The sequence below is a fragment of the Agelaius tricolor genome, unplaced genomic scaffold (genome assembly GCF_023055355.1).
Source record: "Agelaius tricolor isolate 1412-34295 unplaced genomic scaffold, bAgeTri1.0.p SCAF_23, whole genome shotgun sequence".
Lineage (NCBI taxonomy): Eukaryota > Metazoa > Chordata > Aves > Passeriformes > Icteridae > Agelaius > Agelaius tricolor.
This window is the reverse complement of record NW_027269283.1, coordinates 11790214-11861666: the sequence shown is the minus strand read 5'-3', so window position 1 is coordinate 11861666 and position 71453 is coordinate 11790214. Positions and strand designations below refer to the sequence as shown.

Here is a 71453-nt window from a genome sequence, read left to right as displayed (position 1 = left end):
AAGGCCTCCCAGGGATCCCTGGCCATGACAGGGCAGGACAGGGTTCTCCTTTAGCACCTCTATGCTTGGCTGAATTCAAACCCCGGGCTGTGAGTCCCACTCTGTTTATTGGCTTTGCCTTCTCCTACCACACTGAGATACAGATTTGGGTTTATCATTTAGAAGGATAAAGCCAAGAAATGAGGCTAGGCCAGAGAAGGTCGCTTCAAAGGTGGTTTTTGCTTTGAAAATTGCTGTTTAGGAAGAACAAATGCAGCCCCTCAGTGTCCTGCTGCTGCTGGCTGAGCTGGCAGAGAAAAACATGTGAGGGCTGGAAGCACCAGGCAAAGAAATCAAACTGATGCCCTAATCAAGTACAGCTCAAATCTGTGATGCCCAATAAGAGACAATCAGCACAGCTGGAGCTGTGCCAAACAACCCAACAATGCAAGTTTAGTTTTCCAGGGAGGGCCTCTCATATGAAACTACAAAAATGAGCAAACTCTGCAGTTACAGCTGCACCAGGGCAGGGGATCACCCCTCTGCTGCCAGCCCTGCCCTGTGCCAGCCCCTCCAGCCACAGAACCCCAGGGATCTGGGGCAGGGAGCTGCACCAGCCAGAGCCAAACCATTTTCTTTGACACTCAGGCTCCATGAAATGACCAATTGTCAGGGATGAGTCTGGGGGGAAGGAAAATGCAATGATTTCCTTCAGATCCCCCATGGCAGTTAAATAGGACACATCTCCTGCTCCCCACTCTTGTGGCATCCCTCATGCTGCCTTTCAGGGCACATTTCTGCTCTGAGCTGCTCCACACCCAGTACCAGGTCTTTAGGGCAGCCCTGTCCTCACTTTGTTATTAAAATGGAAATAACAGCAGTGTTGGACCAGCTTGATGCCACCTACAATGGTTCCCAGAGAGCCAGGAGAGCAGCACTGGCTGTGGCTGTGACACGGAGCTGTCAATGCAGGGGATGTGGTGACACCCAAGGGACAATGCCACCTCCCACAGAGCTCCCTGCTGAGGGCAGGGGACACTGCCAGCCCTGCCTGGGCTGCTCAGAGAGGCCACAACACCTGGGTGTCACACCTGGGTGACAAAGGTCCCTCCCTGTGCACGAGGGCTCGGCACTGGAGAGCGGTACCCAGACAAGGCAGAGCCAGCACTGGAGAAGTGGAACAGAGACAAGGAAAGCAAAAACAAAATAAAAACCCCTGAGGGTGCTCTGTCTGCTACTCAGATCTGAAGTGAACCTGATCTGGTTCTGCGTGGCCATCACAGTGTCTGCAGCACCCAGGTTTACAAGGTGAGAGGTGACAAGGACAGGGGGACAGGGGCTGCTCAGCACCTCCAGCAGGGTTTTGCTGGTTTGTGACCATGGATTTTAGCAGAAGACTGAAGGAGCTGATGTTCCAGCACCTCTGAACTGCTGCAGAGCCAGCTCCTCACCTGCCATCCTTGGCTTTCCATTCACATTGAGAAGGATGAGGAATACACAGGAGCAAAACGGTATCGGAGCAAGTGAGCCCAAGGAGGGAAAGAGGAAGTGAAAGGCTTAAAAAAATAAAAATCAGACACAGCACTGGTCTCTGCCAGTATTTGCTGAGACATTCACATGGAAATGGTGCAGTTTCAGTGGAGGCCACCCACATCTCCCCTGGGATGAGACAGCAGCACCCAGGAATCCCTGGGAGCAGCACCTGGAAAAGGCTGGGGCATCACCAGCACACCTGGCTTAGGAACTCACGGCCCCAAGGAACCCTGAACTTGGCTGAACACAGTCTAAGGCATCCCAAATCTTTCACAAAAAGGACTTGGAGGGAAAATTCAGGTACCAAATGTTTGGGGAGTTCTTCTCAGTTCATCAGCAAAACATCTCCTCAGCCCAGCCCGGGTTATTTGGGTTACCCTGATCTTTTCTGAACACCTCCAAATCAAACCTCAAGAGCTAAACAATGAGGATTATGACAGTGGAAATAAACAAGTTATTTTTCCTGAATTTTCACGGATACATACAAAATACATGGACTTTTTATCAAAAAGATACATTCATATAAATATTTATATTTATACCAAGGGGTCCTCTAATTTTAGTTACAAATGCAACTCCCAAACACAAACACTGATAGACTCAGCCCTAGTGAAATAACAGTGCCACAATAACCAAACATTGAAGTCATGAAAGGATTTTCCCTAAGCAACAAACAACAAATGGTGCTTTTTTGTTAAACATTAAAAAAAAAAAAATACATCATCAACTTACATGTTAATGGTGGGACATTCTGGCACTGTCCAAACTTTCCTCCCTCTTCGAGTGATGCAAGAAATTACAGGAAAAGTTTTCACACTTCTTCAGAGAGGATAAAATTCCTGTTGCTGTTCAAAAGAAAATCAAAACAAAAACACAGAAGAGGAACAATTAAAGGCAAAATGCTTTTTAGAAGAGCCTGTTTCTCAAAAGAGACACAAACTAAAGTTCAACAACCCTCCTCTTGCCACGTTTAAAAAAGGATTCTAATTATAAAATTGCAGCCTTTGCTGATCTTTTCAGGGTATTTTCAGTTATACTGTATAAATCTCCTGAACAAATCTCCTGCATTACCCAACATCTTTACTTAGGAAGCATTTCTGAGGTTACTTCTAGGAAAAAGAAACTAGGAAATCACAATATTTGCTGTTGTTTCAGTACTGGTTTGGTTTTTTTTTTGTTTCCTCCTTCTCCTCATGTGGTCATCCTGAGATGACTGGAATGTACAGGAACACCCCAACACCCAGAAGAATAAAGTTCAAAACCAATTTTATTACAGAACTCGGGGGAAAAAAAATGCAAGGCTGGTAATTTTTCCTAATTCCTCCTGCCACGAAATAGAAAATGCTTTCTGGTTCATTGAGCAAATTGGTGGGTCTGAATTCCAGAAATTCAGATATCCTCACAAAGGCAGCATTATGGCCAAACAGGTTCTGTGCTGGGAATTCTGGCCGGGTGCCACTTTGTTAATAAATACAAGTGTTGAATTCAGCTGCATTTAAAGATTGTGTTCTTTGCTCGAGCAAGTCTGAAAGTGCCAGAGTTGTAAAATTATCGTTGGGCTGGGAGCTTTGAAACTCAGAGACAGCAGAGCAGATAAAAAGGGTCTGATCCTGCAGGGAGAGGGAGATGGGCAGGGCCAGCAGTGACCAAACACTCTGCAAACACAGAGGCTGAACAAATCAATCGCTCAGATCACTACAAAACATATTTAATTCGGATTTTCATGGTTCTAGTTCGAATTTTAGTGATTGAAGACAAAGCAGCAAAGAGCAGGATTAGAGATCAGAGCTGAAATTGCTCCTTTTTGGGTCTTCTGTGCTCTTCCTCATTAAAAAGAATTAATTTTTTTTTTCAATAAAATGGGTAATATTCCATTATCAACAACAACAACCAACTAGAATAACAACAAAAAATGGCCCAGCATTTGGGGGGTTTGGGGTTTGTTTTCTTGCTTTTTGTTTTAGTTACAGTTGGTTGATTGCTTAAAATAAATTATATCTTAATCACGCAGGATAACATTTACATTTTATAGATACAAAGGCAAGAACAGAACAATTCCAGGCACGTGGTTTATCTTCCTACTTGCTCCAGTTCATCACAAAAAAATCAGAATTACTGAAGATATCTTTGTTATTCTGAATTAACCAGTGAGCACAATTTTCAAGCAGTGGTTCATGACTAGAAAGTTCTGCTTTTTCCCGTGTTTACAGATTGAAACCTGGGGCACAGGGGGGCATCAGGGGCAGCCCAGACCCAGCAGCATTTCCCACCTTCCTGGGGAGCACGGGTGAGGATGGGCAGGGGCCCTGCAGGTGCCACCTGAGCACTGCACACCTGGACTGAGTGCAGGGACAGACATCCACCCGTGCCTGTGCCAGCACTCAGGGTTTGTCAAACTCTCCATGTGCAAAACAGCTATGTGTATATACATATGTATATATGTATAAATGTGTATATGTGAATAAATATAAATAAATATAAAATAAAAATAAATCTCACAGCTCAATTTTGGGTTCATTTCTTGTTTTCCTACAAGTGAGACCCCAGGACCTGTCTGCACTTAAGCAATTCCCCTTCGGCGTTCGGGTGAGTTGGTCCGGCTGCTTTATTCTCCTTTTCCTGAGCATTTGAGACTGAGCTGGTGTTAGCAAGAAAGAGAAACTTTGCCCTTTCTCTCCAGTTCTGGTTTTAGATTTAAAAGTTTGACATTTAGACCTGAGTGAAAGCCTTGTTTCGTGAGAAAAACAATGATTTGATTTGAAATTACTCAGCTAACGAGCCAGTTCTGAGTGACTGCAGGGACAGCTCTTCATAAAATCTTCTTGTTATTAGCAAGGAGAGTTTGTAATTAAAAAAAAAAAAAATCCAACAAGAAACATCAGGACTGTGACCTCTGCCAGAGGTGTTGGGCACTTCTCTCTCTGAGCACTGAAGGAGTTGGGATGGTGAAAGGTGTCCCTGCAGGGGTGGGGTGGGGTGAGCTCCATCCCTTCCATCCCAAACCATTCTGGGACCCATTTGGGACCCATTTCCCTCCGTGCTCTGACCTCCCTCAGGCCTGGGGGTGCTGAATGCAATCCTTACAACCTGCACTGCAAATGCAAACAGGCCCTGAGCAGGATATTTACACATTCACTATTTTTCCATACCCTTGAAAGGGGAGATGCTGAGCATCTCCTAAAAGGATAAAGTGAAACCTCCAGTGTGGAGTGGGCCCAGAAATAAGGATCCTGCTTTAATTAATTAATTAATCAATTATAAAAATATAATTTATACACATTTATATAGAAATATAAATATACAATTAATTAATTATATAAAGTAAAATAAATGTATATAATATTATATATATAAATTTTATAATATTAAAAAATTATATATAATATAAAATAATTATATATAATTTTATATTATATATAAAATAAACTAAATATAGATTTTATATATTTATATTATATAATATAATTATATTATATATAATTATAATTATATTATAATTCTATATTATTATTATAATTATATTATGATTACATCATATATTATATATTATATATTATATATTATATATATTATTTTTATGTATTTTAATTTTATATAAAATAAAATTTATATATATTTTTGTATTTAGATTTATTTTTATTTTATATTTATTTTTATTTATGCACATATACACATTTATACATATATACATATGTATATGCACATAGACACATCCATATACACACATACATATGTATGCATATACTTTTTTAAAAATTATTTTTATTTTTTTCTTCTCTAAAAGCATTGCAAGGGTTTAATTGCAGCAGCCTGGTGAAGCTCTGCCATGCCCCCTTGCTGGGACACACGGGGCCGGGGGAGGAGGAGGAGGAGGGAAAAGCAGGAAAACAACACTTGGCTAGGTGCTGCTCATGTGCGAGCTAATCCAGTCAAAATAATCCAAAACATCCCGTGAAAGGGATGAGTGACTGCACAATGGAACCTCACAAGACACTGACTCTCCTTGCAGACGCTGATTCTCCTTTCAGACACCACCCACGGCCCCGACTGAAGGTTTCCACTCTTTTCCCCCAACGCAGCACATTTAAATCACAGCTCCTGCAGCTCCATGAGATCCACACGTGCAGAAACTCAATAAAGGGCATCAAACACCCCTGTGCACATATTTCCACACTCCCCGAGCTGCAGCGTTTGCAGAAGTGCAGGCACGTGTTTCCCAAGCTGTTCTTTTACTTCTGTATTTGTACAGCTCAGAAATGAAGGAACAGGGGGCGGTGTTTATAATTTGGATTTAAATCCTCGGGAGATGTGTGTGTTACAGCATCTCATGGCACACACGTTGTACTGGCATTTTTGGCCATTAAAACCTCACTCTGCAGAGCTGCCTCACCGAAATGTTCTGTGCTCCTCGAGTGGGATCAGCCACAAATAATAACTGCTTTGATATTTAATCAATACAGAGAGAGCGCTGGATGTTAATGCCTGTCCACATCGGGGCTGTAATGGATCTATTCCCACATTAAAAATACATGGGGAAACTTCCTCGCTCTGAGCTACAACAAAAAGCTTTTAATTGCTTCACAGATGAGTTGACAGTGCACACCACACGTGTGGGCAGACAAAGCCCGGCTGCACCCACAGCTCTGTGCTCCTTTCTGCTCTCACAGACACCTGAAGTGCTCAGCTCTCGTTTTTCACCCCCAAATTCGCCTTCTGCTGCTCGGTCCTTGCAGAACTGAGCAGGGAATCAGATATTCCAGACAGGCTGGGCAGAAGAATTTTGCTGCTGTTGTGCCTTTAGATAGAGCTTTTATGGTTAACCTTGAAAATATCTCTCACTTTCTCCCCAGTTCTTATCCTAAATAACATTTTCAGTCTGAGCACCGCTGTATTCAATTGCTGTAGTCAAAACAGAACCACAAAGATCTTAACACAGAGCCAAAAGAATGGCTGTTGTTCCTCCTCTTACCTCAGCATCCTAACCATAAAATGGCCTTAAACTAATCAGAGAGTGTTTATAGGGATGCAAAAATGTCCTGAGACAAAAAAACCCTTTTGAATTTAGAAGGTTTGGATCAAATTATTTCAATTCACTGTGAAAAAAAAAGAAGTTTTGCAATGATTACACAGACCTGCAGCTCTTCCCCAAAGAACTTCTCACATCAGAGCAATCTCCAGCTCAAGCTGCTGCATGACAATTTCTTATATTCTCTTTTTTGCTCTTTCCCTCCACCTGCTGAAGTTTTGCCCACTAAAGCGACACAAAAGGAAGGAAATTATTTAAGTTTTGAGAGTTTTACCAAATAGAATGTGAGATTAACCCGTCAAACATTCAACCCCTTGCCCAGCTGAGCACTGAGCTCAATTTCTGCTACTTTTTCTTCAGGAAGTGCAGATTTTAAGCTCTGGCAGATAATAATACCCAGACCCAGGGTTGTTTTTTTTACCCAGTGATACAAAGGAAGTGGTTTTGTTGCTAGCAGGTACCTTGCTTGGGATATTAAGATAATGAAAGTTCATCACTACAGACAAATTGTAACTGCAGCCCATCCAATCTGACCTCAGGCCCGAGTGACTGAATGAGAGAACTGCATTTGTAACAGCCCTAAACCTCCAATAAATCAACTTCACCTCCCCTGAGCTGTTAGAACTTCGATAGACACAGATTTAGAGCAGGAAACAAGCAAAAAAAATCTGTAAGAAAGAGGGGTTTCAATGGTGCTATCTGCATGCAAATCAAAGGCCAGTTCAAACTTTAATCTCATTTGGCTTTTCTTTCCTCCAGCATTGCTCCCTGATTTTAACAATCACACTCTGGAAAAGAATGCACGGGGAGGGATATCAGGAGGCAAATTCACTCCAAGAGCTACCAAAGATCACACATTGACCCCTAATTCTGCAAGGCCAACGTTTCACCTCCAGAAATGCAGGTTTTAAACTGCTGTAGGGAAATACAGAAATATGAGCATGTGTTTTAATCATAGAAACTGAATAGCAGGGCTGAATAAACACCAATAAAGGCACTCCTAGCTCTTGCAGACACATCTATAAAAGCTCTTCTCTAGTGTTTTTGGAGTTATTTCCAGTGTTCAGTGGGGTGAAACGCTCACCCTGCAGCACACCCGGGTCACCTTGCTAAAGACACTTTCCCTCTGAGCTGAAATAGTCACTTTTCCTGATTAAAACAGGTACAAAAAATAATTTATGTTGGTGGTTAGAGCTTAAATAGTCTGCAATACTTCAAAAGGCTGTTTACCTGTGATTTAAAACCAGTATCTTCTGATCAAAGAGATAAAACTGTCTCCACACTGTCTGCTGATCACTTTCCTAAGGCCTTTCCCCCTCGAGTTAACTTTTAGTTTTCCTGAAGTATGAAAGGATGCGAGTTTCAGATTTGTCCCTGTGCGTTTGCAGACGATTTTGCCTGGCTCTATCATCCTGCACGGGAGATAATGTTTCAGCAATTTTAGATTCAACAGCTGCTGCCAGGAACTGCAATTGGATAATTCGGGGCTGCTGCTGCTGCTTTGAAGTCGCCAAGTCCCAATAAACCCCACAGCTCTGAGTGCTGCATTTGGGATTATTGCCACTTAATTGGGAGATCTTTTGAAAATACTGAAAACACTGAGAGATGCGCTGGGATAGATTTCTGCCGGAATCAGCTGGAAACAGCAAAGCAAAACTTTGTTCTTAACGCCAGCGTGGGGCAGAAAGGGAGAGAGGAGAGTTTGACATCCTTTGGTGTTTGTTGCCACCGCTGGAGCAGAAAGGAGCTCAGGGCCTGGCAGGCACTTCCTGAGAGCAGAGGAATAACCTACATTTTCTGCAGGTTGTGGAGCTCTGATGTCCCCACTCACTCATCTGCTCAAGGGCCAGCAAAGGGACCCGAGCCCTCCCCTGCTGGACAAAGCCCAGCAGAGGGGATGAGAAACCCAGAGCTGGGAGGGATGCAGCGACAAATTTCCTCCTTGAGAGAAACCCTGATCTTGGCTGAGAGCAGCCAAGAGTTTGTTAAACACAAAATGCTGAAGCTGAGCTACACCAACACTGAGAAATATTTACTTGAAAATATCGTCAGAGTGGAAAGTTAATTGAAATGCTGCAGCTTTGTTTGCTTCCCCCTTCAGCACAGCTGAAACAACAAAACCAGTCAGGCAACTTTTCTTTTCTTTTTTTTTTTTTGGCCAGGTATGTGCTGAATTACTGACAAAAAGCTTTGGGGTTCTCAGAGCTGCAACACCCCAGAGATTTCTCCAGCTCCAGAGCAACTTCATTAAATATCCTGGGTGCTCTTGGTGTGCCTCTGCTTTGTGGTCAGAGCCGGGATTCAGTGTGAAAACACTGCTGGGACACCCTTCCCAACACATTCAGAAATACAGAATAAATAGAAATATCTATAATTAATATAGAATAAATAGAAATAGATATAATTAATATAGAATAAATAGAAATATATAGAATTAATATAGAATAAATAGAAATATATCTAATTAATATAGAATAAATAGAAATATCTATAATTATACAAAGGAGAGTTGAAGGTTCTCAGTTGTGAGGGTGAAGGGCCTGGCTGTGTTTTTGCTGCACACCTCCCCCCTGCAGAAACGAGGAGCATGGAGATAAAAATTGTGTGCTTTTTGCTCCACTCCCTCCTCTGTTTGTCTTCTGGAGAAAATGAAATTTCTGAAATTCCATGGTGGGTTGTAGCGTTCTGTAGAATGCTCGTGTTTAGTAACTTCGGGTTTTTTACATATTTAATTTTTTTTTTAATGCTTTTTTTACAGAGTAGCTGTAATTACAGAAGTGGAACTCCATGAAGTGGTTTCACAGCTCTTCTGCATAAGGGTTAGTGCTAAATAAGTGCCACAGCCTTCATTTTACAGCAGGAAAATTCAGCACGGACCCTGCAAGGCACCTGGACATTTATCTTGCCACTGCTGGAGGGGCCAGGAAAGCCTCCCTGGGCTCAGCCCATCCTCCTGAGCTCCCCTGGCTCTGGAAGCAGAACTGCAGGGCCACAGGTGGAGGAAGAGGCGTGAGGACGAAGGGACAATGCCTCAGAATATCCTGAACACCCAGGATTCTCTTCCTGCTGGCTCTTCACATTAATATCATTTAATTAATATCATTTTACCTGTGTTACCTGAGCTGAACACAGCTGCAGCTGCCACATCCCACAATACTGTTCCCTCATTCTGATGTAAATGCAGGTTAATTTCCTAGTTAACATCCTGATTATCTGGGCCCAAAGTAATCCAAACAGGACAGAGCCCAGAGGTGAATGAAGAAACCTAAAGAAATGAACTGTTCCTGTTTCCAGTGGGTTGGGTGGCAGGGAAAGGGGGAATGGTCTCAGGCTAAAAGAAGGGAGCTTAGGTGGGATTTGGGGAGAGAATTCCTGGCTGGGCTGGGATTCCCAGAGCAGCTGGGGCTGCCCTGGATCCCTGGCAGTGCCCGAGGCCAGGCTGGACACTGGGACAGGGGGAGGTGTCCCTGCCATGGCAGGGGTGGCACTGGCTGGGATCTGGGGTCCCTCCAACCCAAACCATTCCATGATTCCCAGTATTCCCAAAATCATCCAGCCGAGGTGAGGGCAGAGAACACCAACCCTGCCGAGAAAGGCAGATTCTAAAGAAGAATTTGATCTGAAAATCCCCCCACGCTAAAAGGGCTGAGGAACACCCCGTGTGCCACAGAGAGTTCTTGTTCAGAGAAATTTTCTGCAGGACTTTTCTAGGACCAGGTCTCTCACCCCCCCCTTTTCAGTGGAAATAAATGAAGCAAAGAGAAATGATTGTCCTGTGCGTTCCTGATAATAATAAAGATTCTCTTGTGTTTCACACACAAAACGTGGTGATGCATACCAGGATGTGGTGACACAAAGGTTAGTGTTAATAGTCAGAAAATACCTGTGAGCCATGGGGAAATAAAACGGACAGAAAAGACACAAAAAAAAAAAAATTCCTGGAACTTTCATTAGAAATCCTCACCCACACAAAACCAGACAAACATTCCTGGTTTTTTGCCTATTTTTCAATAAGCCTTTTTTTTTTTTTTTTTTCCTCTGTAAGGAGCTTTTAAATGGCTGAAATAAGAACAATCAGCAGCAGCACCCAAGAGTGTCTCTGATTGCTGCTCCATGAGGTCCCAGGTAAGGTTTTCCCAGTGCAGCACAAAGGGCCCATTCAGGGCCCCACACTCAGCACAGACCCAGGCAGGAAACTTTGACCCCACAGCATGAAATCATAAATTGATATCATTTAGGGACAAATGTAGCATCTTATCCCACATTTATTGCCACCCAGTGCAATAAAATAAAGATAAATGGGAGGGATGAAAGGCTCCTGGTGGAGCTGATCATATCAACACCTGAGTGTTAGATAGAGTCCAAAGAAAGCAGAGTCCAAAGAAAGCTCAGGCCAGGGTGTGCAGGGACAGGGATGTGTCATCTCCCTTCCAGACAAAGCCCTTAATATATTAAAACCACTTAATATTAAAAAAGAGAAGCCTTTAATTCTCCTCCTGAGACTTCCTGTTAAGGCAGATCTGCAACACTGAAAAATGAAACTACAAGATTCATGCTATTTTTGGGGCTGTTTTTCAAGAACTCACAGCTTCTGCTGGGACAGAGCAGAAACTCGAGAGCAGGTCTGTGGAGCTCTGAGTGGCCCAGGTTGTGCTCACAGGAGGCTGTGGTGCCTCAGAAAGTGGGGCAGGTGCCTTGGCATTTTGGAGAGCGGCTGTAGAAACCTCCTGGCATTTTGCTCTGCATCAATGTGTTTGTTCTCGGGCTCAAAGCGCTTCAGGATTTCTGAAATGGTGGAAATGGCAGATTTGTGATGCGTTTTTGGCCAGGGCAAACCTCTTTTTTTCCATCCACCCAGTGTGTCTGCGAGGCTCTGGGTAATGGGTGGGTGGAAAAACTCAGTGTAAGCACTGAACTGCAGACAGTCCATTTGAGTAGAAAAGCAAATCAAAAAGCAGCATATCAGAGGGATAAACTGTGCAATGAAGGAAAAACTGTGCTCTAGCAACTGGGATTTTAATGTCACGAAGACATCAAGAACAGAGGATGAGGAGGGCACCTAATGATTTATTTTCCTAATTTCAGAATGTCTCTTGTACCTTCTTTTCCCCTGGTGAGAATCCATTATTAATATTTACAAGCAATTCTCCTGTAAGCAGGTAAAGGCTCATCATCAAATCAAATTACTGTGCTCCTGATGGCACTTCACGAGATGAGCACTTTATTAGGGAACAAAAGCTTCCAGAGAGATTATTTAATGAGAAGTACATCAGTTTCTTTAATACTTTAATGGTAATTGCTAGTGAGACAATTATTTTCCTTGCCCAATGATTCTTCCTCCCCTTGTGAGCTCTGTTGTACTCAATGCTTAGAGCATGATATAATTATTCAGAGTTCATTAACAGACAATATTTCTTGTCCTTTCATTAAACCAGATCTGTGTGTCTGTTTGAATAAGAGCACAGAAATCAGCAGCCATGCAGATTTACACAAAGTGTACATTATTGTTTGACTGGTAAGGAGAGAACACTGTGAGCCTGGCGCTGCTCAGTGAATTGGGGAAAGCTGACCCTGGTGCCTGAGCAAATCCCTGTCTCTCAGCACATCTGCTCCACTTCACTTTCCCACCAGCCAGGCAAGGACAATCATCCCCCAGCCTCGCAGGGAGCTCTGAGAGCTCAGAGCTGAGCAATAATAAATCACCAATAGTCCTTTCAAACCCCTGCCAGGCAGCAGGAGCAGTGATAGGACACCATGGTAAGGCCAAAGGATGGGTGCCTCTGCAGTCCAGAGGCTTTCTGGTCCCAGGAGGGGAAGGGCTGTGGCAGTGACCACATTTTGGGGTGTCTTCTGCCAGTGGCACCACTTTCCATCATTTCTTTGAGACTCCTAATCCTCCTGTTACTACACATGAGCAAGGACTGCTTTGAGAAGCTGGAGGGCAGCAGCTCCTGCATGGTTTGGGTGGATGGAAGCGCTGGTGGGGGAATGTCTCACCCCACTGCAGCCACACTCCTGCTGGGTGAGGCCAGCTTTGGGCAGGGCTAAGGAGAACCGTGCCCAGAAAAAGGGAAAGGGCAAATCAGGGAGGTGCTGCTGTGGGAAACAGAGCCAGCATCAGCTGCAGAGGGAGTTCAGCTGCGCCCTGAAATCCAAACCAGCCTGGGCCCTCGCCTGAGCTCTGCAGGAACTTCATCCTGCGACTAAAGACCGTGTGCACCAATTCCTCTAAAACCTTATCATGCTACTTAAGACAAATTTACAGCTCTGGAGCCCTTTGAGCCTGTGTGCCCCACAGAGCCCCAGTCCCTTTTCAATTCAACCAGCCTGGTGGGAGAGCAGAGCTGGTGCTGGGCAGGAAAGCAGGGGAGCTTCTGCTGAGCGCTCCCTGTGGGAGCAGGATTTGCTGCAGGAAGGAGAGAAAACGAGGTCCCACCTCCCTGAGCAGCTGATCAGTGCCCAGAACACTCCCAGTTTCCCCTCTATGGTTTTGCATGCGAGGGGCTGATAAAATCTTTTCCTCCAGTTTCATGTTTGCCTGCTATTCTTGTGTAATGGCCAAACCTGTTTGGTTACAGATTCCTCTGTCTGGCCTGATTAATGTCCTCCTCTCTGGACCCCACGAGGGAATCTGGGAAGCTTTTGGTGCTTTTTAGGCCATTTGTTGCATTATCTGGGCTGTCATTCTCTATTTCAGCTCCGGATTGCTCAAAACCCAGTGGTCTGTGCATTGCTTAAGGTTTTGCTCAGCTTCTCTGTTCTCCAGAGCAGCTTTTCTTTGAATTGCCACTGAAACCAATTTCAGGAATAATCAGCTGTTACAGGAGTTTAATGGAGACATCCCAGTGTCTCTCTTCAGCCAAGGATTTCAAACCCTGTGTGTGCAGGGAACCAAGAAAAGCGCAGCTGTTACCAACTCCAGATCATCTGGGCTTGTGAATTCCCTGTCAGCCTCATAGCGGGGAACAGGAAATCCCAAATGCTTGTTTGAGGAGGCAGCACCCAGTGCACAGCACAGAGCACAGCTCCAGTCCCAGGGGGAGGCAGCAGAGCCTCTGCTGGGGGACAAAGCCACTCCCAGAGGGGTTGGACATTCATGGATTCCCCAGAAGCTGGAGAAAATCAGCTCAAAGCACAAAGTGAGTTACACCTGTCCTGGGGAGCCTGGGGAGCCTGGGCACGCAGGCATGGAAAGGTGATTAAATAAAAGTCACTTTATGTGACATCCCCACAGAGACTGCTGCTGCAGCAACAAGACCTGTAGTTCCCCAAGTCACTTAAAGATAAATAATGCCAGGAAAAAGAGATTCTGCTTCCCAAGCCCTTGTGAAGTGTTCAAAAAAAGGCACATTTCACCTGAGAAGGACTCAGGATGAGTGTTGCTCACATGCAGCAGGTGTACAGCACTGCAGGGCTGCAATCACCACCTTCCTCCTGATCCTTATTCTGAGGCAGCTCATCATCCTCTCCATTACCAAAAAATACCAGAGGAAAAGCAACCAGTGCTTTTGGCTACAATGTACTGTTTTGAATGGCTAAGAGAGAAATGGGGGTGGAAAATGAAAAGTGTATTTATTGCTGATTCTCACTATGAGATTTGACAGATAGCATTTGCCTCCAACCTTTCAAGCCAGAAGTGGAACAGATGTTCATGAAAAGCCAGTTAATTTCCTGCCATTTGTGAACTGATTAGAAACTGAAACATTAGCACACTGACACTTCTTTATTTTTAATCTTGCTCGTGTTTTGAAAGGAAAAGAACCACCAGGAGCTAAGGTCTGGCTCTCAGATAGGAATAGCTGCACATTTTTATTTCCTCTTTTAGCCCCAAACCTCGCTGCTAAGGAAATGGGGAAAAGCCAACCTGAGGCTGCACAGGCAGTGACACCCAGGGCTGCCAAGTGTGTCCTGGCAGGGAATGAGGAAGAGGAGGCTGAGCTTCCACACACCCCAGCTCTTGTTACAGCTGCTAAGCCCAAGTACAAAGGCTCTACAACCGGTTTCCAACAGCTAGTAAACAGGCTGATACGCTGGTACGGGGCATTGTCAAAAAGGAGGAGTTGTGCCCTGCAGGGAGGAGCCAGGAACGAGGAACCCTCCTGGCCCGAGCTTCCAGCAGTGCTCAAACTGAGCCTCTGCTCTCTCTTGGAGAGCTCCCAGAACTGAAATTCAGGCCCAAACACAAATGTGGTAAAAGCAGGATTGATTCTATTCAGAACTGAGCGATGGCTCCAGATCTCCCTCAGGGAAACATTCATGGAGCACTGCTGGTGCCAGTGGGAGAATTTGGGTGTGCATTATCAGTTATTCATACACTCCCTGCCCCACGAGAGGGGATTTCACGCTCTTGGGTCAGGTGGGGCACGTTACTCAAAAGTGGAGCTGGGCAGAGAGTTTCTGACAAAGCCAGGTTTTGTTGGGCACTCACAATTGGCCAAGCCTGGGATGTGTTATTTAAAACATCCTGGGTTTGACGAGGCTGGGGCAGGTCCAGCCAGGGCTGGGGCAGCTGCTGGGCCACTGCAGCTCCTGCATTTCCCTGCTGTCCTTGTCAATATTCCTGGAGGGCTGTGGAGCTGCTCTGCAGCCAAACTCAAAAACCTCATCTTCCCCAAAGCAAGCTGGAAGCGAGCAAGCAAACAGAAAAAAGGAAAAGGAAACCTTGAGAATTGCAAACCCTGCTTTTCAAGGCAGCTGCACTCAGGAGTAATTACAACCAAGTGAAACAAGAGCTCTGTGTTTAAAACCAGGACTTAAGAAGAGAATCAGGAGAGATTCTGCCCCAGGTCAGCACGCTGGTCAATACAAAATATATTTTTCCTAAGCTTCACTTACAACCACAACTGGAACAGCACGTGATTGCAAGTGTGGAACATAAACTCTGCTTATCAACAGCCCAAATGTGCTCAGATAGGGGATGTAGAGAGCACAAATGAACCCCCCAAATGTGCTCAGATAGGGGATGCAGGAGCACAAATGAGCACCCCAAATGTGCTCAGAGGATGCAGGAGCACAAATGAGCCCCCCAAATGTGCTCAGACAGGGGATGCAGGAGCACAAATGAGCACCCCAAATGTGCTCAGAGGATGCAGGAGCACAAATGAGCCCCCCAAATGTGCTCAGACAGAGGATGCAGAGCAGCCAGGGTTGGGCCCAGCCCAAGTGTGTGTGCTCATGTGTCCTCACACGTGTGTGCACCAAGGCAGGGGACAAAAATCCCAGAGCCACCGAGCTGGCACCTGGGGACAGCAATGGAAGAGCTTGAAAAAGCAAAGTTTTGTTCCCTGCCAGAACCATTCCTCCATCCTTGCCCCGGGGTGCCCCAGGAAAGGCTGGGGGTGTTTTGGTGCCGAGTTTCACGTTTTAGTGACAGGTGGCTGGGTTAATCCCCAGCACAGCGCACAAAGGCAGGCTGGCTCTGCCCCTGCAATCAGCACACGCCCAGCTTAAAGGTTATGAAAGCTCGGTGATGTTACACAAACCAGCTCTGCTCCATCCCAAACCTGGGGCCACACCTTGCTGGGAATCGATGCTGCAGTCAGCAGGACAAGGCTCGTTCGATTAGAGTCAATTCCAATTAAAGTAACTGGCTCGCTAAGGGCAGAGCTGCCGCTGCCCCCTGGAATCCAGCCCCTCTTGCTGAAACCGTACAGTTCCCCTTTAAATTCCTTTCCTTACTCCACTTTCAAGTTGTCTTTACTTTTTAATTCCTTTCTTCTTCCCACTTGTGCCCCCACCACCCTCCGCTTCCTCGCTGTCCTGGGGGAGGGGAAGGGAGGGATAAATAAACGCTTTGTTCCTCTCCCTTCCCCCAGCCCGGGAAGTTTGCCTCCGCATCCCCCTGGAAAGCAGCATTTCCCCAAGCGCTGGGACAGACCTGCCGGCTGTAATCGACAATTGGGTGCTGCAAAAAGAACGGCAAGGGGCGAAAGAAAGGCAGATTTAGGGGTTTTGGGGGGTTTTTTGTGTTGCTGGATATGTGATGGGGAGCGGGACCCGCATCCCTCCCAGCGACCCCAAGCCCTGCGGGGAGACAGGAGCAGCAGCTCCATCTCCATCTCCCTCTCTTGGAGGCCTCCAAGCCTCTCCCCGAGGCAGGAATTTCCTATTCCCGGCTATTTCTGGAGCCATCAGCTGCTAAACAATTCCCACTGACAGGAAACCCCATCACTGCCCCCGACACTTGGTGTGTTTGTTCCACGTGGAGGAAATGCCGGGCAGCCCAAAAACCATCCCAACATCAGGTAAAATTCCGGGAAATTTGGGGAAAAAAACCCCCCTCAATTTAATTTGAGGTCCTTGTGTGTGTTTTCACCTCCGGGTTTCACCTGCAGCATTTTCTGCCCCCTCCTCTGGCAGCCCCAGCTCCTCTGCCAAAGCCAGGCTGTTCTTTGGAAGGGGCAATTTATTGTCCCACGTTAATCATAGCTGTGCTCAAATTAAATCACCATCAGAGAGCCCGGGAAAAAAAAATTAACACTGACTAATTTTAGAACAGTTCAGGCGCTCTGAAGTGGCTGGGAGAGGATTGTTTGTTTTGTGGTTTCTTAACAAACAAAATCACACACAAAAACCCTCCAGGATTAATTTGCACAATCTTTAGACAGAATTTAAACCCCCATTCTTAACACTTTCAATTTAAAATACTTCTAATATTTCTATATGACTCAATTTGATTTTTAAAAGTCCCCCTTCCCCCCCTTTGTGACCATTTGTTTATAGAGCTCTATTGCTAGTTCAGGGAATAGAAAGTAAATTAAATAAATTAATCTATTAAAAGCAAAAGGAAGACAACGAGATAAAGGTTGAATGAGTGTGATTTGACCAAATTATGACTAAGGGAGGATATGACAACAACCTAAAATATTTGGTGTGTATCAGCCTTATAGACTGGCACAAAATGAAATGAGGCTGGGAAACAGCACAGCCTCAAAGGTTCCCTAAATCCCTCCAGCAGGAGATGAGGGAGATGCTGACACTTCCCTCTGCTCTCAAAGTGCAACCAAGTCACTCCAGAGAGGGAGGGAATAAAGGAAACAGCACCCAACACATCACAGAGGTCTCATCCCAGCTCAGCTTTGATCCTGAGGTGCAGGAATGACCCAGAGCTCTGGGAAATCCACTGCAGCTCTGCTCCTGCACACTCTGACCTCTGAGCAAAACTCCTCCCTCCAAAAGGGGACTTATTCCAGCAGAATTATTAAATAAATCTTTTCTAGGAGTTGATTTTTACAGATAAATAATTGTCACAGGTTCAGAGCACAGAAGAATCCTGAAATCCCAGGGGACCAAGGGGACCATATTCCTAACTTATCTCATTTAAAATTTAAAAACAAAGTTTTAAAATTGGTCCTACAGTCTATTAAAAAATGCTACTGAAAACCAGGGTATTGAATGAACGTGAACTGAGGCATGCACTGATTGACACCAAGTCTGTGTTTATGTCACAAAATCAAAGTTTGCTGGCACTGTTTTGTTATATTTATGTTGCATAAATCCAGCCTAGTCAGATATATTTATTTTAGGCACTGCAGCTTTAAGGGGTTGTATTTTGTTCTAACTGAAATACAACAAAATTCAGTTTGTTCTCCCCCCCCTTCCCAGATACACCTAAACCACAACAATAAAACTGCAGTTCTGCAGAAAGTTTGACTTTGGATTAAGATACTGAATTGCTGGATCTACTCCAAATGTTAAAAAAGTCTCACATACCCAGACTTGAAAACTCTATTTTTCTTTTTAGAATTGATAGCACTGCAGTCTAAACTACAAAAAAAAAAAAAAAAAATTCGACAAAACCAAATACCATGGGGGTTTTATTGCTAAAATTCTCTCTAATGTAACCTTGTCAAACCTTTGTGTGTTTGTCCTGAGCAGAACTCTGGTTGCAGTGGTGTGGTTTCACAAAGCATTCACCACCTCCAGGAGCCCTGCAGAGATTCAGCTCCTGCTTTCCTGGGGTGAATGACCCAGGCTGGGGGTCCCAGGAGCAGCCCCTGCCTGTCCTTACTCACTGCTGCTGGGTTCAGAGCAGGATTTGGGATTATCCTCATCACTGATGGGTCCAGAGCAGGGCTGGGATGGGCATTTGGGATTATTCTCATCACTGATGGGTTCAGAGGGCTGGGATGGGCGTTTGGGATTATTCTCATCACTGACAGGCTCAGAGCAGGGCTGGGATGGGCATTTGGGATTATTCTCATCACTGACAGGCTCAGAGCAGGGCTGGGATGGGCATTTGGGATTATTCTCATCACTGATGGGTCCAGAGCAGGACTGGGATGGGCATTTGGGATTATTCTCCTCACTGATGGGCTCAGAGGGCTGGGATGGGCATTTGGGATTATTCTCATCACTGACAGGCTCAGAGCAGGGCTGGGATGGGCATTTGGGATTATTCTCATCACTGATGGGTTCAGAGAAGGGCTGGGATGGGCATTTGGGATTATTCTCATCACTGATGGGTCCAGAGCAGGGCTGGGATGGGCATTTGGGATTATTCTCATCACTGATGGGTCCAGAGCAGGGCTGGGATGGGCATTTGGGATTATTCTCATCACTGACATCTGTTCCCCATGCTGGGTTTTGCTTTGTGTCTCCCCCACCCCCTGAATTTCCAGAGGCTCCTGAAAATGGAAAATGACCTGTTAGATGTCAGACACTGCTTGAACATTGGCTTTTTGCTAAACATCCTTTGTAAAATGTCTTTTATGAGCTGGCACTGAGTTAGTTTAGTGCCCTTCCTTTGGAGTGTGATCTCTGCTCTTTCCCTTTGATTTGAGGTGATGGGAAATGCTGTGGCTGAGCTCAGGAATAGCAGGGTTCTGTGAGCTCCAGGGGATGAATTTCTCCCTCAACCATCACCCATTTGTGGTACTTTTGTCCCATTTTAGCTCAGTTATGGATGGACAGCCACGGCAGGGCCCCAGCAGCCCAAGAGTGAAAGGTGCCAGGTTGGGATGAGATGCTCTGGGGCTGGGCACCAGCAGCTGGAACTGCCCCACCTGGAATCCTGCACCCAAGCTCTGCTGGAACCTTTGCTGGCAGGGTGGGCAGGGCTGGGATGGGATTCCCAGAGCAGCTGGGGCTGTTCTGGATCCCTGGCACTGCCCAGTTCCAGCCTGGGATGGTGGGAGGTGTCCCTGGCAGGGATGGGTGGATGAGGAGACCCTCAATGTCCCTGGCAGGGATGGGTGGCATGAGGAGATCCTCAATGTCCCTGGCAGGGATGGGTGGATGAGGAGACCCTCAATGTCCCTGCCATGGATGGGTGAGATCCTCAATGTCCCTGCCAGGGATGAGGAGACCCTCAATGTCCCTGCCAGGATGGGTGGATGAGGAGATCCTCAATGTCCCTGGCAGGGATGGGTGGATGAGGAGATCCTCAATGTCCCTGGCAGGGATGGGTGAGATCCTCAATGTCCCTCCCAACCCAGCCCATTCCATGGTTCCACTCTGGTGTGTGAATTCACACAAAACACCCCCAAATGTACGTGGGGCTGCTTTCCATGGGCTCCTCTCAGTGCTTCTGCTCAGGGAGACCAAAGAAACTGGCCCATGGTACATGAAATAAAGGTGATAAATCAAATAAACCACGGCTCTGATGGGGCTTCAAAGCAAAGGTGTACAACTACAAATATATAGGTATATAAATATATAAATATATTTATATAATTATTTTTATTTTAAATCTTATAAATATATATTTTAATATTTTTATATATATTTATATATAAATATAGGTGCATAAATACAAAAGGCCAAAGGTATAGAAATACTTTGTATTAGTACAAAGAAGGAGGATTTGTGCATTGCTGTTCTCCAGCACACTGAGGAAATGCAGCTCCAGCAGGAGCTCCTAAAGTCAAACTGGTTTTGGGTGGAAGGGAGGCAGGGAAAGTGCTCCTGGGTCAGTTCTCAGAAGCTGGGGTTTATTTCCATAATAGATCAGATAATATGCAAGACCTGCAAATCTCTTATTTCTGTCATCAAACAGGAAACAGAAATAACAGACTGTGACTTGTGGCCAGCCATGTGACAAAGAACTGAACAATGTGAGGCTGCTCCTGGAGCATCTACAGGAAAAATCACAGGACAGGCCTTGATTGCACCGATATCTGACAAACCATTGTGAATAAAATTATTTGAATCAGGTGATTTTAAATGCAAAAAGGGTTAAATTAAATTATTCACGGTCAATTCTAAGTGCTTTATCTTGTCTTACTCCACAAAATACTATTTTTCATCTAAAAAACCCAGTGCCTAAGTTAAACTTGTTTAAGTATTAAATGCTTAAGTGAGAAACACTGAGTGAGATTTTAAGAGAAGAAGAACAAAGTTTTGAGCCTGTTGCAGCTCAGATTTGGGTCACTTATTTTACTCAGCCCAGTCTGCTCATTCCAAACCCAAACCTGACCCCCAACAGCATTAAAAATGTCACTTCCCTACTCCAATACTGTGAAGTTTGGGGTGGTTTTTTTTTGTTTATTTGTTTTCTTTTTATTTTGAGGGTTTTGTTTGTTTGTTTCTATATGTTTTGATTTTTATTTTCTGTTTGTTTGTTTTTCCCCATTTTGAGCACACCAATCTCCAAACATCCCCTGTGTGGAACCAAAGTCAGCAATTCCTCTCTCTGTAACTCCCTCTGACACAGAAAACATCAGCAGCCTCTGGCCCAGACAGGCAGGAACTCACAGATTATCAATCCCTGCACCCAGGCTGGGCAGAGACCCCCAAATATTCAGGGTCAGGCTCCAGAATTGGGGTTTGTGCCTCGATGCTGTTGTCTCCTGATAGGCTGTGGAGGAGGAAGTGCTGCTCTTGCTTCACAGAATAAATCACCCTGCACAAGATGGATTGTTTGGCTCCAGCAAACCCCGGCAAACTGGGGCTGAAATTCTCCTTCTGTTTCTCTCTCTCCCCCCAGAGTTTCATCTGGTGCCTAAAAGAAGTGATTTCTCAGAGGTCTTTCCAAGAACGGGTATTTTTTAAGAAGAAAAATGTGTGTGTACCCCACATTAACAACTTAAGGTTCCCAGTTATCCCAAATTAATAACTCAAGGATCCCAGTTATCCCAGTGTACACCTCATTAACAGTCCAAGGATCCCAGTTATCCCAGTGTACCCCACATTAATAACTCAAGGATCCCAGTTATCCCAGTGTACACCTCATTAACAGTCCAAGGATCCCAGTTATCCCAGTGCACCCCACATTAATAACTCAAGGATCCCAATGTACCCCAAATTGATAACTCGAGGCTCCCAGTTATCCCAGTTTACCCCTCATTAATGACTCAAGGCTCACAGTTACCCCAGTGTAGGCCATATTTATAGCTCAAGGCTGCCAGTGTACTCCAAATTAATAATTCCAGGCTCCCAGTTACCCCAGTGTACCCCTCATTAATAACTCAAGGCTCCCAGTTATCCCAGTGTATCCCACATTAACAGTTCAAGGATCCCAGTTATCCCAGTGCACCCCACATTAATAACTCAAGGATCCCAATGTACCCTAAATTAATAACTCAAGGATCCCAGTGTACCCCAAATCAATAACTCAAGGATCCCAGTTTACCCCTCATTAATAACTCAAGGATCCCAGTGTACCCCAAATCAATAACTCAAGGATCCCAGTTTACCCCTCATTAATAACTCAAGGATCCCAGTGTACCCCAAATCAATAACTCAAGGATCCCAGTGTACCCCAAATTGATAACTCAAGGATCCCAGTTACCCCATTGTTCTCAAAATGAACATCTCAAGGCCGCCAGTTGCCCCAGTTTATCCCACACAATAACTCAAGGCTCCCAGTGCACCCACATTTACAACTCAGCTGATGCTGGCAGCTGCACCCCTGCTTTCCTCAGGCAGCTAATTGCAGCAGCCTCTCATTAATTAAGGCCACGAGCAGGCAGCTCTGTCTCTCCCAGAGTATCCATGCAGTTCCCTGAGTGCTGCCTGAGCTCAAAGCACACACCTGAGCGGACACGTGGAACTAAACCCATTTATGGCCTGTGCATCACATGAAATCATGAATAGCTGTCTCTGCCCCACCCTGTGCCGCTGCCAGGCCCCAGCCCGTTCCCATTCTGCCCAGAGCATCCCCAGGGGTGGCTGGCAGTGCTGGGGAGGCTCACACCGGGACCTCAGGGCTCGGGCAGAGCGCGAGGGTTCTCAGGGCGCTGCTTCCTGAGCGGCTTCTGCTGAGGGCGAGCTGCAGCTTCCCCTGCGAGCCCCGTGCTCAGGCTCCAGGTGAGCTCCGTTTCCTCTCAGCACAGCTCTGTCCCTTCCTCAGCAGCATTGCTCTAATTTCATTCTGACTCTGAAGGGGACACGAAGAGAAGAACAATGCCACATTCACAGCAGCACAAAAAGTCACTTCCGTGTTGTGGCACCACCAAATCTCTCCTGACCTTTTTGTTTCTTCTGCATTTGAAAGACAAAGGGAGAATGGAGCAGGGAATATATATCTGTTCATATACATCAGGCACTTATTTATCCTCTCTCTTTTTAATTTAAAGGCATTTCTGTGGTGCTTGCCTAGCATTCCCATCAAACCGTGCAGTTACATTTTTTGTTTTAGTTGCATTATTTTTTTTCTGCCCTAAGCACACCAGTTTTTGCAAGGATCAGTTCTCATTTCCCCTTTATCATCACCCCTTTCCCGGCACTCCTTGGCTTTGGTTTGCCCCACATCAGCTTTTAACCAGTGGGGTCCCAACAAAGGCACCAAAGGAACCCCAGTGAGGCCCCAGCAGTGCCAGGCAGGAGCTCTCTGGGGCAGGAATTGGGATGAGAGCAGGCAGGGGAATCATCTGCTTTAAAGGAATTGGGATGGGAGCAGGCAGGGGAATTACCTGCTTTAAAGGAATTGGGATTAAAGCAGGCAGGGGCATTGCTTTATTCTGGATAAATTGCTTTATTCTGGATAAATTGCTTTATTCTGCATGAGGGAGGGGAGGGCAGCAGGAACCTGAGCAGAGATCACCAGACACAACCTCCATCCTGAACTGCAAATCCAGAAAACATCCAAATACCCCAAAAGGGCAACAGAGATGAGCAGGGAGTTCAGGGGGAGCTGAGCCTGGCTGGGTTAAGCCTGGTTTTGCTGAGGCTGCAGGAGTTTATTGACCCAGAGCTGGGCAGAAACTGCTCCAAAAACATCTCAGGAGCTGCTCATTGTCCTCCCCCAGAGGAGAAAAATCCTCCTCAGGAGCAGAGAGCTGGGATCAGCACAGGGGAACCCTCAGTGCCACCCCAGCTCCTGCCTGCGCTCCAGACGGGATCTGGGATCCCAAACCGGGATTATGGACTGGTTTGGGATCCCAAACTGGGATTATGGGCTGGTTTGGGATCTGGGATCCCAAACCGGGATTATGGACTGGTTTGGGATCCCAAACTGGGATTATGGGCTGGTCTGGGGTTTGGGATCTGGGATCCTAAACTGGGATTATGGACTGGTTTGGGATCCCAAACTGGGATTATGGACTGGTTTGGGATCCCAAACTGGGATTATGGACTGGTTTGGGATCCCAAACTGGGATTATGGGCTCGTGTGGGATCCCAAACTGGGATTATGGGCTCGTTTGGGATCTGGGATCCTAAACTGGGATTATGGGTTTTTTGGGAGCCAGGATCCTAAACTGGGATCACACAGGTTGGGATTATGGGCTGGTTTGGGGTTTGGAATCCAGGATCCTAAACTGGGATTATGGGCTGGTTTGGGGTTTCTCAGGGAAAAATAAAACAAACAAAAAACCTGTAAATGCTACTGCTGAATAGTTTTAGAGCCTGAACCGTGCAAGAAATTAAATCCAAGTGCCCTCTACTGGCACTGGAGAGGGAGATGGGGTTGAGCAGGGGAAGGGAGGAGGGAAGTGATGGGAGGCAGCACTCAAAGGAAACTCGGGCAGGAACCACGGGATGGCTGAAAACCCAGCAGGGCTGGGAGGGGCTGGGCTGCCGCTGCCAGGCTCGGGACATGGCAAAGGACATATTAAAGAAGATATTAAAGAACATTTTTCTGTGTGAGAGCAGGGCCAGGCAGGGTGAGGAAATTGCTTCTGGTTCAGGGGCAGGGAAGGGAGATAACAAAACTCTTTTTGATGTAAGGTCTGTGTTAGGACAGAAGAGAACTCTATTTTTTTACATTAAAAAAAAATCATATTTTCAGTTTCTCATTGGAAAAATTAGTGGTGGAGGTAAGGAAGAAGAAAGCTTTTTGATTATTTAGCACCTCATGTCGTTAATTTAAAGCTGAGTTGTGTAACAATGACATTAGCACATGAATCTGGTCCTGGAAGGAATTATATCATCTGTGCTTATGGGAACTTCATCCCTGGGGTCCCAGGAATGCTGGGTGGTGACACACACTGGCAGAACACTCCATGGAAAATCTGCTTCAGGCAGACATTTCTGCACAGAGGAACTCATTTCTGCCCTGTTAGAAAAGCAGCATCTATGGTTTTATTGCTGCCATTGAGCTTGCAGGATGGGGAAGTTCTGTGTCAAACAGGGTTGCAGGGCTCTGAGATTTGACTGAGCTCAGGAATCCACAGGATGCTCTCAACTGCCTTCATAAAACTTAAACCAAACTAACATCACTATAGATTGACTGCAGTGCCAACAGCAGGGCTGTGGTAAGAAAAAAATTGAAATAAAAAATAAATTTAAAAAAATTTTAAAAAAATTTAAATAATTAAAAATAATAAAAAAATTAAATAAAGCAGCAAACTTTTGTCAAACTGGTGGTTAAAAATCTCTCTAATTCTAAGGCAATAATTTCCAAACTGTGCAATAACAGCAGTGATGTTTTTGAGAGTTTGTGCCCAGAATCATCATACCCCAGGTAATTCAGGGAGCAGCTGCACTATTTATCAGCATTGGCAGCACTGTTCTGCTCTGCACTCTGGGGTTCTGCTGAATCCAGTTCAGGAATTCTCAGGTACACCCATTTAATGACAGCAAAAGCAAGGCACTTCTTGACATCTCAATTATCCTGCCACACATCGAAACCTGCCTGAAAGGGTGACAAGACTCTGTGTGAGCCCAGGCTCGTGCATTAGACTTTTTCATGGAAAAAAAAAAAAAAACAACCAAAAAACCGTATGTTGCATTTGTTAGATTGGGATTTGTGAGAATCACACAGAATTCCAGGTAAATATTTTGTACTTTTTAGATTGGGATTTGTGAGAGTCACACAGAATTCCAGGTAAATATTTTGTACTTTTTAGACTGGAAATTGTGAGAATCACACAGGATTCTAGGTAAATATTTTGTACTTTTTAGACTGGAAATTGTGAGAATCACACAGAATTCCAGGTAAATCTTTTGCATTTGTTAGATTGGAATTTGTGAGAGTCACACAGAATTCCAGGTAAATCCTTTGCATTGATTGGGATTTGTTACAAAATCCCAATCTAACAATTCCTTTGTTAGATTGGGATTTGTGAGAATCACACAGAATTCCAGGTAAATCCTTTGCATTTGTCAGACTGGGATTTGTGAGATTCACACAGAATTCCAGCTCAGGGCTGCTCCTGGTGATGCAAGTTAGATGTGCAGCAAGGAAAAACAGAGAAAAAGCAAAAAAGAAGAGCCTGTCATGCCTGAGTGTGGCCATCTCTGACCTGAGGGCAGCCTCTGGTACCAAACCTTGTGCAGAAAGAGTTCAGGTGTAATAAACACTGGGAAAAGGGAAATTAAACAGTGCATGGAGCTCTCTTACTGTGGGTGCTCTGCATCTCTGCCTTGAATGCAAAAAACCCCAAAGACACCCAAGGAGTGTAAACAAATGTAGGAAGAATAAAGCATTCTCCTCCTGGAGGTGCCTGATTTGAAGTCAACACTGCATTAACTTGCAAAAACTGATGGTTAATTTTATTTTTTTTTTCTACAGACAGCAAAAATCTAAATTCAGCAAAATTAACAGCAAAATCTAAATTCAGTCTAACAGCTGGAATAAAAATCTCACTTTAAATATCTGAGATGGCTGTTGGTGATAACAACTAGGCTGCCACATGAGTTTTAACGATCTCAGATTGCAAGCTGAGATCTTTCAGGAGTACTTTGTGTTCTCCTGCTGGCAGGGCAGAGATCAACTGAATGTGTTAAGAAATCAGATATAAAGAAGCACTCAGATAAATGTGGTTGATATGTGGAGTCCAACAGTAAATTGAAAATAGACAATGCTCCACAAAAACAGTGATTTGTCCCCAGACTTCCAAATCAATTTCCAAACTAACATCATATTTTTGGCCTTTTATAGGAGCTAACAGTACAATCTTATGAAGAATCAATTAGGAGTAAATTTAAGGTAAAGGGGAAGTTGCAAACAAGCTGACAATGCCAGTTTGGGATGACCTCCACAACATCTCCCTGCCAAGGAATCAGCATTTATAAAATCTTCAGTTCTTGGAGAAATTACAAGCAGAACCCCCAAATGTGAGTCTGCAGAATCAGCAGTTGCTTAGGGAATTCTTGGCAGCCGCGTGCCCGTAAGAACAAAGCTACATCTGTGGACAACAAGCCTGAGGAACACGTTCTGCAAACCCCCAAATTCTATTTCCAGCCTCCAATGCAGACATTTACAAGCAATTCTGCCAGGAACCAGCAGTAATTTTAGTGCAATGTTTGTTTCCAAGTTCCTGAAAGCACCTACTCTGTGCAAAGGACTGGGAATAGCAACACCATCTTTACCCTGTCTACAGCAATCACATTTTTGCTCCCCTTGAAGCTCAAAAAGGAGGCACAGACTGGATGGAAAGTGAGGAAATTTTTCTGAGTTCTTCCCCTTTCAGCATATGGTTTAGTTTCAGTTTTTTCCAAGCTAGAACAATGTGCTGCACAAGAGACAAGATGATGAATGCTTCATTTTGGGCTCAGTTAAAACAAACAACTTTCCCTAAAAGCACATGCTTTGTTTCAGAGTGACATTTGGTAAAAGCCTCGTGTCCATATTATGTTACATCACTGCAGGTCAGCTCTGTGACTGACACACAGGGCCAGGGAAAAGGAGATTTCCCTTAACCCTCACCTTGCCACAGCCCCAGAGTGCTCTGAAGGCAGAATTCAGGTTCCTTTTACACCATTTCTCAATCTCCCTGCGCTAATCAAGGCAGTTACAAACTTAAGAGATGCTGAGAATTTTTTTTTTTTTTGTTGAGAATGAATACAACAGACACGATTTCCCACCAAGATTAACCCAAGGAAGAGTATTTCACAATTTCCTTCACCAAGAAAGTTTTCTGATGAATTCAGGTTCCTTTTACACCATTTCTTAATCTCCCTGCACTAATCAAGGCAGTTACAAACTTAAGTGATGCTGAGAATTTTGTTTGTTGAGAATTAATAAAACAGAAAAAATCCCCCACCAAAGTTAACCCAAGGAAGAGCATTTCGCAATTTCCTTCACCAAGATAGCTTTTCTGATGCACCAAAATCCATCATTTTTTCACATCAAAACTCTCAATACCAGCCCTGTTTGGTTCTCTCAGAGGTTTTAGTGTCACATCCCCTCCTTCCCAGCACGTTTTACAAGGAAAGGCAACTTTAAAAACTTGTTATTTCTGTGATAAATGCTGCCCTGTACTTCCAGCCACCACTAAATTCACATTTTAGCATTGCCATTCACCTTTAAATAGGTATTTGAGGAGGTCAGAGTTATTTATGCTCTCAGGGTTGAATGAGGTGGCCAAGGTCACATTTTGGCTTCCAGCAAAAAGGTGGGAGGGCAGAGGGATGTGCTGGGCTGCAGGTGGGCAGCACCTCCCAGGCAGTGGGGCTTGGTGGGGACAGAGCCAGGGAGCTGCACAGCACTGCCAGGGGAGCCACCCCACAAACCAGGGGAAACCACCCCGTAAAATCCAGGGGAATCAGCCCAAAACACGGGAGAGCCACCCCACAAACCATGGGGGAACCACCCCATAAAATCCAGGGGAATCAGCCCAAACCATGGGAGAACCACCCCACAAACCAGGGGAACCACCCCATAACATCCAGGGGAAACCACCCCATAAACCACAGGGAATCAGTCCAGGAGAATCACCCCACAAACTCCAGGGGGAAACCACCCCAAACTATGGGGGAACCACCCCACAAAAACCAGGGGAATCAGCCCAAACCATGGGGGAACCACCCCACAAACCACAGGGAATCAGTCCAGGAGAATGACCCCACAAACCAGGAGAATCAGCCCAAACCATGGGGGAACCACCCCAAACAATCCATGGGAATCACCCCACAAACCATGGAGGAATCAGCCCAGGGGAATCACCCAAACAACCATGAAGGAACCACCCCAAATCACAGGGCAACAACCCCACAAACTCCAGGGGAATCAGCCCAAACCGCAGGACAACCACTCCACAAAAAGACTGGAATGGAACCATAAAACCTTATCAAGCACTGCTGTCTCCTTGGGAAGCCACAAAAAGACTGGAAAGGCACCAAACCCCACAAACCCACCCCAAACTGGCTGGGCACGGCTCTTACCTGCTCCTGGGAACAGCCAGCCCTTCCTCCTGCAGCTCTTCCTCCCTGGCCCATCCCTTTAGGGGATTAAACCTTCTCATCACCTCCCAAATGAACCCAACTGGGCTGACCCCACTGCAGGCTTAACCCTTTCAGTGCCCCGCGGCACCTGCAGACCCCTCAGCAAAATCTGATTTTTACTGTGCTAGGACTGTGTGGAGGCAACCAAGTGGGAGAAGAGAGCCAAAAAAATTATTTTTGACTGTAGTCATAATGGCAATAAAAGCCTTTGCATGGATTTAGTCTCACTGGAGTGAAATTTGTGTGGCTGTGTCTCTGGCAGGGCTGGAAGTACCAAAGTCCTTCTGGTGTGGCCCAATTCTGGGTTCTTGGGGTAAAAAGAATTTTTTCTATAATGTTTAAGACTGGTTCTGCTCCGTGGCTGGGGTTGTGAATGTTGATAGAGCATTTTGTGGCAATAAACAGGGAGCAATAAAGTTATCTAGCCCTGATTACTGAATTTGATGAGGGGTTCCTGAACAAGGCATTTGATAATTATGTGGCTCTTCAGTATGTGAAGCAGTGGTTAAAAAAAACAATTAAAAATTTTTAAAAACAGGGAAAAAAGATTGCTTCAGCTCAATTTTACAAGCAAATTTTTCACAAGCAATTCTTTTCCTTCACTCATGGCAGCCACTCCCAGGGCTCAAAAGCTGCAGAGAGAAAAGCTTCCTGTGATGATGGAGTCCCAACATTCTGGGCTACTTCAGATTCATTTACCAAAGTAATAAAATTTCAGCCTGTACCAGCTCAGAATCCATTTCTCCAATGGACTTGAAACTGCTGACAGCAAAAAAAAAAAAGTGAAACCTCTGCAGCTTAATCCCCACTTCCCTTCTGTTCTCCAAACAACTCCAATGAAGTCATCACAAACATCCCAGGAACTGGTGCACAAAGATGAGTCTGCAAAATTCTAACTGTGGTGTAGATGCCATCGGTGAGGGTCTGTCCTTATCACCCCTGTGAGCAGAATGAAGGATTGTGAGCAGAATAAAGGATTGTGAGCAGAATGAAGGATTGTGATCAGAATGGACTGTGATCAGAATGAAAGATTGTGATCAGAATGAAGGATTGTGAGCAGAATGAAGGATTGTGAGCAGAATGAAGGTCTGTGATCAGAATGAAGGTCTGTGATCAGAATGGACTGTGATCAGAATGAAAGATTGTGATCAGAATGAAGGATTGTGAGCAGAATGAAGGATTGTGATCAGAATGGACTGTGATCAGAATAAAGGGTTGTGATCAGAATGAAGGATTTTGATCAGAATAAAGCACTGTGATCAGAATAAAGGTCTGTGATCAGAATGAAAGATTGTGATCAGAATGAAGGATTTTGATCAGAATGAAGGACTGTGGTCAGAATAAAGCACTATGACCAGAATAAAGCACTGTGATCAGAATGAAGGATTGTGGTCAGAATAAAGGACTATGACCAGAATAAAGGACTATGACCAGATTAAAGGTCTGTGATCAGAATGAAGGCCCTTGCTGTGTGCAAAGGCAGGTGAAGGGGCACAGCTGGCTCTGCATCACCTGCTCACTCACTCTGGGATGTGATAAAGGAGGAATTTGGACTCTGTCCCTTTCCGGTGTAAAGTCCAATCTCTGGTGCTTCCTGTGCAGGAGGTTCTTTCCTCTGCCCTGCAGCAGGTGACAGATTTAATAGGAAATGATGAAGTCAAAGCAAAGAGTGCTGATAAGAGGTTTATTCTTCTTCGAGGCTTTTGATAATTTGTTTCCAGAAAATGACACTTCTTTAAGGAATTCGTAAGCATCTTCAGCCTCATCAGGGCTGCTGCAGAATTTCCTGTTTTTGTGTTCTCAGAACTGCTGAGCTGCTGAAATTGCCAGTAAAGCCCAGGGTGTGTTATCCAGAAGAGGTGGAGCCTGTAACAAATCCAGATTTCTCACTGATATTCTCATATTGTGAGACTGCACAGAATCCAGAGCCATTCCACCTGCAGCTGCCCTGGGCTCAGTCCCACAGCCAGACCCCTCTGTGTTTATCTATCTCCTGTCACACCATCCTTCCATGCAGAAAACCATGGCTTTTGTTGCATGAGTGCCTTTAAAGCCAGCTGTGAACATTTATGTCCCAAAAGGTGTCCATGTGCTCTTACACCATGTTGTGGGTGCAGAGCTGTGAAACACAAACCCTGAATCAGGGCCTGGCTCAGTGGGAGCAGACTCAGCTCCTAAAGTGAAGGACCTTAAACTTCCAAGGGCAAGGTCCTGGTGAGATTCCCTGCTCTGAGGGTGGATGGGTCTGGCCTGGTCAGCAGGGAGGAGTTGGTGCTTTCTAGGTACCCTCAGCCCTCCTGGGAATGCAGGGTGGGAGCTGAGCTCAGCTCCTGGGATGGGCACCAAGAACCCCACTGGGAACTGCTCCTCCTGAGGGGCAAATAAACCTCTGTGTGCTGTAAGCCAGCGTTTCTTGCACAAAAATCTGCACTTTTGATCCATTCCCTTTTATATTCATCAGATGCTTAAAACCCTTCCAAAATGCCCCATGAAACACACCCAGAGACCCTTGATCAGTGTGATCTGCTCCAGTTGTACTCCACAGCACCAAACCAGAGCCTGTTTGTTGACAACATGCAATGTACTGCCTTGGCTGCTCTTTTCCTTTGTCCTGGGCTGCAGCCCTTCCAAAGCTTTGATTTCCAAATGACTCCCTAAGCTTTCCTGGACATGAAAGCTGCATTTAATGTTCCTTATATCCGTGTGGAATGCGGAAACTCCCCGAGCTGGGGATGCTTCTCCTAAGACCTTTCTTCCTCTCCTTCCACGTGTGGCTGCGGTATGGGCAGGATGAGGGGCTCTGCAAAGCTGCTGCTGGCAGGAGGGATCACACAGAACCAGGGGAGGAATCAAAACCAGGGGAGGAATCCAACAGAACCAGGGGAGGAATCAAAACCAGGGGAGGAATCCAACAGAACCAGGGGAGGAATCCAATAGAACCAGGGGAGGAATCCAACAGAACCAGGGGAGGAATCCAATAGAACCAGGGGAGAAATCCAACAGAACCAGGGGAGAAATCCAACAGAACCGGGGGAGGAATCCAACAGAACCAGGGGAGGAATCCAACAGAACCAGGGGAGGAATCAAAACCAGAGGAGGAATCCAACAGAACCAGGGGAGAAATCCAACAGAACCAGGGGAGGAATCCAACAGAACCACGGGAGGAATCAAAACCAGAGGAGGAATCCAACAGAACCACAGGAGGAATCAAACAGAACTAGGGGATGAATCCAACAGAACGAGGGGAGAAATCCAACAGAACCAGGGGAGAAATCAAACAGAACCACAGGAGGAATCAAACAGAACCAGGGGAGAAATCCAATAGAACCAGAGGAGAAATCAAACAGAACCAGGGGAGGAATCCAACAGAACCAGAGGAGGAATCCAACAGAACCAGGGGAGGAATCCAACAGAACCAGGGGAGGAACCAGTGGAGGAATCAAACAGAACCAGAGGAGAAATCCAATAGAACCAGGGGAGGAATCAAAACCAGGGGAGGAATCCAACAGAACCAGAGGACTGATATCCCTTTGTATCATCAAAGTGCCAGGGAGGGAGCAGGAAGTGCCTTTGCAGCTACAGAACCCTTGGTCTGTGCTCTTTGTGCACAGAACCAGCTGCAAGCTTGGGCTGGGCACCCCAAACCTGCAGGTTTGCAGAACCCAGAGCCAAAACCCCACTGAACTGCAGGGCCTTTGCACCTCTGTGCTCTCTGATTAGTTAGAAACATAATTGTGCATGTACAGAATTCCCCCCTGCGTTCCAGGTGTAATCTTCACTCAAATAAAGAGAGAAAGCAACTGTTCCCTCCACAGGCAAGGTTTGTCTGTGCTGGTTTATGCCTTAATGTCACATCAATCATCAGACCACGGGGATGTAAATAACAAACTTGGTTTGGAAATTGAAACAGCAACTGGTTTTTTGTTTCAAATGATAAGTATTAGTTTATTTAAAGATAAGGATGTCAAAATATACAGTATTGCATCATTAAGATCAGTGTGGATTAAAATGTCAGGCCCCTGGTTCCCTGTACAGGCTAGGACTGAAGGAACAGAAATCTTAATTTTCTGTAAAATTTATTAACTACAGTTATTACAGGAGTCTTGTGAAGCAGAGAGCTGCCTGGGCAGCTTTGATTTTGGTTTTTATTAGGATTAATTACAAGTATGGATATAAACAAACATCGGGATGAACATTTAAGTTTTCTATGATCTAAGGAACATTAATTCCGGGCTGGCAGGCACAGCCCGGCGTTAGGGGACGTGGCTGCCCTCTTGTGTCCTATTAGAACCTTAAATAGCTTTTAATTTGTTATCCCACCCCGCCGGCCGAGACGGGAGCTGCCCCAATCCCGCCGAGCCTTTGCATTTTAGCGTTTTAATTTACATTAATAACCAGCAGCAAGCAGGACTCGATCGCCACGGGTTCTGCCAGGCTGAAGGGCTCAGCTCCAGTTCCAGCTCTGTCCAAACGCCCCCAGAAGTGACTCGGCTGTTGTTACACCAAAGCAGGACATTTCTGCAGGGATTTGTGTTTTCCCGGCTGCTTTCAAGCTCTCTGAAGCAGAGGATTCTCCGCCCGTGCCTCGCTGCCCTCCTCTGTCACCTGCCTGCTTTTCCTGCCATTTACTGAATTCTCTGCCACCCTCCTACCTGCCTTACCCTGCCCTCTGCACGCCTCAAACCATCCACAGCACCTTACCTTAAACACATTTCACGGGGTTCTGTAGAGCTGCTTTCTACAGGTGAGGAACAAACCCTGCCAGTGACAACCTGCAATGGTACCCAGTGTGTGTTTGCTTCAGCCCTGGGTGTTTGTGACAGCCGTGGGAGGGAAAAGGAGTCATTCCTGCTGCCAGAAAGGAAAGGAGTCATTCCTGGAGCTCCCAGAGGCTGCTGAGCCTCCCTCCAGCAGCCAGGGCTGGGCACTACTTGGATTTCCCAGCAGGGAGGATGGACACGGGATCTGTCTGCACTTCTGCATCCGACATCCTTTTGGAGCCCTGTGGAGACAAGGGAGACACCTTTAGAAACATTTCCAAGTGTTTCTGAATGGTCAAGTCTGGAATTGTGTCCTGGACTTTTGGTGCCAGATGTTTCCCACTGATTTAATCTCCCTGCTTTTCTTCATTTAATATGCACAAATATACGAGCACTATCTGCATCATGAGAACCACACAAAGTTCCTGCCTAAATGTGGGGGTTATTTTAATAGAATTGTCTCAATTGGCATGGAAACAATTGTTGTCAGGAGCTGGGCTCGCACACCAGAGCCAGGCTGCTGTGTGTCTGTAGTATTGGAGTTTTGGCATAATTTCTCTAACATTTCCTTGCCCTGAACGCTTCACTGCAGCCCTGCTAAGAGTCCTTCAGGCATGATGAATGGTGTATTATAGCCAGAGCCCTGCTCTGCTCTGGGTTAAAGGAACATTAAATACTTTTATGCATGACAGGTATTCGACAATGTTCAAGTGATAAAGCTTTTTTTACACTGCAAACATAATTCTGGGTTTGGAACCACTCCAAGACACTAATCCAGCTTAGATGAAGGAAATGTATAGCTCTAACTATACCAACCACATTTTTCACTAACTGATAAAAACTTGGCTCTGGTTTAAGGTGCTTGACCTAATTTTGCCGGCCTTGAAGCTGCCAAAACTTGAGCAAAAAGGACCCACAAAGAGTGTTTGAGGTCACTGTTACCACTGTGGGGTGTCAGTGCTGTCTGTAACCCAAATCATGCCTTGCTGAGCAGAAAATGCAGCGTGACAAAGCTATAGGTGCCTCTGTGCTCTCCCTAGGATAGGAACCAGGCAGAATAATGTGTGAATTGTTCCTTCCAGGAAACCTGAGTCTCCACTTCAGGAGGATTCCGTGTTATGCATGGGGAGTGAAAGGTCTCAACTTCCTTATCCCCTTCAGGGAAGTAAAACCAGCAAGGTTTTTACACTGATAAGGCTCCACCTCACTGATCTTCTTTCAATGTTTCACCTTGGGGGATCTAAGTATGAAAAAGAGCAGCCAAAAATCACAATGGACTGAAAAATGCCATCTAAAGCTGATTGTGACCTCGTGCAGCTGAGCTGGCTGCAGTGGCTTCGCTTCTGCTTCCCCTGGTGTTGAGTTTGGAGGATGCTCTAGAGCAGAATGAAAGGGTTTGGCCATTTACAGGTAGCAGCAAATCCATCATTTATCCACCAACCAATACTACATGAGCTACTCGTTCCAAATTTTCCCAAAACCCCTAAAAACCTCCCCGTCAGGTGAAGATTTCCCACATCACAGGAGCAATGGGGTCTGCCAGCTCCAGCTCCTGTCTGAGCACGAGGAAGTCACTTCTGAACTGATCAGGGAATACAATGAGACCATTTGCCTTTCTTCCTATAAAAGGGTGGAAGGAGGAGGATTCTCCTTGTCAAAAATCCCCATTTTGCCTCATTTGGCACCCATTTTGCAGAGGTCACTCACTTGCTCACTGCAGTCTCCTACTGCACCCATTTTCAAGGTGGTTGCTGATTAAAGCAGGAAGATCAGACTGGCTGATGATTCCTGCTGAACTGGAATTTCCAAGCCCTTCTTTCTTGTGAAAGAAAGAACTTTGTTCTGCCTTTTTAAGGGACAAATTCCAGCTCTGCCCTGGGATTCAGGAGCTCAGGTACCACCAGCCCATGGCTTTGTCACAGCGAGCCTGGAACATTTGGGCAGAGCATTTTAAAGGGCACACGCAGCAAAATCGTGGTGCTGGGGTATTTCCCCCCCCCAGATTTTGCTCAGGAGACGCCTGGGTTAGTGCAGCACATACTCTGATCAGAAAAAATCCGAATACTTTCCACGTGCTGAGCACTCCCAGCTCCTGACAACTGGACTGTGAGTTATTCCAGCTCAGGAAACAATGTTCTTAATCTTTTTTTTCCCTTTTCTTTTCCTTTCTAATCTAATCTTTCAAAGACTCCCTAAATACATTTGCTACAGCTTATAAATTAATCTCTTTTACCATAGGAACAACCTTATCTGTGCTCAAACCCTGCAGCCAGGCACTGATGCTGTTTGCTTACATCAATGGCTCCAGTTGTAGCCAAAATTTCAGCATTTGTAGCCAAAATTCCGGCATTTCCAGCGCAGCTGGAGCTGCAGTGTTTAATCTCCATTCCTGCACTGTGACATCCTCCTGCTCTGTGCATTCCCAGGGGACTCAGATCCTGGAGAGGGTGGGGTTAAAATCCAGAACAGGAGCTGCTGGATCCCCTCTTCAACATCTCCTGCTCCCATTTTACCAACAAAAAGCTGAATTTCTCTGCTGAGTTGTTCCCAGACAATCGAGCTGTTATCTTGAAATGGCAATGCTGGTGTGATCTAATATTTTAGATCAATGATTACACCTTCTGATCACCTAGGAGATAAGATTTTTTTTTTTTTTTAGATTGCAGAATGAGTTTCTTAGCTCTTGGTAACCCTGAGCGTATTCTAAGAGAGGTAATAATAATAATAATAATCCATAATAATATCCCATGAGAGTTTTCCCATACGCAGACCTCATTGTTATGTGGTTTGCTGCCACTTTGAAGCATAATAAACTGACCAAATCAACTTTAATATGGTCAAAAATTTCTATTTTTTTAGAGTTAATGGGAGAGGGAAGCTGCAGGAGCACTCTCTATAACTGCAGCAGAAGATAAGGGACTGCACAACCAAACTGAGGCAAACTGAAAAAATAAATCCTACAGAACATCTCTACCTCCTCTACACTGATTCTGTTTTATTCCTCAAATTGTCTTTTTACCTCTCACAATCTCCTCCCTTGATCTTAAAGCTTTTCTTGTCCTTTCAGTCTGAGCCACCTTTCCTGCCTCTCTCTGTGTCTTTCATGAATTTTGAAGGTGTTTCCTCACTCCTCCAGATCTCCCTTTCTGGAAGAATTCTAAATGTGTGTCTCTCATTGAACTCCACAAAGGAGTTTTGATTTTGACCACCTCCCTTGATTTTGAACTTGCAGGGGTTTTGTTTTGCAGGGATTTTCCTTGGCAGGGATGTCCCAGCTGCACTCCCCCAGGGGTAGACAGGTTCCTCTGCTACACCAGCCCCACCTCCACTTTCCCTGTAATTTGTAGGAACATTGAATCATCCCCACAGCCAGGCATGAACCCCAAATCCAGCGCTGTGCCAACAGTGCCAACAATCATATCTGGGCCAACAATTCCAGCTCCTGCTGGGCAAACCACCCCTGCCTCAACAGCACCCAAAGGGCAAAGCACCAAACCACCCCTGCCTCAACCAGGACCCCAAAGGGCAAAGCACCAAACCACCCCTGCCTCAACAGCACCCAAAGGGCAAAGCACCAAACCACCCCTGCCTCAACAGCACCCAAAGGGCAAAGCACCAAACCATCCCTGCCTCAACCAGGACCCCAAAGGGCAAAGCACCAAACCATCCCTGCCTCAACCAGGACCCCAAAGCACCAAACCATCCCTGCCTCAACCAGGAACCCAAAGGGCAAAGCACCAAACCACCCCTGCCTCAACAGCACCCCCAGGGCAAAGCACCAAACCACCCCTGCCTCAACTAGGACACCAAAGGGCAAAGCACCAAACCATCCCTGCCTCAACAGCACCCAAAGGGCAAAGCACCAAACCACCCCTGCCTCAACAGCATCCCCAGGGCAAAGCACCAAACCATCCCTGCCTCAGCCAGGAACCCAAAGGGCAAAGCACCAAACCACCCCTGCCTCAACCAGGACCCCAAAGGGCAAAGCACCAAACCATCCCTGCCTCAACCAGGACCCCAAAGCACCAAACCATCCCTGCCTCAACAGCATCCCCAGGGCAAAGCACCAAACCATCCCTGCCTCAGCCAGGAACCCAAAGCACCAAACCATCCCTGCCTCAGCCAGGAACCCAAAGCACCAAACCACCCCTGCCTCAACTGCACCCAAAGGGCAAAGCACCAAACCACCCCTGCCTCAGCCAGGAACCCAAAGGGCAAAGCACCAAACCATCCCTGCCTCAACCACCACCCCAAGCCCTGAATTTTCCTCCCTTTCCCAAAACCCTGCTGTTCTTTGGCCCAAGCCCTGCTGGTGAAATTGAAGCACCAATCCCACGTGGATCAGAGTGCCTAAACCACCCAGAAAACAGTAAAAAAAGGAAGAGAAATGAACGTACAAGGCCTTTAAAAAACCCTCCCAGGGACTGCCTCTTCTCTGCCTTCTTGTAGGAGGGCTCCTTGGCGTCGCCGCCGTTGTGGATGGAGTCAGGCTCAGCTGCTGGCTGCTCCCGGGGCTCTGGCTGCTCTCTGCCCTTCTGCTTGCCCAGCTCCAGCGTGGACTTCTTGTCTTTGGAGCCCTCTTTGCTCCTTGGGCCTCCAGGGTCACTCTCAGACGGGGCAAGAGGCTTCTCCGTGGCGTTTAAAGTCTGCAGTGGTTTCAAACAGGGGTTATTTTTAGTGGGGAGCAGAAAGAGTTCAGGAGGAGATCCGTAAATATGTTAGGGAAAAAAAATAATTTAAACAATGGAAGGCCACCTGGCAGGAGGAGTCCTGGTGCCCAGCAGGTTTGCATTTCCAGAGGCTGGGATGAACTCCTGCAGTGTTGGCTCAGGGAAGGCTCCCGGGGAGCTGATGGAATTCCATGAGCAAAGACTGAGGGATCAAACCATCCCTGCCTGGACCAACTTCATGGATGTGTCTGCTGGGGCTGCTCAAGGAGGCAGGGAACGTCACTGAGAGTCACTGCCCACTGAAATACCCCCAGAGTTTGCGCCCCAAAAAGTGCAAGGAAACGATCTGAGAGAGGAGAGAATCATGAGACCCCATAAAGCAAAGGATTAAAACAAATTCCCTGTGAATGAGCAACACTCCAACCAAAAATTAACAACACAGGGGTTGGCTGTGGAAAGCCAGAATATCATAGAAAATTTCATGTACAAGTGCAAAAGAAGAGACAGGAAATCTTCCAAAAAACACCACAATCACAAAGCACCTGTCTAAAGTAAAGGGGAAGATTCTGGAGCTCACAGAAGATCAGGACATATTTGAAGTTCACACAAGAAAAATCATATCTGGCAAACAAAGGATCAGACCACGAAATCGTCACTGTTTGGAAAGCAGTAAATGAGGGTGGTTTTGCCAGGAAATCTGTTTGCAAATAGGATTTTTTTTTCAATGTAAAAAAGAACCCCAAACCCATATGGCTTTATTTATTGCCATCATTAAAACAGCACAAATTTGCCATGTTGAAAAGCTGGAAATCTCACATCTGCCCTCAGGCCATGGCCCAAGCTTAATGCTGTGTATTTTTCCAGCTTTGGGAATTTTACCAATAGTCTTGAAATATTTGGTGTTCTTCTGAAGGCCTGGGGTTATGTGCTCACATGCCAGGCTTAGCTTTCATTCAAAACAAAAACATTTTTAGATATCATGATTTCAGAGAAAACCCTGAAAGCAGAAACCTTAGAGAAACAGAATGCAAACGCACCTCTTGTATTTAAAAATAAAAAACGTTCAAGCCAGTCTAATTTTGGGGAAACAAGAATGAGAGGGGACAACAATCCTGCTGCTTTGCCTTCTTCACTCAATTCAGCTTTTCTCACTACCCAATCTTTAAAAAGTTCCATGTTTAAATCACAGAACCCATTTAATACATTCAGGCCTGACCAGGAGACTCAACTCCTCCACTAAACATTTGGGATGATTTCTTTTTCCAGAGATTGATGTACATGGGTAAATATTTCCTCACACCTGGATTGCTTTGCTCTTAAGACTTTAAAAATCCAGTCTTTGTGCAGGAGAACATGAAGATCAGCAGATTTATAAATGCTTCAAGCAGGTTCAGAGGTGAGCAGAGCCCACAGCCCACCCGTGTCACCTCACCTGGGAAGTGGCACTGCAGTGCCCAGGGGCGCAGGAGCTCTCCCAGCACAAGGATGGACACAGGGCAAACTGAAAGCTGTCTCTGGCTCAGTTAACTCTGGGAGCTCTCAGCAGTTGCTTCCCAAGAGCCTCCTGACCTCAGCTCACCTCTGAAACGATTCTCAGGTGCAATTGCAAACGTTCACCTTCGCTGCAGCCACAAGCACAGCCCTGGGGCTGAGCCCAGACACAGCTGAGTTCAGAGGGGCCCGAGGAGCCTGGAAGCCTCAGAAACACTCTGTGGAATCTGTGGCTTTGCTCTGTGGGTGTAAAAGTAGAGCTTTCCTCCCCACACGTGCCTGAGAGAGCTCTGCAGCCAAAGCAGAGCTGTCCCCATGGCTGGGAGCAGGTGGGGCCTTTGATGTCAGGCAAACTAAACACTTCTTAAAAATATTCATAATACATTTTCCAGGCAAAAAAATACCCAACTCAAACCCTATCAGATAATCTCTTTGAGGTGTTTCATATTAACCTTGAAAGGCAGGAAATTGGCAGATTTGATATTGATGGGAGCAGCTCAGGAAATGTGGTGTGAGGCCAATGAATAATGAAAGATGTTAATGCTCCTTATTCCAAAGGGGAGCTGCTCCTGGCAGTTTGCTTTGCCTCCCTCAACATTAGCAGTGCCACTGAAATAAGAAAAGAAAAATGGACACATTTCCCCCTTATCTTACAGGGACCTTGGACCAAGGCTGATTTTTAAGCCCAGGATTTCTGTGGTTTTGGAGCAGTGCAGAAATTTCTGGAGGGTGCAGAGTGGCAGGGATGGGAAGGGGAGAAGAATCACAGCATTCCAGAGACACTGCAGCATAATTTAAGGAAATCCTTTCAAAGAAATCCCGAAAAAAGGAAGAAGTCAGCAGCAGATCCAGTTTTCCTTGGGCTCCTCTGAGGAATAAAACTGTTCTACTTTACACCAGGGCAAGGGAGAGAAGGAGGAAGAACAATAAACTGATTTACAAAAATGGAAGGAAGCTGGCTGCTCATTAAAATAATAAAATAGATCCAGAGCTGAAACTTTTGGTGTCTTACTCAGATCACTTCACAGAGCTCTTGTATGAAATAAGGATTAAGTGTCACAAGACAAGGCCCTTCTATATTTAGGATGCTTTTAGAGACATAATTCATGAAAATTAACCTTGGTGTCATCAGACATTGTGAAAATAGGAAGAGAGAGATATAATTTTACAGCTATTTAAAAAAGGAAATTCTGAAATGACAGTTTTGAATGCAACTTTAGTTTTCCTCTTAAAGGAAACTGTCTATAGACAGAAGCTTGTTTTAGTTCTCATTACTGAGAGGTGAATTCTTCGGAATATCTTCACTTGGAGCAGATGAGGCTTTGACTCTCAAATTAATAGAATTTGTATTTCTAATGAAAATATGATTTTTATGAAGCATTTGGAAGCCATGAAGAATAGAGTGAAAATACCACACCCAAAGGTTGGGTTTAGATTTTATGAACACAGAACGAAAGAAACAAAAACAGAACAAGAAACAAATCTTTTCATGGCTTTTGTTACATTGCAGTGAACAGTTTTCATTCTCATTTTCAGTTCTCTTTTGTAGAGTTTCCACCAAAATGATTCTTTCCTCAGAAGACAAGTAAATCAACAAAGTAAAAATAATTCTGTGTGTATTTAGTTCCACTGCCTGAGCCAAGGTTCTTCCAGAAAGTCAAAAAGCAGCAAGAGAGAGGAAGAAGACTGAACACAAACCCACTGATTATTTTAAGAAAAGGAACACACCCGGAAAAAGCTTTTTTTTTTTAAAAAAATATGATGTTGACTCTTTAAAATCTTGTTTAATATTATGAACAGATAAAAGAAACAGAGAAGTTATGTGTAAATATACGAAGCTCGGTGAGTGTAGCACTTTCCTTTCAGTGACTTTTACATTTCAAGAGGCAGAGCTGTGTGGAAGGAAGTGACAAGAGCCCATCACCAGGGGATGTGGTGTCTGGGGCCGGGGCCATCTCCCTCTTCCCAACGGGGGCTCCCTCCACCATCACCCTTGCCTGACTAAAACAACAAAGGTCCTGTTTGAGGCCTTCATTCAGGATGGAAACTCCCAGGAATGAAGGCTTGAAGGCACCTCAGCAACTCCACTTTGGAAATGTCCCCATCTCCAGGGTGGGTTTTGCTGGCCCTGCTCTGTGGGATTGTCTCCTGCCAGTCAGGTTTCCCACCAAGGCCTGAGCAGGGATCATCTCAGCCACTAAACAAGAACCTGCTGTCAGCCCTGCTGCTGGAATTTTCTAGGAAAGAGCTTTTCTTTGCTTTCCAGAGCCAAATCTGTCCTACAAGTCCTAGTGGGACTTGCCCTCTATTTATCCACCCTACTAAGTGCATGTGCTGTGAATAATTAAAGCCCACTCAGCTTTAGAGGGATGTTTCCATATTTTGTCATCAGCATCCATTTAATCCTGATTTTTGCTTTCCAGTTTATTCCTGCAGCCCTTAAACCTCTAAATAATAATCCTCCTTGCTTCCCACACTTCCCAGCCAGGACAATCCAAGCAGAGCCTGAGGCTGCAGCACTGGAAGGTCACTCAGAGCAAACCTTGACTCTGAAATATCTTTTAAGGTAAAAACCCATTTCCATCTAGATTTAAAAGTGAGAAACCCCCGTCTGACCAAACTGAGTAAGTAGGACAAGCTTTGTGAGAATTAGGTTAAGCTTAAGTTACAATTAGTGCTACAAAAGGGAAAACAGCAATGAGCATTTGTGTTTAAAAATGTGATGGAGGTGTTCTCCTGGGTGCCACAGAATGCACAGAGCTCAGCAGCAAAGCGTCAAATAAACTGCAGGATTTCAGAGTGCCCAAGTTTAAATGTCATTTTTCATTGCAGAAGTTCAATGAAAACAATGAAAGGATGTGACTTTGGTTCTAAATTTATCTGGGGCGGAATTGCGGTTTGCTGCAGCTCTACGCTTGTAACGCGGAGCGCAGCAGCACCAGCCTGGTCCCACAGATGGGCTCGCTGCAACCTGACTTTCCTACAAAACCACAGAAATCAATGCATGGCAGCAGCAGGAGAGAAAATGAAACCACTCCACGACCATTCATGGCTTTTGTGGGAAAACCCTGTCCCTGGAAGGTGCCACTGCCGAGCCTGGCACAGGTTTGTGCTCAGGGAGCTTTATCTGTGCAGGAGCTGCAGGGGAGGAAGCACAGTGAGGTGTGTGCTGGGGACAAACCCCGTCCAGGCTGCACGAGGATGGGCTGTGATAAGATCTGCTCTGCATTTGTGTTTTAGCAAGTCCTCAAATGCCTTTAGGAACAAAAACAAACCTGCTCTAACTGCAATCAGTGTTACTTTTTCCCCTATAAACACCCCAAACCCAGATAAAAATAGCCCTGCTTTAGCCAACCTCTCTAATCCACCTCGTATTTTTATTGCTATTATTATTTTTAACCAAAAACAGAGTAAAGACCTTGAGGTCTAGACAAAGCTCCCTCTTGCTGCCAGTGAGACGAGGACGAAACAATGCCAAGGATTTCTCTCCAGAGCACTGCTGACCTCTTGTCCTTGCCTCTGGTCACTTGGGCTTGCTGCTGGCCAAGGCTGCCCACAAAGGTTTCTGCAGTGAGCAGGGTGGGTTGGGATGTTTTTGAATGGAGGAGAGTGGGGACAGCCAATACGCTGCTGCATTTTCATCATTAGTTGTGACAACATAATTATTCTCAATTCTAAATGCTATTTATTGCCTAAGTTTGATTATGTGGGGAAGCAGGGCTGCACAGGGACTGCAGATGATTTGGGAACAATTTTCCCTCTGGGAAGCAGGAGTAGATTCTACTTTCTGCCTTTCCTCTTTCCCACCTGATGGACTTTTGCAGGAGTGACAGCCTCCTTTCCTTTCACGTGCCACTTCACCTAACCTACATTAACTGCCAAAAAAATCGTGCCACTAAAAATACAGCTCCCCAAAGCCATTGCAGGAACTCCAGGACACAGCACAGGAGCACTGAGAGCGGGAGATGGGTTTGGAGGCGGGGTTGGAGGAGGGCTCCTCCAGGAGCTTCCCACTGGGGGATGCTGCGGTTTGTCAAGAGGAGCATCCTCGGTGTCGCCACCCCTGGAGCTCCCTGCGCCACCTCGGCGGGGAAAGGGCACCCGAGCCCTCGGGACATTCCGGGAGGAGCCGCGAGAGGGAGATGCAGGACGGGGAATGCGCGGGGGGATGCGGGGAGAAGTCCCAGCCGTGCATCCCTGAGCGTCCCTCATGCCTGAGCATCCCTGAGCGTCCCTCATCCTTGAGCATCCCTGAGCATCCCTGAGCATCCCCCATCCCTGAGCATCCCTGAGCATCCCTCATCTCTGAGCATCCCTGAGTGTCCCTCATCCCTGAGCATCCTTCATCCCTGAGCATCCCTGAGCATCCCTGAGCGTCCAACATCCCTGAGCATCCCTGAGCATCCCCCACCCCTGAGCATCCCTGAGCACCCCTCATCCTGGAGCATCTCTCATCCCTGAGCGTCCCTGCACCCTCCCAGACAAAGGCAAAGTGTTTTCCCAGCCTCTCCCCAGCTCTCTGAGCTCCAGAAGGACAAAGCTGCTCTTACCAGCTTAAAGAACTTCCTCAGGTTTGCCTTGGGCGTTTTGCTCTCCGCCCCTCTCGGTTTCACCTCGGTGCTTTCTGTGCCCTTGCTCTCATCCCTGTCGGGAGCCACGGCCTCCAGAGCCACCTCTGCCTTCTCATTGCTCACGGCCTCTGCTTCTTCCGAGGAGTTCTGGGGTTGGGAATCAAGTGGAAGAAACATTCTGACTCAATCCGTGAGGAGTTGGTTCATTTCTTAAAATTTTACAATCAAGCAGAGCATAAAAGCATCCTCAGTTTCCCTGTTGTCTTTATGTTGCTTCAGGAATTAGATTAATCCCAAATGGAAGGAAGTAAATAAGTGTTAAAATCCCGCCAGTTTATATAAACAAAATAAATAACCTTCCTTGAGTTGCTGGTTCCCAATCACAAGAACCCAGCTTTGATTACAATGTAAGAAGAATGAAAATGAAATCACACACAGCAATGCTGTCCTGAGGAGATGAGGCTCAAGTAAATCCAGTAAATGTGAGAAAAATCATTCGCAGGAATTTGCACACAAGAGCAGAACTAAGATTGTTTGCAACACACTGTGGGCACTATTAACTGCTGAAACCTGGCCTTGGACACTGCCAGGGATGGGGCAGCCACAGCTCCTCTGGGAATCTGTCAGGACCTCTCCTCTCTCCCAGGGAACAATTCCTTCCCAATATCCCATCTAAACCTCCTCTGTGCCAGTTTGGAGCTGTTCCCCCTGTCCTGTCACTTGTTTATTCTTATTTGTCACCACATTCTTTTACTTGGACTCTGCCACATTTATTGTGAACAATTATATTTCCTGTTCCCCTTTCCAGCAGTTTTTCTGTGTGCTGTTGTCATCTCCCTTTCTGAGCAAATAAAACCCCAGTTTATTTAGTCCTTCATGCAGAAGCTATCCATATATTCACTCAGTATTCCATCACACCTTTTAGTTCTGGCATATTTTTAAGTTGCAGGGAATTCCACATTCAAGAAGGGGATTCACCATGGATTTCTACCACAGCAGGAAAGATTTTGCTTTGTTCCTGACTCCTCTTTTGTGGAAGAAACAACATTTTGGGGGTGGAGCAACAGGGAGAAGAATGATAAGGGAATAAATATTCCTTATCCCCTGCTGCCCGAGATGGCTGCAGCACATCCCACTTCCCCGTGGAATTGTACATTTAATTTATATTTATGAACAGCTCGGAGATAATCAATCTATAATAATTTTACTCTGGATCTCTGCCTATGCACACATCCATAGCATCAATTCCCCATCTATTTGCTGGGAGGAAATGATTCAGAGCAGAGTGGAAGCAGTGGCTCAGTAAGGCAGAGCTCAGCTCCTGGGATCTCTCCACTCCAAGGGGGCAGGTTGGGATCACTCACACACAAAACCCCAAAGCAGTTTTGTCTCTGCAGCTCTGGCTCTGCGGTGGAATTGGTGGCACAACCAACAAAAGCACCCTGGGACCAAATGCCAACCTCCAAAAAGCACTGCCCAGTTAAATTAGGGTTAGGCAGCTATTCAGGGATTGAGCTGTTTCAAGTATCAGGGATTTTTGCACATTTCTTCAGGAAATTTTTCTGCAGGACAAGGGGGAATGGCTTCACACTGAAAGAAGGGAAATTTAGGTTGGATACACAGAGGAAATTCCCCCCTGTGAGGGTGCTGAGCCCTGGCACAGGTGCTCAGAGCAGCTGGGGCTGCCCCTGGACCCCTGGCAGTGCCCAAGGCCAGGCTGGAGCCCCCTGGGACAGGGGGAGGTGTCCCTGCCATGCCAGGGGGGGCTCTGGGTGGGCCACTTTAAGGTCCCTCCAACCCAAACCATTCTAGGATTCCATGTTCTGCTTCACCCAGTAATTAACCAGTTGGCTGTTTGTACATCAGCAAAAAGAGCAGGATTTTCCTGCAGTTGCATGGCAAGAGTTGCTTAAAATTCAAGTTTTTAAAGCAAACACATCTGCTTTTAAAGACAGGTCCCAGAGCAGTGTAAATAATGCTGCCTTGATCACCTTCCACCCTGGCCTGGCCTGCTTTGATCAGATAAATGTGAAGCATCATGTTTCTCTGCCCTGATCAGATATCTACAAGGCCTTGGAAGCAGCTTTCCAACACAAATATTGGAAATTGCCCACTGTAATTCCCTATTCGCATTCCTTCTGAAAAAAAAAGAAGAAAAGAAAAAAAGAGAAATGCTGGCCCAGCAAATATTTGAGTAACAGTTCTGAAAATTCTCGTGAAGACTGATCAGGAAATGGGGCAAATACAAAGTGGCTCCCAGCTGAGAAGCTGAATAAGGAATTTTTCATTTTCCCTTTCCATATTTATTCATCTGCAGGCAGAGCAGCAGCATTAACTGCCACGTGTTGACAGGCACTTCATTAGCTGCACTTTGAAGTGAAAGCTCATCAGAAGATGGATATTTAAGAGAGTGCCTGGAAAGAGAAGCTGGAGCTGAATCCTGCATCTATTGAGTGTTGTGGTTGCTGTTTGTGACTTCAAAAGCAAAGCGACTCCTGACTCTGAATTCTCCACCTATCTGAGCTTGGATTCTCTGTCCTAGCAAAAGGACAGTGCATTAAATGTGCCAGAAAAAGATAAATTCACTCCAGGACACCCCACAGAGTCTTCAAACCAAGCTGAGTTTGAGGCCAACCTGTTGTCTTTTGTTTTTTTGTACATCTCTCCTCTTTTTTGTTTTTTTTTTAATCCTTGATACTTCATTAAGAAATGTCTGAATTCAGACAGAATTTATTGCTGTTTCACACAGCAGCCTGCCAGAGGGCCTCTTCTTTCCCTTCTTTCATCCTGATGTTCAGCACACATCCTGCTTCCCAGCTCTGTTTTCAAATAAGCCAGACTACTCAGAGGAGGAGATTTCTATAGCAATAACAACTACAGAAAAACCTCCCTCTCCCTCTTCTTCCCAACTTTCCTCTCATTCCAAGCACCTGATTCCCTCAGTTCCCCTGGAAATTCAGTCCCAAGTGGTAAATGTTTGAAGCTTTGATTATTTTCAAGCATGTTTACTCTGTAAATATCTAAGCACCTTTGGTTTTTTTTTTAACATAAATAAAATATCCAAACTGCATCTCCAGTGGGAAAACTCAGCTAAAGAAGCTGCAGGAGCAGCAGCCACTCAAGGGCATCTGGGTGTTTGGAAGCAGCAAATTTCTGAGATTTGAGCTTGAGCAGAAGCCCAGAAAAACAGTTATTTAACATCCAGCGACTCAGTAAAGTTTCATACAGCCCTTCTATGAAATGAAGTTAAGAATGAATAAACTTCAGCTTATAAACCATAAGCATTGTGGAAACAGGAACTGTGTTTTTAGAGTTAGCCCTAAATTTAGTTAAAATCATCATTTAACCTGAGGAACAATGTGTCTTCCTAAGCAATTGAGACCCCAAATTAAAGCCTGATCTGCTCTGTCACAGAACAGTTTCTGCTGGGTAAGAACAGACCCCCCTGATCCCAGCTTTTCAGATATTTATAGCAAAGAAATGAAACGAGGTTTGTGAGCTTTATCTCTATTAATAATGAATTTTAGTAAAGAACTTTGTGATCTTTGGGGGATATTCAACAGAAGCATTGAATTGAGAGGGGATAACATTCCTGATTCCATAAAACAAGAGAACTGTCACAGACATCTTTTATGGAAAATCCTTTCCTTAGGATTTTTTCCTCCTGAGAAGCTGAGAGGCCTCAGGAACAAAATGTAACCAATGGTTATCTGCTGCTGTGCAATGCAACAGGTGCATCTGGGATTGGGCTCATGGGGTTGTTTCTAATTAATGGCCAATCACAGCCCGGCTGGCTCGGACAGAGAGCCGAGCCACAAGCCTTTGTTATCATTCTTTGCTATTCTATTCTTAGCCAGCCTTCTGATGAAACCTTTTCTTCCATTCTTTCAGTATAGTTTTAATGTAATATATATCATAAAATAATAAATCAGCCTTGTGAAACATGGAGTCAGATCCTCATCTCTTCCCTCACCCAAGAACCCCTGTGGACACGGTCCCAGAGAACTCTCAGGGTAAATTCACTGCTGTTGAACCCGTGGTGGGTTTGGCAGCAATGACCTGCAGCCCCAGCCCCAGTACCTTTTTCCAGAAGAGCTTGCTGAGGGGCAGAGGGGTGGTTGAGCCCTTGTCCTTGCTGCCCTCCCGGGGCTGCTCTGTGCTCACGCCCTGCGGAGGCGCCGCGGCCTCCGGCGCTTTCGGGTTCTGCTTGGGCAGTGCCTCTTGGCAGGGAGGGACGTTTCTGTCTGCTTTTACACAGCTCACAGGAGGCTGCTCAGGGCTCTGGGAACCAAAGGACACGGAGATTGTGAGTGACAAACCCAGCACTCTCAGCCATCATCACCTGGGCAGGTGAGCACCGCCTCTCCCCATTCTCCCCTGCCCTTCCTTCCCTGCTTGACACAGCAAAGCCAGAACACAGATAAAGAAATTAAAACACTTAGAGACTGAACATGCCAGTGAGAATTCCCCTTTTCCTGCGCTGCACGGATAATTCAACCCCTCCTACTCACTTTGGTGTTGGTTGTCTGCTGGGTTTCTTTTGCAGCCTGCAGGGAAACAAAACACAAAGATGAGTCTGTCTGAGGCAACGGCAGCACTGCAGTTCCACAGGCCAGCAATTGTCTGTGTCACCAATTATTTTATTTTTAGTGAATGTGTGTACAAGTCCTGGCTCCTGCAGCCATGGAAACTGATCCCTGGAAGAGTGGAGGCTGCTGAAGGGAATGCCAGATCCCATCCTTGTACCTGCACCAGCCTGGTGCTGCATTCTTTGTGCTTGTAGTTCTCAACTTGTTCTTTAACAATATGTATATTTGTAAATGCATTCCCCATATTCACATTCCCATTCAGCTCAGGTAAATCACTACAGAGGGTTTAAAGGTATTAACAGATTTTTCTGTGTCTGCAGCTTCCAGTGCTCAGGGACACAGAGCTGGGTGTTTTCCGTGGGAATCTCGCAGCGCCACCAGGGATGTGCTCCCGTCACCTTCCAGCAGGAGGCTCGGATGCCCGGGGTCCAAAACAGCACAGAAAATGCTGGAAAGCCAGGGCACGGAAAAGCCCTGAACTGGAACTCGGGCAGGAGCAAAGAGCAGCTCTGCAGGGGCTGGAGGCTGCTTCCACCCAGCCTCTCATGGTTTTGGGCATGAGGCGGCATTTCCTTTAGCACAGCCATTCCGTGATGGGGCTGCTGATTTCATCGGGATACACAAAGCCAGGAGGAGAGAGTTGCATTCCTCCTTGGCCAGGGATACTGGCTGCATCTCTTACCCTCACACTGAAGAATGACCTGAGCTGTACAAAAACCCATCCAGCCACAGCCTGGGGCCAGGCTCCAGCAGCCTGGGCAGGCTTTGGGAAGTTCTCCACAGAACAGGTGAGGTATTTTGCAGGGCAGGTGAGATATTTTGCAGGGCAGGTGAGATATTTTGCAGGGCAGGTGAGGTATTTTGCAGGGCAGGTGAGATATTTTGCAGGAGCCAGGAACTTTTTTTTTGTGGTCAGCTCTGACAAACAACATCCAGAAGAGGAGGTGAGAACAAGGGTGAGGATGCCACGGGCTGGCTTCAGCATTAGTGCTGCGAGTGAGGGGTTCACCCTTCTCTTCCGAGGGAAACTTCCATAAATCAGCACAGTTATATGCAAAATTAGCATGGAATGAAGGGCAAACATGCATGGATGGGAAGAGCATCACAAGCTGCTTTAGAGTTAGGATTTTGTAACACAGGAGCCTGAAAAACAATGTTTCTGTTAACTCACAAACTCTTTCAACTTCCATTAAATATTCCAGGCAATTTCCTCACTACAATTTATTGCAAGATTAATTATTGGAATCGAATCTTTAAAAATGCCAGTCAGGTTTGGTTTTTACCAGGAAACCTTAACTTGTTATGAACAAGTAATTAATATTTTAATTTTATTAAGAAATGAAGTTGAGATATCAATTTTAAGGTTTTGGGAAGAACTGCACACTTGAATTCACTTGGAATACAATTATTCCTTCAGTAATATGCAGATGACTTTTTTTTCCCTCAAAAATGAGAGAGTGGAAAGAACATTTTTGGTTTTAAAATGTATTAAAGATTGGCCTATGCCCTTGGTTATAAAGCCCCCTACTCACCAGAATTCCACGTGGGTGTCTGGAGGGAGAATGAATCATGTTCCTCCCCCACTGGAAGGGTCCCTGCTTTTGCATTCTCTGGGCTAAAAAGCTGCAATGCTCTGCTTCCCTGCCATGATCATCTTGAGAGAGTTCAGAAATCTTCAAACACAGAGCTTGAGACCAAAATTTTTGGTAATTTCTGGTTTTTAACATAAAAGCTTATGTCCTCTGAAAGAGCCATTTGCTTGACTGTGCATTTTAAGCTCTTTAAAGTACCCATCAAACCCAGATTTTTTTTCTACTTCAAATCAGAACTAAAATAAATTAATTTTCTTGGTTGCAGGGAGAAATCCCTATTTCCGCAGGAAATTCCATTTTCCAGCTCCTCTGTGATGTATCAGATGCCCCAAAATGCCAATTTGAGCCAAGTTCTGGTGTACATTAATGACATAAAACCTGACCTGTGGCTGGGCTGAGCTCCCAAACCTCTGTGGTTGGAGGCTTTGGTCACCTCTGCACAGCTCATTGTTTGATTTTGGTTTTTAGTGGCCAGGGGGTTTAGTCCGTGTTAGTAACTGGCAGGAATTATTGCTCCAGGGATTGCTCCAGAACCCCGAGGTCACAGAGGGCCCAACGAGAGGAAGGTGCAGCTCAGGATGGTTCCCATGCCCCAGCACAGAAATGCTCCCCCAGGGACCTGCAGAGCTCTGCACATCTGCCCAGCTGTTGGGAAAGAGCTCCTCTCTGTGTGCCAGCAGCCAGCTGTGATTCCCCAGGGTTCTGCTGCTCCTGGAGCTCCATACCCACCTTGTGCCTAAAGAGTTTGCTAAAGGTGCCATGGCCCAGCTTGGGGCTCTCTGCCTTCTTTTTCTTGGCTCCTTTGGAGGGGGATTCTGCTGCTGCCTTCGGGCCAGGCTGTCCCCCAGGGCCCTTCTCCGCCTTGGAGCCCTTGTGCACAACAGCAGGTGCAGGTGAGTGTTTACTGCAGACATTTGCTTTATCAAAGACATTATTCCATCATCACACATGTGGGATTAAAGGAAAATATTCCCTCTTAGCTCTGGATAAATTGTGGGTTTTTTCCCTGAGTGATTTCTCAGCTCTCCTCAGATTTTCTTTGACATGAGTAGCAAAATAAAAGCCAAGGCAATCCACCTGATTCCAAACTAAACCACAACTTTCCCTCTAAAACCTCCACTAAACTGAAACCTAAACCCCAGAAACATCTGCCTTTCCAAGTCATGAAGAAGCAATTTAGGATTTATAATTTTAAAACATATATAATCTTTGGATTATATATGTTTTAAAATTATATTTTTGGCAAATATATAAATCTTTGGAGGAACATTCAGTCTTTTTATTGCAGCATAATAGGGACTTTAAAATGGTTTATATAATGCATTATTTAGGAAAAGGGCAGTGTGAATATTCATGATATACACTGCCTCAGATATTTCAAGCTTGCATTAATGTCCTTGAAATTAATTAATTAATTTTTTGAGGTCTCAGGCTTTAAAGCAGGAAGATGCCTTTGGTTACCTGGCATGGAGGAGGATGAAGGATTATTCCTTACTAATTCTCACAGCAAAAATGACCCTTTTTCCTGCAAAATTCTTATAATTCCTGAACAGAGAGTGTCACAGGATCAGCTCAGTGTCTGCAACAGGAGGGTGAGGTCAGTGATTGGGGCAGACCTTGTCCAAACAACCTCCTGGTTTATAGAACTGCCTGAGCAGGTGTGGCCGGGCTCTGAACCAGGGTGAGCACAGAGGAAGGGACAGGCACTGAGGGACAGGCACTGAGGGACAGGCACTGAGGGACAGGCACCGAGGGACAGGAACTGAGGGACAGGAACTGAGGGACAGGCACTGAGGGACAGGAACCGAGGTGATGCCTCAGGTTTGGCTTTTCTATTTTCCACATTCCGTGCTCCTCTAGTGTGTGGGTCTGGGTTCACATGAGGGGATGGTGAGCTCTGTGCAGGGAGCTCTGTGCAGGTGAGCTCTCCTCCCTCAGAGCAGGGACACAAAACAATTCCTTCTCAAATGTTCCAAATCTCAGCCCAAGAGCACAAACCCCGTGGGCTGGAGAGAGAAAAACAAGCAGGGTGGGACTGCAGGGGCTAAAGCTGGGATGGGACAATGAACTGCAAGATGCAAATGGAGCAGAACTGATCCCAGGGACAGAGCCCGTGCCCGGCCGTGCATTTTGGGGCCATTTTGGTTCATCTTGGGTGCAGCCCTGGCTGGGCTCTGGTGCTGCCCAAGGTGCATCCATGGAGGAGATGCTTGGAATGAATCCCTGCTTTATTCTGTAGCTCCATCCAGTCTCTGATCCAGCTCAGCCTGCACAGGGCATCGAGGGATGGCCACACCGAGGGTGTGCCCGGCTGCTGGCAGCACACGTGGCCCAGCAGCTGATCAGAGCTGCAGCCAGCACTGATAAGAGCCTGACCCTACAGAAACAGAAAGTTTTCCCCCAGAGGGTGCTGGGGCACTGCCCAGGCTCCCCAGAGATTGTTCCCTGCTCCAAACCCTCCAGAGCTCCAGGAGCACTTGGACAATGCTCTGGGTGGGATTGTTGGGAGTCTGTGCAGGGCCAGGGCTGGATGAACCTTTGGATCATTTCCAGCTCCAGGATATTCCATGATTCTATCATTTGAAGGCACAGCAGCCACCCAACAGCCCCGTGGCACTTGGGAAAACTTCACTTAACAAAGCTTTAACTTTAACACACTTCAGTTGTTTTTTGGGGGGGAAAAAAAGGAATATTATTTCCTATCAGCCAAAAAATCTGCAGCCTTTCTACCTGGGAGCTGATAAATTCACCTCCTCAACACATTTCCCCTTTATTGAAGTACAAATGCCATATCAGATAAAGGAATTCCCAATAAAAGAGAACTCCCACTTAATCTCCTGGAAGGAGTTTGCACATCCTGCAAGTCACCCGGGTTTGTTTGCCCTGCCAGGTGTGCCAGCCAACCAAACCCACCCAGAATATCCCTGTCCAAACGGCAGCAGCACCAGCAGTCACCTGGCACAGCTGACACAGGCAGGGAAGGAAATGGGGGTGTTTCCATCCCAATCAGATTGTTCACCACCTCTGGGAAGAGCTGCGAGTCTCCCTGAGCCAGGGCACTTCAATAACTGCATTTTCTGCATTGCTTGCAGAAGCTTCACCCTGTCTGATGATTTCCCGGGTTATTCAGAATTATTGAGAATAATTTTCAGAGTTACTCAGAATTAAATCCCCCACACACTCACCAAGCTTGCTGCAAAGACTGAACACTGAATAGGACAAAAGAATTAAAAAATAGGAGAGGACCCAAAAATGTTGTGATTTTGGCTAATAGCTGCATGGAGAAAACCAGTTCCATTTTTAGGGTTTTATTCCTTGTTTCTTAAGAAAATTTTTCAAGTCACAAGGAAAACTGTTCTATGAGCAAACAGAATCTTTTATGGACTCAAGTTTTCACTGAAATTTTAAATCAAAGACAAGGCAGAGAAACAACCAAAAGCATCACCAATCATCACCAAGCTTGCAGAAAACACAACAGATTTTGATTGTAACAGATAATATTAAGAATGGCACTGTTCAGTCTCTTCCTTTTCAATTTATCCAGGGGAAAAATATTTTAAATTACTTCAAATGATGACATCAGTTGGGAAAAAAAACCAACAAAATGAAGAGGAAATCCCTTTGTGAAAAACACCTAATGACCAGTGAACAAGGAACTGCCTACCTTATCTTCAGAATCACTTTTGGCTTCAGCTTTGCTTGGGGAGACCTTAAAAGAATTTGAGAAAAAACAGTCACTCAACCCAGCCTTTCAAAGGGTCAAAAAGATAAGTTTAAAATCAGCAGGTTTTATTTGCACAAAGGGAAAATACAAATATTGCTTGCCTCAAGTGGGAAAATTGATAATGCAAATATTCCTTGAGAACACATAATGGCTATGATGAAAAATGCCTGGATCGAATATTTACTATTCAAGCTTCTAATCAATTAATAAAAATGAACTTTTAGAGGTGGTACAAGAGGAATATCAAGCAGAAAGTCCTTGAGACAGTTCAAGATCTGTATAATCTGTAGAAGTGGAATTTTGCAGAGCAGGTGGCACTCACTTGATCATTTCAGTGTCCCCCTCCCCATCCCCTCCGGAAAAAGAACATTTTACATTTATTGATACATTTTTACATTATTTATACAAATTTTCCAGTCCCACAGGGGATTTTTGGAAGCAAGTGAACCCCAAGGAGATGGAAAGGAAAGGCAGAACTTACCAGTGTTTTGAGGAAGCTCATGACTGAGCCCTGTCCTGCAGCTGCCTGGGGTCTGTGCTGCTCTGCCTGTGCCCGCCCAGGTGCTGCAGCCAGGCCTTGCTCACCTGCAGAGTCCTGCCCAAGCTGCTCTTGGCTGCACTCATCTATCTCCTAAAAAATAAAAGGGGGCACAGATTGCTGGGTGCCAGCTTGCCTGATTCCCCCGTGGAATGCAAAAGTGCCTTTTGTGACTGGCTGGGAGTCACAACAGCAATTCCAACCATTCCTGGCCAGCCCACGGGCAGAACAATCCAGCATTTATCCCTCTCCTTGCCCTCTCTGCTCAGCCACTCAGCACTGCTGCTGCCTGGGGAACGCTGCTCTCGGCCACAACAAGCACAGGGCGAGCCCCAAACTCCACTTTTGTCCTTTCGAGGCTGAACTTGTGAAAAATGGGAGCAAATGCTGCGATTTTGGGCCCTGCCAGCTCCGTGTCTGAGTGCACCTTACAAAGATGGCTTCTGATTCTCTATTTTGGCATGCCAGGAATCATTTTTATCTATTAAACATCAATGTGGCACATATTAAAAGAAGGAAAAAGGCAACAAATCAAAGTAATTCCTCTCAGCCAGCTGGAGCTGCCTCTTCTCTTCATGGAATTGCACATGGAATTACACTTCCCAGAGCTCCAAAACGCTTTCCAGTGCTCAAGCACTCACAAGTAGGGAATATTTAGGTACTTGTTTTCTGTTTAGACACCTGGACAAGGGTCTGCTTCTAAAAAAAACACGTCTTGAACCAGTTTTGGACAGTTTGGCACCTCTCACACTGAATTTACCTTCCATTTTGGCCACCTTTGCCTCGAACCTGCACAGGAAAACTCAACAGAAGTGTTGTGCAGGAGAGAGTGACATCAAAGAATGCCTAAGTGACATCAAAGGAATTTTTCCCTAAACAGCTCATTACAGCTTAGTGCTTTTTTTAGTGGGAAAAAATAGAATAAAAGCATTCTAAAGAACCTTTCCCTATGCTGGGTGATTAAAACACCACAAAAATTGTATAATATGGATTTCTTTATGTCACCAGTGGAAGGAATAGACTTGAAATGCTTTAAGATTTCAGAGGGATCAGGACAGCGGGGTGTGGGGTGGGCAGTGCCAGCAGAATACAGGGAGTTAAAGCATCCATTGAAATGCCAGAAGGGACCTCAGTGTCATTCCCCACCCACCCAGCTCTGCAAGCTGGCCCAGGAGCAGCAGAGCAGGGCTGGAATGCCCAGCAGGCCGCTGAAGGGTCTCACACAGCAGCACCCTGTGCAGCTGCCAGCCCCAGAACAATCTGTCCCATGCAGGACACGCGTGGCCACGCCAGCCCGGGGTGGCACTCACAGAGCTCTGGAGCCATGGAAATGCTGGCTCTGCTCCAGGGCTTCAAGGGACCACTGAGGCAGGAGGAGGAGGAGGAGGAGGCTGATGTGCTGCTGAACAAAACCAGCTTCACAGCACAAGTGCTTGGTGCCATCACACTCCTCAGAGCTGGATGCCACCAAGAAAAAGGAACAGATTTAATGAGGTTTTGGAATTAGAGACAAGCCCAGTGCATCCCTTGGGGTGCATTTCGGGAGGGAGCTGCACACAGCTGTTTCCAGCATCCCTGGCTGGTCCAGGACATCTCCCAGACAAAGTCACACTGAAGAGAAAGCCACTGCAGATCCTGAGCATTGGGGCCATCCCAAAATCCCTAAACTGCACTCACAGCTCCGATGTGCCCCATTTGATGTGCCCATTTCAACTCCCTGTATTCTGCTGGCACTGCCCACCACGCCCTCGGCTGTCCTGATCCCTCTGAAATCTTAAACCATTTAAAGTCTGTTCCTTCCACTGGTGACATAAAGAAATCCATATTGTACAATTATTGTGCTATTTTAATCACCCAGCGAGGGGAAAGGTTCTTTAGAACGCTTTTATTCTATTTTTTCTCCCTAAAAATGTCCCAGCCCAAGGCGAGGCTGCCCTTGGCTCACTCCAGCCTGGCCTTGGAGAGGGGCTGTGCTCCATCCTGTGCTCCCATGGGAATGTTCCTGCAGGAAGAGCCCGGGCTGGGGCCATCGGCACAGAAATCAGGCACGGAGAACACACAGCCCTGCAGGATCACGTTTGCAGAGCCACAAAATCACCACAAAAGCCTCTGTGGCAGCTCCCTGCTCAAAGCCCTGGGGGTAAATCATGAAAGAAACCCCAGGAATAACAGAAGATCAGTATTAGGAGTTAATAGATGCTATGTAAATGTTCAATTCATGCCTTTGAGAAGCTAAATTTGGGGGTAATAAACACCTTAAATATACTGTAGTTTCAGTTCAGTCATCAGGAAAAAAAAAACCCCAAACATATCAAAAGAATGTATTCCTGCCAGCACTTTTGTTTGCATGAATCATGGCTCAGTGAAACATTTCAGGCATATAATTTATCTTTTCTTTGGCTTACATAGTAAATGCTTCATGAATTCATGAATTCTGCCCTTGTTTTAATTATGCTGCGCTCTGAATGTAGTTTTGTAGACCACAAAAATAAAGAGTGGCTCAGCAAACACAGAATGTTTGTGCAGCTCTTAAGCTACAACTGTGGAGCCTCTCTCTTACTCACCAGCAACGCTGTTTGTTTTGTCTTGGCACTCAGTGCAGGGAAACTTTGCTTTTAGCATTTACAGATACTACAAGTCATAATCCACAAAGGAAAAAAAAAGACAGAGAGAGAGAGAAAAGAGGAGCTGTTGGCAGCGATATCTTGATTTTTAGTATGATTATTTGGTAACAGTTTGTAGTTTCTACAGTTACAGTGATTAAATTAGGCTTGGTCATTCTCCCATCCAGCAGGAGAATTGGAACTTCAGAGGGAACAGAAGGCAACTGTGCTGCAAGGCAGAGCCACAGCCTTTGTTTTAGGGATGGAGTTAAATTTGGCAACACATTGCAGTGTTTAGCTGATGTATTCTCCCCAAAAACGGTGCTTAACTCCTCTCTGCCCCCACCATATATTCCTTCTCATACCTGAAAGAACCAAAGACAAAATTATAGCCCAAAAATTCAAGTTTAGAATTCCTCTCCCTGTGATCCAGTTCTGTCATTTACTTACACAGTGAACACCAATTTTGTGATTCCTCAAAGATATCCATGCTGCAGCTTTAAGCACACACCCAGGAGGCGTAGAGGCATTTTTGATAACCAGACCTGTCCTCAGGAATGTTCCAGAAAGCTGCTGGGATCCTGCAGACACTCCCAGCCAGCCCCAGCAGCACCCAGGGCTCAGCTGTGCCTGGGATTTCCAGGTTATTCCCACCAGGGACCTCCAGGATGGAGATGGGCACAAGGGGACTGGGGCAGAACTGCCCCTCAGTAGGAATTAATGAGAAATCCAGGTGTTATTGATGAAATAAAGCTTGATCTGGATGAGCAGTGCTTCCCTGCTTGAACTGGGAGAATGATTTCGATTCCCTTCAGTCCCTGATCATGCACTGCCTCACCTAAGCTTTCAACTTGTTTGCTCCCAGCAATGCTGAACTCTGAATTTTAGTTAAAACTGCTCCAAAGTGTTCTTTCCTTGGACTTTCACAGCATTCCTTCAGCAGCACCACCTGTGACCTTCCCTGCTCTGTAAATGACAGCAGTGCCACTGCAGTGACAGCAAAATAGGAAATGAAAATTTGGCTTTTGGTGGGAAAAGAGACAATGCCTGCAAGCCATGGTGAGGATTTGTTGAGTGTGACAGTCAAAAATATCCAGGAATTTGGGGTGTTGAGAAGCTCCATTCTAAGAGCCTGGACACAGAAGTGCCAGTGTGCCCTGAACAGAGGATTCATTGCAAATTATCCACCCTGCTCTGCTTAGGTGCTGAATGTCTTTATGGGTTCTTTAAATGTGCATCCTGAGCTGTCTGAAACACCAGAGATGGGAGCACTCCTGAGGGGCAGGGGTGGAAAATGTGACTGCTCCTTCTTAAAAATGAGCCCTCAGGAAAATATTACAATGCGTAAATTTATACAAGAAATGTGCTCTTCAAATCTGAGAAGGGCTAAGAGAAGACAAAGATTAAAAATAAAAGAATTTTGGGACAACTTGCAATGCTGGCAGTGTAAGCAGTGAGTATCTCATGAGTTAAGTTCAGGCTTACAAATAGGATGGTAGTGAGTAGTGCATCAGTGATCACCATCTTATTTGTAAGCCTGAACTGGCCAATAAAAGCAATTATTAAAGTGGTATTTACACATTGGTTTTCCCTCCTGTTCCTGACATTAGACGGGGTTTCAATTTGATCACCAGTTCCTGTATTCCACCTCTCCAGCAGAACTCAGAGTTACACCATTATTCCCTTTCAGATGATGGGCTTCTTCTGTAGTTAATTACCTGAAAATTATACCTTTTGTACATACTATACATCAGATCTGGCAGGAAGTGCGAAATCTAAACTCATATTAACTTCCAGCTCCTTTGACCAGAGTGCTCTTTCTGTTAAGATCCGTAGTTTCTTATATCACATTCTCATCCTGTAAAATCATTTCTAATGAACCACTTTTCCTTGACTAAAACATTACAATAAGCTGGAGTACAAAAAGTATTGCTGCATAATATTCCTTATTTTGCTGAATAGGGTATCCTAGCTAGAGAAGTAGGGCTATTTTAAAAATGGCACAAAACACACCAAAGAACTTTTAGAAACCCATCCAGAGTCAAACCCCAAGAAACTGGTTTAGTTTCAGGTATTTTTGCTTTCATTTGCAGCTGGCAGCTGTTCCTCCTGGCAGTTGGAGCTGTGCTGCCCAAACCTTTTGGGGAATTATAAATTGAATTAAACTGGAGGTCAGGATTTAGTCATGAGACAGAGCTTCACTCCTTGGCCACAGGTTCATCCTTCCACGCCTCCGTCCTGGGGCGTTACCTGCGGTCATTTTCAGGGCAACACCGACTCGTCCCCACCCTACATGGAGTTATCCCACCCTGCCAACATTCCCAGGAGGTTTAATCAGTGAAAATGAAATTAAAGGCTATTTACGAAGCACTTGCCTTGCGCAGCGGTTCCCCGTGGGGCGCGCCGGCCGCGATGCTCCCGTTGGGGACGTCCAGCCCCTGCCTGCCCTGCTCAGGGTCACCCGCCGTCCTCGCCGTGCCCTTCTCCAGCCTGAAGATCCTGTCCAGGAGCGTCACTTGCCTGCCCTTCGGGGCGGCCACATCGCGCCCCTCAGGCGTCCCCGCGAGCTCCACGTCCTGCAGCGGGGCCTGCGCCGGGTTTTTATGGCTTCCCTGCTGAGGGGCTGCCCCAGGCCCCTCCGTGCCCTCGCCCAGGCCTTTGTTGGCGCCCAGGGCGGCCTGTGCAGGGGCCGGAGCTGCCGCTGGCTCCCGGGCAGGCGCTGGCACGGCCCAGGGGAAGGGCAGCAGGGAGCGGGGCCTGGCAGCTGGCGGGGCCCTGCTGGCAGCGCTCCCGCCGCTCTGCCCGCCCGCCCGGGCACCGGCACCCGGCTCTGCTGCAGCAACGGCCGCGTTATCCTGGGCTGCAGCTGCCCTGGGATCCGCTGCAACACAGGAGAGACAGGGAATTATCCACGGGCACGGGCAGCCACGGGCACCCCGGCTGGGGTGAGCTGGGCCTGAGGGGGCGAGAGCACACTGGGGACCCCAGTGCTGTTGCTCAGCCCCAGAGCTGATTTCTGCCAGCCCTCACTGAAATCAGTGCACATTTTACCCTCTGCTCATCTCCGGAGTTGATTTTTGCCACCCCTGACATCAGTGCAAATTTTACCCTCTGCTCATCCCCAGAGTTGATATTTGCCACCCTGCCACCCCTGCACCCTGAAATCAGTGCACATTTTACCCTCTGCTCATCCCCAGAGTTGATATTTGCTCCCCTGCCACCCCTGACCCTGAAATCAGTGCACATTTTACCCTCTGCTCATCCCCAGAGTTGATATTTGCCACCCTGCCACCCCTGCACCCTGAAATCAGTGCACATTTTACCCTCTGCTCATCCCCGGAGCTGATTTTTGCTCCCCTGCCACCCCTCACTGAAATCACACACTGGATGCACATTTTACCCTCTGTTTATCCACCAGAGCTGATTTCTGCCAGCCCTCACTGAAATCAGTGCACATTTTACCCTCTGCTCATCCCCAGAGTTGATATTTGCCACCCCTGCCACCCCTGCACCCTGAAATCAGTGCACATTTTACCCTCTGCTCATCCCCAGAGTTGATTTTTGCCACCCCTGATATCAGTGTGAATTCTATCCTTTGCTCATCCCCAGAGCTGATTTTTGCCACCCCTCACAGATATGAGTGCACATTTTACCCTGTACTCATTCCCAGGGCACATTTCTGCCACCCCTCACTGAAATCAGTGTGAATTTCATCCTCTGCTCATCCCCACAGCTGATTTTTGCTCCCCTGCCACCCCTCACTGAAATCACACACTGAGTGCACATTTTACCCTCTGTTTATCCCCCAGATCTGATTTTTGCCACCCATCACTGACATCAGTGTGAATTTTATCCTGTGCTCCTCCCCAGAGCTGATTTTTGCTCCCCTGCCACCCCTCACTGAAATAAGTGCAAATTTTACCCTTTGTTCATCCCCAGATCTGATTTCTGCCACTCCTCACTGCAATCAGTGTGAATTTACCCCCTGCACAACCCCCTTGCAGTGTCAAAGTCAGATACTACCCCTGTTTGGCACTACTCAGCCCAGCAGACAGCAAATTAAAATCAGTGATATTCAAAAAAACCCCAAAACTCGTAAAACTTGGGACAGTTATATATCAATGTATCACCTGCTCCTCTGTTAAAGCTAAAGACACAAAAGGAAAGGGAAGCACCAGGACTGATCCCATTTCCTGGCTGGCCAAACTCCCAGCAGGGAGTTCTGTGCAGTCACAAGTGATTTCATTCATTTTTCCTCACCCTGCTCCTGTTCTCCTCAGTGCAGCTCCTACCTGAGCCTGTCCTTTGCCTGTGGGTTATTTCGAGCCTGATTTGAATGCTGATAAATCACATCCCAGCCAGGTTTCTTAGCCTTACATTTCTCTTTACATTTCACATTTCTTCTCTCACAAACTGTGGCTCAGAATCACATTTCCTCCCCCAAAACTCACACAAATCATTCCATGCGTACACATGTGGCCATCACACCTTAGATGCAAAACCCCTTTTGATTTAGAAGTCTATTTTATGATTTTATAAAACAATGGAGCTTTGATAACACAGGTGAGGTGAAAATCCCTGGTATGGGATCCACAGGCAGGAAAAGGCAGTTCCTGCTTTACCCAAGACAAAAGAAACAAAAGAAAAATAATCTTGCTTGGATCTTTTTTGTGGCTGGAAGCACAGATGATGTGGTGTGAAACCCCAATATAAAAAAGGGTCTTGTTGAGATGTAAATCTTACAGCTCCCCCTGAGCTCCAGCTTCTCTTCTCTCCTTGGGCTGGAATATGGATCTGATTTCCCTGTCAGTCATCACCACATTTCAAGGATGAATTTAGATGTATTTAATTATAACTGTGGAAAACTGACAGGCTCCAACTGACTTGCTGAATTAGAACAGGAAAATTGTCAGTTTCAATGTAAAATTGAAATTATTTCAAATTATAATTGTAACAGTCTAGTCAATATTATGCCTTCCACATTTTCCTTTAAGAGAAAGAAAACCCCAGATACCAAAAAAACCTGACTGAAGCACATCTTCCACACAGCACAGATCTTCAGTGTGAAATTCTTTGGGATTAGGAAAACAGAACAATTTTAGATCCCAGCTTTCCCAGCAAAATTCCCCCAAGCTTCCCACCTGGCCAGGGATTCTGGATAATCCCACGAAGCATCAGCAGGTCCTGGGCTGCTGTGTCTGTGCCCATCAGACTCTGTCCTGCCTGGCAGCACCCAGGGCCCATCCCTGGAGCTCCCAGGAGCAGAGCAGAGCCCAGGCCCAGCCTGGAGGTTCCTTTTCCCACAGCTTTGATGCCATGGCTGGGTGACCCCATGGGGCCCTGCCCCACAGCCCAGGCTGCTCCTGGTGAGCAGCAGTGGGGATTTCAATGAACCCCAGGATCGTGGAATGTCCCCATGGGTGGGTGTCCCCATGGGGCCCTGCCCCACAGCCCAGGCTGCTCCTGGTGAGCAGCAGTGGGGATTTCAATGAACCCCAGGATCGTGGAATGTCCCCATGGCTGGGTGTCCCCATGGGGCCCTGCCCCACAGCCCAGGCTGCTCCTGGTGAGCAGCAGTGGGGATTTCCATGAACCCCAGGATCCTGGAACGCTTTGGGTTGGGAGGGACCCTGGGGACCACCTCACCCCACCCTGCCATGGCAGGGACACCTCCCACTGCCCCAGGTGCTCCCAGCCCTGTCCAGCCTGGCCTTGGGCCCTGCCAGGATCCAGGGGCAGCCCCAGCTGCTCTGGCAATTCCTGTGCCAGGGCCTGCCCACCCTCACAGGGAGGGATTTTTCCCTAATACCCAACCCAAACCTGTTCTGTGTCAGTGTGAAGCCATTCCCTGGGTGCTGTCCCTCCATCCCTTGGGAATCCTCTCTCTCCATCTTTGCTCTTGGCTCCTCCAGGCCACACTGAGCTCACCCCAGAGCTTCTCCTGTCCAGGTGAACAATCCCAGCTCTGCTCCATCCCTCTGCCCATCCTGGACCCTCTCCAGCAGCTCCTGCCCGTGCTGGGGGTGCAGTGGGGCAGTGCTGGAATGTGCCAGCATCACCTGAAGGGACTTCCCCCAAACACCTGCCAGCAGCAGGGGCACAGGTGACACCCTCAGGGCCGTGGTGACAGCAGCCACAGCTGCCCTTGGATCATTCTTAACGAGCCTTTTGCCCCCTCTTTGTGTTTTGGGCAGAGTGGCCAGAGCTCCCCAGCACAGCCTGTTCTGGCAGGCAAAGAGGTTTCCACTTTCTGGGCATACATGAATTTATTTTTTCCCCTGCATTCTTCTTGTGCTGTTCCTGTGAGGAAGCAGCTCCACTGGCAGAAGCCCTTGGGCAGCAATATCCTCCTGTGATATTTCATGAGCACCAGTTTCAATTTCAGTGTCCTGACAGGCACAGCAAAAGTGCAAATTACAGCTACTCCAGCACCTATTGAGATACTCAGCTGGGGCCACTAAGGACCAGCTGTAGTTTCCTGAGCCTCCTGTAGTAAAGTTTGAAAAAGGACTTCTAATTATAGTTGGAAACTTGGGAAGGAAGCAAAAATCAAAAACCCTTCCCCAGCTAAAGAAAGGAGAAACAATATCCATAGGAAAATAATTGTAAGAGATGCTGAACTTCTGCTTTATGTAACAGATAACAAATGAACCACAGGAAAACTGGCTTGGGCTCAAAAATAGGGACAGAAGCTCAGCACTAGGAAAACCAGCTAAACAAGTAGCAGCTCAGGAACCCATGGAGCTCCTTTTATCTCAAATTCTCGTGGAAGGAATGGAAGCCCTGGCAAATGTCACTGCCATGGGCTCTGCTGTGTGTGTGCTGTGTCAGGAGAGCTCCAGCTGCTCCAAGGAAATTCTGCTCAGCCAGGGGCAGGGCAGATCCCAGTGCTGGGCTGCACTGAACAGGCACAGCAAGCTGAGGGAGAAAAGCCTTGAAATTCCAGTATTTGGGTGAAAAGTGTGTGTTATTTTTGTTTTTAAAGACACACAAGTGGCATTTTTTCTTTCCAGATTTATTCCTCAACCCAGAGGCAGAATTGCAAAGATAAGCAAACCTCCCCAAATTCTAGGCCAGGTCTTTGAGCAGATCAAAGCTGCTCGTTGTGACTGAGATTAAAAGCTGCTCTGAGATGAAAATCAATACACAATTTACAGACTGCATTTCAGACCACTTCTGCTCCAGCATTTCCCTTCCAACTCTTTCAACAAAAGGCAGCCACACTCCAGAAGATTTGTCTCTCTTTCCCCTTCCCTTCATCAGGGTGTGTTAAAAAGGAAATTTTGTGGCTATACAAAGTCTCTCTTCTGTAAAAACACATTTTTTCCCCCTGGAATTTGGCAAATTAGACCAACATTTTTTCCTTGACTTAGTAAAAAATAGAGAAGCTCAATGGTTAATGCAATATCACAGAATCATGGATTGGTTTGGGTTGGAAGGGACCTTAAAGCTCATCTCATTTCTCTCTTTTGACTACAAGCCAGCCACAAACAAATATTTTGCTTAGCCATGGAATTAGAGCCACACAGCACTTTTTTCTCCCCTGCTGTTCAGATAATCCTGAAGAAAATATTTTAATGGCCATGAAGAAACCATTAAGGGCTACAAGGCAACATTTGGCACCAGGAATTCCAGCAGAGCAGGGCAGCACAGGGTACAACTGCCCTGAATGAATTTCTGCAGCAAATACAAATGCAAAATAAAACAAAAAAAAGTCTCATCCTTCCTTAAAAAAAGAAGGAACACACTAATATATTTTTGCCATCTTACTCCACTATTCCATACAAATATTTTTTTTTGCTCCAAGGATCATCTTGTTTCATTAATTTAACTTGCATTGTTATTTTCCTGCAGATTTCCAGAAATTAATGGAAATAGGGGCAGAAGAGTCAGCAGCAAGAACAGGAACGATTATTCTCTAAAAGCATCCCTGAAATACTTCACATTTCAGGGTTTCTGCTGGGCTCTGGCTGCTGGCAGGATCTGCTGAATGGGATTTATCCTCTGGGACAAAGGAGCTGCATCTCCACTCAACCTTTCCCCTTTGTAATCTTTTTAACTCCTTTGTAATTCCTTTTAGGAGCAGGTTGCTCCAATCTGCATGGAATTACCAGCCAAGCCCACGGGAATTGTTGCTGTTTTGTCCTCCTGATGCATTTCTGCTCTGTGTAGTGCAAATCGGAGACAGAAACCTCCAATTCCAACCTTGCCCCTTCACTTGTTGCTCACCAAGTGCTTTTATTACTGAAAGTACCACAAGATTCCCTTTTTCTTCCCCCCAAATTCTTCACTCCATGCCCCAAAAATGCTATTTATTACAGTATTTCATTTTAGAAATACCACCAACTATGTTTTTGTAGTAATAGCTTCTATCACTTGTATTTCTCCAAAACCTGGATTACATTGCACAAACATGGAGATTTCAATGGTATCTCAATGATTTAAGCTGCTTTTCAAACAGGAAAAAAGTTTAAACATAAGAAATATCAACACAGGAACGTCTAATTTTTCAACTTGCTACTTAAACTGATTTAGCAGTTACATTAATTAGATAATCCATTTAAGTAAAGCAGTCCCATATGCTTCATTTTACATATGAGGAATAAAATGTACGTGTATTTTCTAGGTCTTCAGGCAGTGAAAATCATCTGGCTTCTATTTCCTCCTCAGAACTCTGCTGGTTTACACCAGAAAAAAACCACACAGAGAGGCTTTGCTGGTAGGCAACTGCTTAAAGTGACTTACAGTGGGATGGCACTGGGAAATTTGGGCTGTGGAGCAGAGGTTCTGAGCTGTTATCAGATCCAGCTGCATATCCCCCACCGGCCTTTGATTATTTTTACCAAAATTTAGATTTTTCAAGTGCCTGTGACAGACGGAGAGGGTCAACAACAAATCATAAAGTATTTTTCTCAGCACAGAATTATCAAGCATTTTCTTTGCTGATAAGATTGAAGAGGAATCGTTGGGTTTTATTTATTCTGAAAAGAAAAGGAGCAGCAGTGCCCAACGAGCGTGGCTGGGCCTCAGAGCTGTGCATGGGGTGGAGCTGCTGCTCAGAAAGGCTCCAAAGGCAGCACGAGGTGGAAGGAGAAATTAATGAGGTGTGAAAAGCAGGAAGAGCCACGTGCCTGTGGATGAGAGCAGCTGCCCTTGAATATGTGGAGATAACTTCTCAAAACCACTTGGAAACCACTTTGCAATGCTCGGGCCGTGCAGTTCACAGCGGGATTTTGAGGTGGAAGTGGGGCTGGGGTCCGGCTGCACACCTGGGCACACTCACCTGCAGAGCCATCCCCTCTGATCCCGCCAAACGGGGCTGGAATGGGGTTATTAAATCCCATTCCCTATCCACAGTTTATCCATAGAAGGGACAAAGTTTATTTAATCAGTGGGCATGGGAAGAAATAACTGAGATTTATTCTAAATTCTCTAGAATTCAAGCTCAGGAGCTCCATTTTATTACATTTTGTTAAACAGCGAGATTTTGTTATGAAGCTCTCGCTGGAGATTTGCTCTCTTTAGGAAGGGCTGCAACCTCCAGAACGAGAGCAAGGATGGTTTCTGTACATTAAACTCACTAAGGCCCAGCTCAGGAGCAGAAGGGGCCAAATGTAATTCTGATTCAATAACTTCACTGCAGCTTTAATGCCTGCCCCTCTCTGGTGCTTTCCCCAGCCAATCACTATTGAAAAATTAAAAACAAGAGGGAAAAATTCCCTATATATATTTAATTGTTAATAAATAGCTGCTCAGTATATATCAAGTCAAAGCAATGCCCCTGCTCAAGAACACAGGACCAGAAAAGAGAGAATAAGATGGAAACGTTCAGCTGGATAAGGATTCTATCATGAATAAGGCATTTCTACAATTTCAGTTGTTGGAAATTGCTGCAGAAAAGATCAGAAATATGGGTTCATATTTAAAAATGCAGAGGTGGTTTCTAAGACTTTATCATCCTGTGGATCAGAACACACAGCCAGGGCATGGATTTTTATCCCTTTCCAACACATGGACTGTTCTCTTCCTGTAAAACATCTCCTGGTGTCCCCCAGAAACCCCAAACCTCTCCAAGAGTTCAGGATCCCCCTACACTGCCGCATTCTGTCCTTTCCACGAGCCAACATTTGGGCTCCTTGCAGCACCAATTCCCCCAGGGCTGGCTGGAGACACGAACGGCGCCAGGAATTCCCCCAGAGCCTGGGCAAGGGGGAATTGTCCCACACCCGGCAGGGACCAGCACCAGAGCACCCCTGCCTGGTGATGCTCCACACAAAGCCCTCCCCTGTAAATCCACTTTTTGGGGCCAGGGCACAACCAAACCCCCAGAACTGTTGACCAGCATCCAGAGAACTTTGGAAAGAATTCCTTATTTTTCTTTTTGCTGTGTTTAAACTTTGCAGCTTCTGCAGAGCCACATTTCCAAGTCAGAGCTGGACCACGGGTCCATCCCCACTTCAAAGCCATCATTTATTGTTCCTTCAGCCCCAGCCTCCCCCAGGGCATTTCCAACCCCTTTCCCAGCCCGTACCTTCACCATTCACTGCCGGGGGAGGGCTCTGAACAAACACCACGGATCCATTCGCAGTACCCTCGGGAGACTCGGAGAGAGGCTGGAGTAACAAAGAACAGAGTTTTTAGGACATCAAAGGCGTGAAAATCGCGCTGGCAGCAGCCAGGGGAGGTGGGATGGGGTGGCTCACTTGGTAACTCTTCACCGTGCAGGTGTTGCCATCCTCAGCTTCCTCTGGCACGCTCAGGTTGTTCCCCATCGCTGCTGCGGGGCACAGGAGAGACAAACCCCAAATTACCCCTCTCTGTCATTAATATGAATTCACTGCCAGTTCTAGTTAGGAGAGAGCCAATGGGGGCAGGTGTTAAAATCCCTAAAACCCCACCCAGGGCACCTGCCCCATCCTCAGCCTGCCCCAAGCCCATCGTGCTCAGGGCTCACAGCTGCTCCCAAAAATGGCACGAGCCAACGAACTTTTCTGGTTTGAAAAAGATTTCAAACAAGATTTGTTTGAAAAGATTTGAAAAAGATTTCTTGTTTGAAAAAGATTTCAAACACGATTTCTGATCCTCAGCCCCTGTAGCCTCCTGTTGGTGCAGATTTCCTCACTCCAGGTGAGGTGTCTGGAGCCGATGCAGAGCAGGGGCCACAGGCTCTGAGCTCTGGCAGATTCTGCTCCAGGGGAGCTCGGCCATTTCCTAAAATCCAGTTTATAATTCTCACTGAAATAAAACACACACAGCAGCCATGTGGAATTTCAAAACATTTTCACTCACAGGAACTCCCTCAAGGAAAGATGAACAGGAGGGGCTTTTTGCTAAACATGGGAAAACTTGGCTACACAATCCCAAATGTGATCCCAAAACACCAAACTCTGTTCTCTGCTGTGCACATGGAGAGTTTGGAGCTGTGGCTGCCCCTGGGTCCCTGGCAGTGCCCAAGGCCAGGCTGGAGCAGCCTGGGACAGTGGAAGGTGTCCCTGCCCTGGCAGGGGTGGGACAGGATGAGCTTTAAGGTCCCTTCCACCCCAAACCCCTGTGTGATTTAGAAAACATCCATGTGTGCTGCTTCTGCCCTATTTTAAGGAAAAATGACAGGTCACTGCCACCTATAGACAGCTGTGAGCAGCAGCAGTGGTGATCCAAGCACAAAATGACTCCAAGTGGCAGCTGATGTCACAGCTGTGCCCTTGTGCCAGCTCCTGCAGCTGAGTGTCCCCGTGTGGCTCCAGAGTGACAAACAGCAGCTCCAGCCCTGGCATTCCCATGGAATGGGGTTTTTTTTGTTTTTCCCAGAGTGCTCAGGCCGCTGTTGATGTGCTCAGATCCATTTTTCTCTCATTTGATACACCGTGGCTTAGAGCTGGAGTTATTCAATGTGAAGGCAAATAAAGGCAAATAAAGGAGCCCTCACGATGTGTTTGTGGGGTGGATAATCGGGGAATTGCAGCAGAATTTGGTTGGAAGGGCCCTTGGAGATCACCCAGCCCCTGGCCAGGCAGGGCCACCTGGGGCAGTGACACAGGAGCTCAGCCTGGGGAGGCTCCAGACAGGGAGATGCACCTTGCATCTTCATGCAGAGGGATGAAAAGAGATCCTCCTGCCTGCAGCTGTGCCAGGGCTTTGCAGAAAGGATTTCCTCACTTTGGGAGGGAAAATGTCACAGCTTTGATGGGAGGAGATGAATTTGGAGGGCTGAGAGGGGAAAAGAGATGATTCTGATCATTCTTCAAAATGAGAGGAAAGCCCCTAAAAGTCAGCAGGAGCTGCAGTAATTCCTGTCCTGAGGCTCCCTTTCTAGGTGCAGGTTTTTACCCAGTTCCAAGGGTATTCTCCTTGTGGGGGCTCCCTCAGGCCAGCTGGAATCCAGCCTGACTGGTTGCAAAAGGAACATGAACTACCAGCTTCTACAGCTCTGAAACAATCCCTTTCCCAAATTATGCCTCACTGCTTCCATTGTAATGCAGAAAATAATTCAAAAGGAAAATAAATGCATTTTTAATTGGTTTTAATGTTAGGTGCACCATAACGTGCCAAGTTCAAGGCTTGGGAAAATCCTTCTTTTTCACTCTCTCTCTCTCTCTCAAAAATCGCTAGTTTGGTCCTGGCAGAATGGTAAAAGCTATGAAAATATGAGAGAAAATTATAGCAAAATCTATGATCTGCTGTGTGCTGCTAAAGGCAGCCAAGCCTCACCTCCCTGAGGTATTGACCAGCCTGGAATATTGCAATGGGAATATTGACACGGGAATATCACCCATGTCTGTAAATGCCAAAAGCCCACAATTAACTCCCCCCTAAAACTTACCAAATGTTGCATTTAAACATCACAGAAAACAATCAATTTCCCTGCCCTTGGAACCCAGCTGAGCTTGAGGACGTGGCCACGTCCAGGTGGAAAAGCAGAATTTCCAGCTCTGATTGACGCGGAGCAAAGAAAGGGCTGGTAACAGCACAGAGTTCAGAAATCCTGCTTACCTTGGGAGCAGCTCTGCCTGGTCCTGCAGGGAGGGACAGGGGAGCAGGGCAGGTGGCTCTGAGCCCTGGCAGAGCCGGGCAGGAGCAGTGGGCACCCAGGGACAGCAGGAGCTGGGACAGCTGGGATGAGTCACCACAGCAAACAAGGAACACCCCGGAGCACCTGGGAGCCAGCCTGGCAGGGGCTGGGCAGGCTGGACATGCTGCCTCACTGCCCTTCAGGCTCTTGGGACTGTTATAAACAATTCTTTCAGCCACTCCACGCTGGAGCCGAGTGGGAACAGCAAAACAGCTCAAACATTCACAGCCTGGGCTCTCAGGGAGGGGACAATGGCACCAGGTGAGCAAGCAGTGCCAGTGTGGCTGGGGAAAGCTCTGCCACACAGCTGTGCTCCCATCGTGCAGCAAAGGCCAGGGCACTGCTGGTGCTTTAAAACACAAATACAGAAAATGAGACTTGCAGGAGCTCCCGAGATCCTTGGGCAGGGGAGCACAGGCAGGACTGCTGGAGCAGAGCAGCAAAAAGCAAATGCAAAAAATGCTTTTGTGAGAGCAAAACCCAGGAAAAGCCAAACCAGCAGAGCAGAGCTGCAGAGAGGGAAGGAGGGAGATGGAGGATAGAAAGGGTCTGAGGGAGTTACCTGGGGCAGAGGGGCTGGGACAGCCTGTGGGAGCTGGTGCAGGTGATGGGTGCGCTGCTCAGCCAGCCCCGAGTGCTGCGCCACTGTCCCTGCTCTGCCCCAGAGAGCAGGGAGTGCTCACAAACAAACACTGCCTGCAAACACAGCCGGGTGGAGCGGCCCCGTGCCCCTCCCCAGGTGTTTTCCCAGCTCTCTGGC

General features: G+C 46.4%; 1 protein-coding gene across 2 annotated transcripts; it reads right to left on the bottom strand.

The window, feature by feature from the left end:
* Nucleotides 1-33003: 33003 nt before the first annotated feature.
* Nucleotides 33004-68405, bottom strand: BCAS1 (brain enriched myelin associated protein 1). 2 transcript variants are annotated; one of them, XM_071446701.1, is made up of 11 exons: nucleotides 68328-68405; nucleotides 68156-68237; nucleotides 60000-60505; nucleotides 54965-55114; nucleotides 54424-54468; nucleotides 51489-51629; nucleotides 49090-49125; nucleotides 48659-48859; nucleotides 44558-44725; nucleotides 38244-38492; nucleotides 33004-34088 (listed from the first exon to the last, which is right to left on the bottom strand). In XM_071446701.1, the coding sequence occupies exons 1-11, from the start codon at nucleotides 68394-68396 to the stop codon at nucleotides 34014-34016; spliced, it is 1722 nt and encodes a 573-aa protein (XP_071302802.1). In that variant the 5' UTR covers nucleotides 68397-68405; the 3' UTR covers nucleotides 33004-34013. The 2 variants fall into 2 exon arrangements, with proteins under 2 accessions (XP_071302802.1, XP_071302803.1); XM_071446702.1 differs by lacking the exon at nucleotides 54965-55114.
* Nucleotides 68406-71453: the final 3048 nt, after the last annotated feature.

What these genes read in the sequence shown, in the direction of transcription:
- BCAS1 (XM_071446701.1), bottom strand. Translation starts at nt 68,396, where the DNA reads ATGGGGAACAACCTGAGCGTGCCAGAGGAAGCTGAGGATGGCAACACC. An exon ending in GCACGGTGAAGAGTTACCAA is followed by an intron (nt 68,238 to 68,327) that starts GTGAGCCACCCC and finishes TTGTTACTCCAG; the next exon opens with CCTCTCTCCGAGTCTCCCGA. An exon ending in GCAAGCTCTTCTGGAAAAAG is followed by an intron (nt 44,726 to 48,658) that starts GTACTGGGGCTG and finishes TCCCAACCCCAG; the next exon opens with AACTCCTCGGAAGAAGCAGA.